General features: G+C 42.3%; 2 protein-coding genes across 4 annotated transcripts in view; both read right to left on the reverse strand.

The window, feature by feature from the left end:
• Positions 1-9190, reverse strand: part of gmeb2 (glucocorticoid modulatory element binding protein 2) — a 17053-nt gene extending 7863 nt beyond the window's left edge. The window contains exons 1-5 of one of the 2 annotated variants that reach the window (XM_088937536.1): positions 9077-9172; positions 8256-8402; positions 5573-5737; positions 2333-2421; positions 700-830 (exon numbers count right to left, since the gene is read on the reverse strand). In XM_088937536.1, coding sequence (XP_088793662.1) covers positions 700-830; positions 2333-2421; positions 5573-5737; positions 8256-8365 — 495 coding nt within the window. In that variant the 5' untranslated portion in view covers positions 8366-8402; positions 9077-9172. Of the gene's footprint in view, positions 1-699; positions 831-2332; positions 2422-5572; positions 5738-8255; positions 8403-9076 lie in introns of both variants that reach the window. The other variant, XM_088937535.1, reaches the window with a different exon arrangement.
• Positions 9191-11976: 2786 nt separating this feature from the next.
• Positions 11977-52922, reverse strand: stmn3 (stathmin-like 3). 2 transcript variants are annotated; one of them, XM_088937310.1, is made up of 6 exons: positions 52419-52922; positions 30291-30347; positions 26412-26507; positions 24434-24612; positions 17203-17394; positions 11977-14309 (listed from the first exon to the last, which is right to left on the reverse strand). In XM_088937310.1, exons 1-6 carry the CDS (start codon positions 52435-52437, stop codon positions 14250-14252), a joined length of 603 nt encoding a protein of 200 aa, XP_088793436.1. In that variant the 5' UTR covers positions 52438-52922; the 3' UTR covers positions 11977-14249. The 2 variants fall into 2 exon arrangements, with proteins under 2 accessions (XP_088793436.1, XP_088793435.1); XM_088937309.1 differs by having other exon boundaries at positions 24434-24615.
• Between the last annotated feature and the right edge of the window lie 8026 nt (positions 52923-60948).

Here is a 60948-nt window from a genome sequence, read left to right on the forward strand (position 1 = left end):
ATTCTTCAGGGTACATGATACAGCAAAGCTCAAACTCATGTATTCGAATGAAGCATGGATTTTCACTTTTTTGGAAATGTAAGTTTGAGACCTGTGTATTTTTTTATCATCTTTATTTATCATTTTTATCAAGCTTTACTTCCATATAGCACACAGCAGCACAAGACACATGAGCACTCAGCCATCTGCTCAGATTAGGCTAGGAAATTAAGCCAGCTAATACAAAGTGAACAGAAACACTGCTGTTGATAATGCATTCTTACTTCTTGTAAATTAACTTCACGTTAATACTGCTGCAATCTGTTAATCAGAGAAACTCATTAAAGACAATTTAGCGTTTCACTACCTTCCCCTTTTTTCATTTGAAACGGTTTTGCCCTTTTCCATTTTTCTTAACAATTGATCTACTTCAATGAGGCTGCTTCTGAACTGTTTTAAATACGCACAGAATTAGTTTTGAAGAAACAAGCAAATCCTATCCCCCCTGAAGACACATAATAAGAAAAAATATAGTCGATGACATACATCATTCTTTCAAGAAAAAGCTTAATGACCAACTTTGCATTCAGGAGAATGGGCAACATATTTTCGGTGACATTTAGTTTTGCATTTAATTACCACAGAAATCAATGAGTCTTCTGCAGCAGACCTCTCACATTCTTAGCCTGACTGGCTGGAAGCTGGACAGAACAGACTCACCTGCACACACTTGATATTAATTCCAGGACAAACAAATTTCTTCCAGATGAGGTTGGCCTTGCTCTCTCCACACGTTATGGGGTAGATAATTTCCGGCTCCACATTTTCCACTTCTTCTGATAACTTCACAGCTAATAAGAGTTCAAAAGCAGAAAACACCATATACTAATACCTTTAGAACACATACATGACTTTCAGCAATCAAATGTTCAGTGAGAGTCATTATGATCCATAAAAAAACTCTTTAAGTGACGATTAATAAAACCAGGAATATTAAAAGAGCTGGGATTACTGATGTGCTAATTGATGTGTAATTCGCATGTTCTTACTGAAGAACATTAATAAAATGGCTTCAGTCACACTGAAATAAATAAAGCAGTTAATAATATATTTACTTTTAATTTTGAGGAAGTGTTTAATAATATTTTAAATAAGAATAGCAAGTAGCATATCGTGTAGGGTCTTCAAACCAGACACAGAGGACATACAGTCCTTTATAAAACTTCTTGCAAACATATAATTTAGTTATTGTCTCTTAGAGCTGGGCGATAATTCGATAACGATAATTATCGCGATATAATTTTCCTCGATATAATTTTAACAAAAGTTCGATAAATGTTCGATATATATGTTTATGCTTTGCGCATGATATGCGCATGAGCACAAAATACTGCGCGACCGGGCAGCTAACAGATTTGTTTAATGTTTCTGCTGTTTGGCAAGTGTTTCTTGTGTTCTTAAAATAAAAAGTTGTTTAATTTACCAATTAACTGTCTGGTTTCTTCAACTTTTACTCAGGAGAAAAAATCTGCCTTTAAACTTGAAAGAAATAATGATTTGACATTTATCGTGATAATAACCGATATCGACTGATATGGAAATTTTTATCGTGATAACGTTTTTGGCCATATCGCCCAGCCCTATTGTCTCTAATTAAATGAAATGTGACAAATCAGTTTTCGGATTTGATATGAAACAATTTTCACTTAATAAAACTGTTGGGCCAAAGAAACAGCATTAATCAATTGTCAGACTTTATTTAATTTGCGTTTCCTTCCTCATTCAAAAAAGGTTTGTATTGTATTCCCCTGTCGTACTGAAAACTGTTTATTCTTTTCCTTTTAGTCATCAAAATTGGCTACATACAGTAATGAGCTATTTCTCACTAGGCCTATGCCTTTACAACGCTCATGGAAAAAATAGATTTATGCCTACAGAACGTATGTTTCTTAAGAAACACCTCCCTCACAATTTTAGACATTGCAATTATCATTTTTCTTTTCATTCAATTGATAGAATGTGTAAGACAGTTGATGGGGGTTTAAAGTTTGTTTTTCCGAAAAATGAAAAGAGCAAAATCTCTTGCACTGAATTAAGGAAAATTAATTCACATGGGGTGATCTGGTCTCCTGCTACTAAAAAAGCCCCGCTCGCTAGCTGTGAGCCTAAACACACAATCACGCAATGATGCGTCTGAGCACTCCCACACACTTGACTCCTGTGAGTCTCAAACACACAGTCAAATGCGGCATCAGTGCTTGTTGTGTGGGTTATGCAAATCTGCAACAGTGCTATGAAAAAAAAAACAAAGCAATGTAACTCTCTGTGCGGCTGCCTGTGTTTCAGAACATACCTATCATGGCCTCTTTCTCCAGCAGAGGGGTGGCGGTGAAGGTGCCCGTCTCGGCCTGAGCTTCCAGGCTCTGTTCGGTGATATCTTCGCTGCCAGGCAAAGACAAATCAGACCGGTCAAAATCACAAACCACTTGGCTGTAAGCATTGCACAGCTTTAGGGAAACCCCTGCCTATGAGTCTTATGAAGCCACAGGAGGACTAATGCCCCACGTCCAGGGCAGCTGTCTGAAACACACAGCTCACACCAAAATGTTCACGACATCTTGTCAAGAGGCTTAATTCCAGTACAGAGATGTGGGAGAGCCAGAGCCTATCCCAGGAAGCAACGGGCACAAGGTGGGATACGCCCTGGACCAATTCATCGCAGGGCCCACACAGACACAAACTCACACCAGGGCCAGTTTTCTCAGATGCCAATTAACCCACCAGCATGTCTTCAGACTGTAGGAAGTAAATGAAGCACCTGGAGGAAACCCACATAAACAAACTCCTTAAAGATGGCACCCCAAGAATTGAACCCAGGACCCTGGCACTGCAAGGCAACAATGCTAAGCAATGGTTTACTTCTTGTATTGAGATAAATTCTCACAGGAAAGATCTTAGTAGAACCACACTGAGGTCCTATGACAATGGAATACTACCTGTCTTCTAAGAAGCCATGTACCTTTACTGAAACACATGTTTTTGGGTTTGACAGTACACTTTCAATGCAGTGTGACCTTTTGAAATATAAAGCACAGCCATTGCACTAAACACTGCAAGGCTCTGAGTACAATGTTGTTTCTTCTTGATTTTCTGAACATTTTAGGATCTGTACATTTGGCTTGTTTCACATTTTGCCCAGCCCACTGGTAGTTCCCTGCTGTTTTCTGTCCTCTGATCCCCAGCAAGCTCATAACCAAAAACAACCACCAAAGCTTTCTGGAGAAGCACTTCAGCATCATCGCAATGTCAAGACACCTGCTCTCCCGCAAGTCTAAAGAAATGCATGTTGCCATTTGGTAGAAAAAACATGATATTACCTTCTAACAGCTCCTCATTTAATTTATTTGAAACCAGAAATTCCTATGAACAATGCAGGTTGAAAAACAAGACTCTACATTGATTGTAACAGTCTGCACAAAAATCAACAACACCACACTGAGTCACTCTGAGACCCGTAGGCATTTGTAAAGATTGGCTGATGAGCTAGAAAAAGACTGATTCACTTATATAACCGAATGTACTGCTGATGAAAACGCCAGACCTCCCCTTATAGAAGACATCAAAAGGTTCTAATGCTGACCATGGCACTGTTTCAGTGCTTTGCATCAGCTCTTCCGAATTCACACATGGCCTGTAGCCCTGATGACCAGATGTAGGAGAAATTAAAGAGGAATCTACTAGGAAAAAAGGTGCAAGCTGAGAACAAGGTACCCAGAGAAGTCACGCTTCCTGCAGTGAAATATATTTAACAGCTAATCTAGTTGTAAGATCGCCATTTCTCTTGTAAATAAAGTGGGCAGTTTTCACCTGCAAACATTAAGCCCATGTAAACATGGTGATTAATCTCAGATTCGATTAAGAACACAAATAAAAGGCTGGTGCTGGCACACACCAGCAGTGACTGGTGTGAAAGGGGTGTGTGCTCTGAGGAACACAAGTTAACCTCGAACAAGCCCAGTCCATTCATACAGGTGAATATGGAAAAAAAGTAGGTCTCCTACAGTACAAGTCTACATGTCTGGTACAGTATAGGTAGCAGGTGCAAGACGACGGACCCCCGTAACCTTGAGTAAGCAGATGTGACTGAGATATTCAAAGCCGTGGAAAACAGACTGACCCCAGATGACTGTTCCATCTAAAAGCAGACTCCTGCCAAGGCATATAACAATGCACATGACCACCAACAGCATGACACAAACTGATAAATTCAATCAGCCTGTGGATGCTTCTCTACAGCCCTTTAAGACAAAGCCCTGCTACTAGTATTCTTCAATTAATACACTTCAAATGAATGAGCAAAATGGTCGGATTGACTTTGTCTTGTTTTTAACCATTTACTCGAATTGTATTTTCTGGGGAAACACAATTCACGGGGTTATGTCTGGCATCTCCAGCACAATGCATTTAAGATTTATTTTTGTGTTTGTTATTGTTGTTGAAAATTAATATTAAGAATGACAAAACTGTTGAAAGGTGATATAGGGAAAAGAGAATTCAATCAATATTTCTTAGTAGTAAAAAAGTAGAGTTTTGAAAAATGTGGAAGGTTTTACCTGAGATAATATCACACTTTTTCTAGCTAAAAGAGATCTATTGAATTTGTAGCTCTTGCCGACCTCTGTAACTCTTTAAAGTAAACTATCCTTGCCCGGAAATACCATATTAAAATTCAAAATATATGCTAAATCATAATCATTTTTGAGGTACGTATTCTATTAGAAAAAAAAAGGACAGATTTGAAGATATACTGTATAAACTAAATAAGATATAATCATCATGCTGCTGTTTTTATTGCACTTGTAGTCACATATCTTGTCACCAGTGCTCTTTCGGTTTGAAATATTGCCATTCTGCCATAGAATTTGGAAGGAAAAAACAGATTAATTTAAATTCTTCTCAGAGTTGAATGAGAGAAATGGCATTTCAAGTCCACCTGTGCTGCTCCACCATGAGAGTCTACAACTTCATCAATGGGTTTCAGGTCCCTATGCAATGCCAATATATTTCCCTTGCACCTTGTTCGTGTCCCTCTGCCCCGAGAAGCTTTTTAAGAAACTTTTTTGAAAAATGCAGTAAGCACGCTAAATAGCAACTGATGTACAATCAACAACAGTGAATCCTACAGAGGTACAGATTGTACAGAAATGTACGTAATGAAAGCCATTAAAAAACAATCGGAAACAACAGCATTTCTTGCATTTTTAATGCCTTTCCATATATAGCACAATACAGAAAAAAAATCAAGTAGCAAGATTGATAGAAATCAGCTTTTACTGTTCTCCACAGGAACAGACATTTGTAAGGCAAAACAATCTGTAACCAACACTGAAAATCATTCAGATTCCATATTATTTCAGACAATAAAAAAAGCTCCCTCTGATTAATCAAATACTCATTCTGAGCCGTACTGCTTGAGCAATGCTGTATTAAGCAATGAATGACGTGAACTGGGGAATATTAGTTCAGTAAAAAAACAAGCTTAAATAGACGACTCTGTTCCGCGACACGCTGTGTGCGTGCGTCAGATACTTGCCTCTGCTGGGACAGCTCCGTCGTCACCAGCATGGTCTTCACCTCCTCCACAGCGGTGCCGTCGGCCGCGGTGTCCGGCGTCGTCACGACGACCACCTCCTCCACGTGCACGCTGACCTCGGAGGACGCCATGGCCAGAGATCCGCTGTCAGCCGCGCCGCCAACTCTGGAGGAGGACATCAGAGGTCAAGGGTCAACCCTATTCGGACAGAGCAGTGTCCAATGAGATCTGCCTTGTGAGAAATGGGCTGTGGGGTACCAAAGAAAAAAGCCCCATATGCTTTATTAACTGCAGCATATGTTCCTAATTATAACAGAAGGTATAACAGGAATTCAGGAATAAGGTTAGATCCTAATCTCGCATACTTCCACTCACCTTGTATAGAAGCCTCGCACCCGGGATTTCCCATAGTGCATCTCTCTTGTACCCGTCTCGCGATCCCAGCCACACTCTTTCTGCTACTCCCTGGCTCATTCCTCACAATACAAACTGGGGGGTTTGGGCAGCTACGAACTATGCCAAATAAACACCCCATATCTTGTCTCTCTTGGATTTAGTAGGATCTAACCGAACTACTCAAAAAAAATATCATGGAGATACCAGTTCAGCTACATAGCAGTGTTTCTAATAAAGGTATGGAGAACAGAAATAAAATGAAGTTTTTTTGTCAACATGTATAGTATAGCAAAAGCGGCTTATGACAATTAATGCATAACCTTGTTTCAGGCACAGGGTGACCATAAGTGTGAAACTCTGAATACGTTTTAACAAGAGGCCATCATTTACTATCTGTAGTGAATATTTTCTGTTGTCGCATGACCCCAAGAACAATAGCTTCAGTAATTTAATACTGCAAGATTTTTTGGGGTCATTTGCCAAATATATGTAGATATCTCTCCCTGGTTGTCTATCAATGCCCTTTCTTTTTATTATGCAAACCACTGCTATCTGCTGATCAAGGTGCAGGCTGTTGATCTTTGTTCTCTCACATCCCAGTGTCACTGGAGTGTAATAATAGACTGGTTTCTTAAAAGCCCAAACTCAGGTTTTATTACACTGACCTAAGTACGTCTGTCCACGTATCCTGGTGATGATATCAAACAGCAAGATTAGGAAGCCTTTGCTCACACAGCATTACTGCCTCCCTAGTAATCAGGTTTGTCACTATGAGACCTATTTTCCAGAGAATGGATAAACTGTTTAACGAAAAAACGGACTCGCCCAACATACGGCCTACTGACTTAATCGACATTGCCTTTGAAGATGGCAACGTTTTGAAAGGCTTGGGCTGTGAAGGCCGAAACTCTCGGCCTTGAATTCGCTGGAGCTCTGCACAATCCCAGGCAAGGACACCCTGATAAATGCAGGGAAGGGAAAAACCTGAGGCACGATAAGTAATAAAGACATCCGTTAGAACGCATGCATGTAAACTGAACGAGCTATTGTGACTCAAATAAGGTGTGCTTGCAGTGCCTGCTTCAGATTTTTGAGAATTGTTGGTATGATGGTGGACTCCGTCACTGTACAATCTCCCTGTCTCCCGACTGAATAAAGCTTGTTCTGTTCAACGCCCTCACTGAAGCTCTCTGATTCCTGGATTGGATTCTAACAGTCTGCATGCATAAAAGGTCATCTCAAAAATTAGCCGTTATAAATCCTTTTTTTTCTGTATTGATTTTTTACAGGAAGACGACGTCAGACCCTACAAGACCAGCTCCGCAGGCGGAAAGAATAATGAAGCTCGGAGCACTTCTGCCAAGCTCTGAGCCAAGATCGGCGCCGCTTCAGCACACAATTAGCCTGCTGGCTGATCCCGGGGGTAATTTATCCACCCCGAGGTCAACAAAGAGGACTAGAAGAGTGCCAGGTCCCAGGGGTGTCTGGAGATGAGAGGCCTGTCGCCAGCAGCAGAAGCCTACTGAGACTCTGCCTGAAATGTGCCACCAGGGCTCCACGCCAGGCGTGTGCACAAAAGAGGTGGGCAGCTCACAGCTGGTGCCGCTGAGGGCTGTCTTGTAACTGCGCGCTCAATCCCTTTCAACACACAAGAACGGGGTGGCCTCTCTTTTGAGAGACAACACGTGTGCCTTTGGTCGTGGTACCACAAAGCTGTCATCTGCCCCAGAACTGTCAATGCCAATAAAAGACACTTAATAACTGTAAAGACAAAGATAATAAGACTGTACAGGCATGAAAGAGAGATATTCCTGTTATACACAGGCAGTTTGTGCAAAAATGGACAGCTGTCAGTATTTGGATCTATAAGAGTTTGTGTAAAACAGTCCAATAAACTATACAGTGCCTAATGTGTGTTTTTTTTTTCTGCGGCTCTAAAAAAACAAGCATTTTCTTTTCTTTATTGTTTCTACATTTACACACTAGCCCATATAGTGTATATGAACTCTGTGTGGGGCTGCCATTACATTACAGAGAGACTGTGGTCCACATCCCAAAACAAATTCCCACTTTAAACGTCTCTGAACGAAGGCAAAACATATTCAGGCAGGCGTATTCAGGTGGTAGCTCTGTACCGCACATTATTTGTCACATGTTGTGTGCGTGGCCCGCCTGTAGTCCTGAATAACTACTAAAAGCACACCCAGACATGAAGATAACGCTGATCTCCTACTGCCTCCTCCTCCACCCCACAAGTCCCGGAGCCCACGCTGGGTACAAAGCTCACCCGCCCCCCGTGTGCCAGGGCAGCGTCAAGGGAAGTGACGTCAGACCAAGCAGCTGCAGCCGCGCAGCAGAGCCGACGACACCAACAGCGTCCTCCGCCCCCGACTCCATTTCCCAGCAGCCCTCGCCGTTACTCGGTCACTTGAAACTGTGTATTTGAAAACAGGGGATGCGGCGGCAACGAACTCATTGACCGTCGCTCGATTCCGTTAACGTTAAGCCCGTGGCTGGAGTCAGTTTTAGCAAATGTTAAAACTATCAGAGATCATGCCTTTGTGAGTGGGGGGAGGGATGCTTTTCAACGTGGGACTGGTGCCGAGCTGAAAAACAATGTTCAAACGTGATTCACAGGCTGCGTTTCATCTTTTTTTTTTTACTTTTCAGTGTGTTATGTGCTACAGGGGATGTGAAGGGGATAGCCAGCTCGTCGGAACAAAAGAGCGCATTCCTCAATTCATCGGGTTAAATTAAACGCTCGGGGAGACTGAAGGACTGAGCCCGGCCGCCCGTGTTTTTGCGCACTCCCGTGAAGTTGCTAGGGTAAATGCTATCGGGGTTGCGCAGCGGCACTCTTTTATGCCGCGGCGCGCACCCGCCGCGTTGCTAGGGCGAATGCCGCCGGGATCGCGCAGCGGTGGTTACGCCAGGCCGTACCGAAGGGCGCCGCGTTGACGCTCCGGAGTCGGCGGCGCGGTGGGCCGTATCGTCCGTACGGCAATCTCCGGGTGTGCGTCCTGACGCTCTGCCATCGAAACCACCCCCTCCCCCCCGACAAGCCCCTTACCAAGTGTCAAAAGCTTTCGGACGAAGCGCTTCTCTTACCTTCTGGGTTGGGAGACGGAGGCAACACCCGTTTTGGAGTTTCAATGGCAGGCAAGCGTGAGAAAAGGCTGCGTCTGTGCGGCAGCCTGTAAGCAGAAAGTGGTGACGCAGAGTGGAAAAGCAGGCAGGCGCGGGGGGCGGAGACTGCGCCTCCCGCGTCACCCGCTCTGCGGCCGCAGGGGGCCGCTGCTCCAGCCGGGCTGCGGCGAGACAGCAGCGCGCCGACCGGGGCCCGTCACACAGGGAGCGCCCTAACCGCAGCGCCTCCGAGCGTGGGCTTCCTCGCAGCAGCGTAGCGTCGAGCTCCAGCACTCACTGCCCTCCATTACCGGAGGAAAACTGCCCATTCAGAGGTGTTTCTTTGTTGCACAACATGCCACAGACCTTCAAATAAACAGTGATTATTGTTAAAAGTAATTGCTCAATCTTCTTGATTTTTTTAATGTGAAAGCTTGGATGTGTAGGGGGTCCTGTTTTATAAAACACTGGTTCTTCCTGTTTCCCCGTTAAGATTGATTTACATATTTTTGTTCACCATAACTCACATAAAAATGTGTCTGATAACCAAGGGGTCTTTAGTAATGTAGACAGCCTTTTAAAGGGCCTATATCTTTAACACTACATTAATAAGAGTCTAAACTATACTGGCTGTAACATATTGCTAATACGTTTTTCATGAGCCATAACAGTGATGCATTTCCTTTGCAAATAAGTACTAATTGTTACCATTTTATTATAGGAACAGTCAAATAAGATAAGTCATAAAACAAAGCTTTTCTCATTAGCCTGGTGAAAAGTATATTTTATAGATAGCAACTAGTTACCATACCTGTATAATTGTTTGATTATTGCATCATGTGAACATCATGTGATTGCATTTAGATTGCATCAAATTGAATTTTAGGTGTCCTGTAAAGCTGAAAACATAACGCGATTGAATGAGTTAGGGATGCCAATGTAACTGGTGTTCATCTCCACACACGATTCCCTCTGCCTCTGGAGCAGTCATGACGATCTGATCAAGGGCACACAAATAACACGTCTCTCCAGGACTGAACAAAGCTGTGCTGGTAATGACAATTTGAAGGAAACGTGTCTTTTAAAAAGATGTGAAGATCATACGGCCCCTGAGGGAGACAGGGTTAGATGACGGTTATCTGAGCGCTATGTGGCCTCAGTTTGTCTGACTGCAACAGAACAGATGGCCTCCAAGGCTGATGATGTTCCAGTGATCGCGAGGTCCAGCAGATGGCGTAACTGTGGAGTAACACAACAATCAGAAAAGCTTCTAGCATGCAAAAAAACCCTGAGATATTGAAATGCATGTTTTGGGAAAGGCAGGGGTGGGGCATTATGCAGGTAAGTGAAACAGTTTACTACATAAAATCTGGACAATATCTTGATTTAACTGCTTGTATGTCTTGCAGCCACCTCATCTACAGTATGTAGCCTGTTAGTGCATTAATTAATCAATTAAGATAGAACTTAAGCCTAACTCAACATTATCTTTATTATAGTTGCATTGTCACAGTGCAGGAACAAATCTCTACTTTGTCAGCCTGGCCCACTGTTTTTCGCATCAGTTCCCCAAATGGAAAAGCTGTTTTCCCAGGGTGCAGCAGTGAACACGTGACCTCCTGTCACGCACAGCTCCTGCCAGCTGTCTCAGCAGCGCCGTTTCTTCTTGGCTGTTTTCCTGACACTCTCAGTCCTCTGAGGCTGTTGGTGTCTGGCGGCCTGGAATGCGTGGAAGTGCTTTTCACTCAGAGATGGCGAGCTTGACGGTGTAAAACACAAGTTTAACAACTGCGTCCGACTTCCCACTGTTTGACTGAAGCAACAACCTTCAGGCGTGGTTCGAGTGATACGTAAGAACGTGAAAAAGCACAAAAGCACCAAACTCTCTTAATGGGAATACTGCATGCTCATATACTTGTTTTCCAAAAGTAAGAAGGAGTGTTTTGGCTATGTTCCAGAATTGTTCAATAAGCCCTTTTCTGACTGCTGTTCCTACATTGCATGTCTATCACACCAATGCTATGAGAGCAAAGGTACATATAAACAAAGATATGGAAGCTTTGAATTTATCTTTTGTGCACTACAGATCGGACATGCTGTAATATGAGAGTAAGTTATTTGACTTATGATATACCCCTTTAGTATTAGCAATTACAAGTAAGTCACTTCCCAGAACTGTGTTGGGACTCTGGGTAGCTACTACTGCATATGTTGTCAAGACTGCAGAGTGTGCAATTTCCCTCCACCTGGAACAGACACTGAGCCCCCAGCTGCAGCAAAGCTGTATATGACCTACTTTCACAACCCATTTGCCAATTATACAATCAGAGAAGCGTTCCTTTGTCATCATTTGTATGAGTTAGGGGACCCTTTCCATATTGATATCACAAATGGCTCATTTAAATGAATTCAGAGTATATAATATTCCACATACTGTATGAAAAAAAAATACAATTTCATAAAAGCCATACCGTGATGTGTAAGCTTATCATCAGGGCAACAGTATAACCTACAAAACAGACTTTTAAAAAAATAATGGATATCATGTGGGTTTCGACACAATTCAGTCTTAAACCCACAATTCAGACAATTAACTTGCTGGGCTTCAATGCTTCAAAACCTTGTTAGGAGACGGGGGGAGAATGGAATTTAAAATGCTCATCAATGATTTAATTGTGGCTTATACTAAAGGAATTCCCTTCGTTTGCTCTTTAGACTTTTTCATTGCTTCTTTGACAAAGGAGTTTGTTTGTAACACATGCAAGCAAAGTGATTGGGTATTAAGAGGCAAAGGAAAAAATAACTGATAATTAACTGCTTTTGCAGTATATAGCTGATGGCTATCTCCACTTTGATACAATAAAATCAACGAAAACAGAACGGTGTATTACCAACTTTATTATTATTCATTATCACTTCTGTTCACAATAACAATCCCAATTTGACACTGAACTGCAGGTGAGATATTCTAAAATATGATTATACAAGTAGCTGTAAAGGTGTCCTCGTTTCTGACTCTTATACCCATTGGATTATGGAAGATGGCACATATTTTAGTAATCTACAAACTGCAATGTGGCAACAGTAGTATCAGTATTTATATGGAGTTGAGATTATATCTGCATGGAATTATTCAGAGCTGTCTAATTGGGCCCCCAGTAGGTGATGCAGAAACGTTGTACAGTAGATGGTAATGATGTACAGTACAAGAGGAGTCTTAAGGCAAGGTTATAACCTATTCAAGTACCAGCATGACATGTCTGCACATAAAAGTAGGGCACACAGCGGAAAAGCTAAGCAGGATTGCCGTTGTTAGTACTTGAATGGAAGACTATAAAGATTATAACCTATCTGGCCAAGATAGAAAACACATGAGTACAGTATGTACTGTATATATTCTTTTTATGTGTGAAGTCATAACCATTTTGCATTACCTCTTGCACGGGATACTGTGGCTTTGATTCACCAAATGTCTGTTGCAATATTTCACCCTCGTTCACTCTAAAGACAAGCTCCAAGTCAGATTTGCGCTCAGATGTCAATCTTTTTTAGGAAAAGACAAATCTCTGGCTGGGCTGAAACAAGGAGCAGCTTTTGTGTAGTTATAAACATCCGCCACACACGAAAGCTGTTTTGAACTGATCATATGAGGTTCCTGTTCCTGGTTCCTCTGCTCAAAACCCAAACCCTTACAGCACGTTACCATCTGTAATGATGTCGCATGCTGACACCAGTAATAGTAGCAGAGTCACATGATAAAAACAGGACACCAGCATCTCAGATGGAAACATCTTTGTGCTCCTTTCTTGTGACTACATGCTATTTCTTAAGCCCAAAACCCAGTATAATGACCTTGGTCCTGTCAAATTACCATAGAAACGCAATGATATGGGATATGGGTTTTAATTTTAGCCTATACTACTGGGACAGACACAAAGCCAGGTTGTTGCTTGTGCCAAGGAGCTTTTTGACAGAGTGAATAATTTCCTGGTGAATGACCTGCAGCCTGACGTTGTTAACACATGCCATCCTCTGGTTGACAGAGCGAGGAACTACAGAACTCCATAGCACCAAAATCAGCCTCATCGTGGTAGTGTTTCCGACCGGTGAGTTATATACAAACAGCAGGACTAAAAAGATGGCGAGTGGTGCAGTAGCAATGATGCATTAGGAGGAATGACTGGGGTTAAGAACTAGCTTTCAAAATGCAATCCTGAATATTAGTAAAAGATATTTACAGGGAGACAAAAAGAAGCTTCAAGTCAGAGCTCCACGCCAAGCAAACACCCTTGTACAGCGTAATATCTTGCAGGTTTTTTTTTTCGTTTCCTACGTCGTACTACCATTACTGCAGTAATAAGACAAAAAAAAATTTGGCTCAAGCAATTCTTGCACACGTACATACGATCAGTAAATATTTGGAACAGACAGTTATAATACACAATGACGTAAATGGCAGTTTTAAATAATGTCAAAATTCAGCCTTCAGGTTTTTAATTTAGTGGGTGATTTCTTGGTTGTGCTTCAGTCTTGTTAAATTGGAGAAAAAGAGCAAATTGTCCTATATGCAAGGACAGAAATTCAATTGATCTGGCTGTAAGAAACCCTTTTTTGCTCTCTCTATTTAACCAATAAAGACTATTGAATTCTGAAGTGCTATGATGTCAGAATAATTTATCAAACACATTTCTTTATTTGATGGGAATATGCAGAGCCAGCTGAAATGTAATTTAAACTCATCGTCCCCAGCTTGTTTACAGAGAGACATTTGTCTGCATACGTCTGGTGTGTTAGAATATTAGATTGCAAACAGGCATTCCCAAAAGCTATGAATAATTGATCCCATCAGAAGCAATTTTAGTTGTGTGCATTTTAAAATTTGCCATTTGAAGAAAAGAGAGGAAACCTAAAGGCTGATTTGCTAAATCAATATTAGAAGAGGAAAAGGCTCCATAGGCAGATTACAGAGTAACGCAGTGAGTGGACTAGTCGCAGTATTCTAATTGTTAGTCGTTTTCCTATTGCACAAAGAATGAAATTTTGTAGATGCAGAACAATGCATGACAGTCGATACAGAAATATTAAAAAAAGTTGCATTTTCCTAGCCAAAACTCTTCAGATGTGGAATTTCTTGATAAAGTCGTAGAAAATGTCTTCAACCAGAGAGCTCCGCTTGCAGCTCCTTGTTTCGGCGCACTTCGGCAGCATGTCTTTCCTGAGGGGAGACGGGCAAAGACAGTCTGTTAGCACAGCCTTCGAGTCCGACTGGCGCCATAATCGCCATCGTCAGGCTGTCACGAACCGCCCACGAGCACTTAGACGTCACCGCATCCCTACGAGCAGCTCTCACCGCAGACATTCACGCACGAATTCATCAATTATCATTCCACTCGAGCTTCCCTGTTTATTCCCTCTCCCTCCACTCACTCCCTGCTCCCTCTTGAGCTTCCCTCTCCTGAGCTCAACCTTCGTCCAACCTGTTGGGAAAGACTTTTTGGCTCTCAAAACTCGAGCACTATCCCTTGACATCGGTTTCGGACTTGGATACTTTTGGTACTCAACGGAACCGTTCTGGAAAAGACCTACTGTACAACCACCTCGCTTCGGGGTCCAAACCAGCCACTTCGCTGCAACTCCTGACACAGGCATGGCATCATGGGTGCCACGCAGTGACCTCACTAATGAGAGACATCGGTTTCTTGGCCACCGCGGAAAATTATTGTAGCTTGACCTTGAGATACCACAATGCAGCACCATAATCACCATCATCAGGCATGGCATTGTGGGTATCAGGCAGTGGCCTCCCTGGCGAGAATTATTGTAGTTTGGCCTTGAGCTATCTGAATGGGGAAGGGTGTTGCCTTCTAACTAAACCCACAAGCAATGTCCAAGCGACCAGTTGCTTAAAAACATCAATTTTCCTCTGGGTTCTCCACTTCAGGCTGCCTCAAGGTTAAAGGCTGCCGAACACATTCTGTTCTATATTCTAGCATCTCCAAATGTAACACTTGAATGTGTCTCATTTTTTTGCTTCCTCCTTTCGTCTGCATTTTCACCAATTTGTTCCCCACAAAAGCATTTAGACCTTGATTCAAGTAGTGAATAAGCACTCCAGTCAGCTCCTGATTCAAGCAGTCTATTCAAATGCGACCTGAAAAGAGGACGTTTCTTTTCAATTAAAATAGGAGGTGTGATGTTGTCGATGTGCATTCTGAATGATTTTTTCTTAAGATCTAGGGTGTGAAGGAAACATTTCTGTGAAGGAGCCTCAGTTCACTTTGATTTGAAGTTTGATGCGAAAAGAGACACAATTTGTGAAATCCTTTTTGTTAATAACAGGGCTTTTGCAATCGTGTCAGTGCCAGGGGGATTGGTGTATTCTCTGCATGTTTCTTTTTTTCCTCTTGCTTGCTGTCTAATGGTCATAGCTTGTTGTTTCAGAAAAGTGTGGTTGTTAGCTTGTCAGCTTCTTTTTCTTTGTTATCAGTGTCTTCTGGGACCAAATGAATCTCATCAATAATGTAATAGTGAAGGCTGTATGGCAGGTGGTTAGCATCACTGCCTCACATGACTGAGCCTTGGGTCTTGGGTTCCTGCTTGGATAGGGCCCTTCTGTGTGGAGTGTGCATGTTCTCCGTGTGTTCGTGGGGGTTTTCTCTAGGATCTCCAGTTTTCTGCGCTTGTCCTTAACCATCATGCTCCACTTGATTCATGTTCAAACATCACTGGGTCCTTTAGAGCCAAATTGTGTCTTCCGATGCCTCATTGACACCAGTGTTAAGATTTTCTTTTATCTGTGTTCATAGAACATAAAGATATGAACAGTGCTTACAGTGAGTCGGATTTGTCCTGATTGGTTCATTAGTGCTACATCAGTTTATAAATTAAAACAAAAGTAATAAATACATTTCTTCATTTACACCATAAATAAAGTGGGCAAAACATTAATATGTCAATATTAATTAGCTCATTCTAAAATAGTTTATACAATTACACAGAACTACTTAAAGATATTGTTATGCCCCTGGGGTAATGGTCACTACTTGGGCATGCTCCAAACATGCCCTTTTTTGCCTGCTGGGGAGCCTTTTCTGCACCTGTACACGCACTCTCCTCCGAGAGTGGTGCTGACACTGGGCCGCTCGTCGGGTTAACTCACGTACACTGAGAACTCTGGGGCCTTTGCTCGCGGATTCCTATGCCCAAAGTCTCCACAACAACCCTGACACGGTCCTTCTTAGGGTCACTCACTGAACAGAGCCCTTCGCCTGCAGTTACCCAGGCTCAACGAGCTTCCCCCTGGTGACACACTAGCTAGGAGCTCCCAGCCACCCACACAGAGAGCCACTCCTGCTCTCAGGCCACGATGGCTGCTGACTCTCCTGGCTCTCTCATTGGTCAGCCCTCAGACTTCCAGGTCTGCACACATCCTGTGTGTCCTCACATATATAAATATCGTCATGTATATATGTCATGGCATTTGCCAAACCGCTTTATACCATACGGTGTCGCGGGAAGCTGGAGCCTACCTGGCAAGCAACGAGCCAGGCCATCGCAGGGCCAGTGCAAGCCAATCATACATGGGGACAATTTGGAGGCCACGGTAAAGGCCGAAGGGGGAAATTTGGGATAGCTCCCCACTCTTATCGAGAAATGCCCGGGGATCTTTAATGACCACTGAGAGTCAGGACCTCGGTTTAACATCTCATCCAAAAGACAGTGCCCACTAGAGTATAGTGTCCCTGCCACTATACCGGGATATAAGGACCCACACAGACCGCATGGTGAGCGCCCCCCGCTGGTCCCATTAACACCACTTCCAGCAGCAACCTTAGCTTTCCCAGGAGGTCTCCCATCCAGGTACTGACCAGGCTCAACCCTGCTGAGCTTCAGTGGGCTGCCAGTTGAGAGCTGCAGGGTGATATGGCTGCTGGCACAAATATGTACAACTATGTCCTTATATATTTATACTTCCAAACGAGACACTGCTGTGGAAATTAACAGTGACAGCTGAGCTGTGTTCCCATTCTGTTTCATGTGTAGTGTTTTCTTCAGGAGGGCAGCCTCGCCACGATCCCCCCGCGAGAACCCGCGCGGCGAGCCCTTGCCTTCTCGCGGAGCCGTTCCTTCAGGGCGTTGAGGTAGGCCTCTCGGTTCTCCTTGTTGACCTCCATCTTGTAGTTGAGCTTCTCCTCCGCCATCCTGCTGAAGTTGTTGTTTTCCTCCAGGGCCTTGTGCAGCACCTCTCGCTCGTGCTCGCGTTTCTCCGCCAGTTGCTTCAGCACCTGGGCCTCCTGGGACTGCAGAGAGACACACACACGCGCAGTCGGTTTCCTGCCAGGCCTGCCTCGACCCCCCCCCCCCAGAATGCACTGCTGCAGCCCTCGACAGGACGCCAATGAATTGTGTGTCAGGCCTGGCACCGGCGCCCAGCTTTCTCATGCATTACTGGGTCCTGAAAGGTTTGAAAGCTTCACACTGCAGAGATCCCTGCTGCAATGTATTAATACTTAACGAGCAATCAAGGATTGACAGCATTCCAAGTTTGCCCTGGAACTAAATAAAGCTTCTTTTATTCTCAGTAAAGAACGTCCCCAAGAAATCATGCTTCTGCTGTGGTACACATCACATTGCCGTTACCTTACAACTCTCAGGTGAAGCTATCTGAGAGTTTTAGCAAAACCCCTGAAGAGCTTTGCCCTTCTGGTACATACAGTCTTTTTGAAAGAAGAAATCAGAAAAGACCAAATGACTAGATGGAGATCTGAACAGTGGGCAGCTTTGGAGTGCAGAGCTGCAGTATGTATGCCTGAGTTTTTTAGGGGAGTAAAGATCGATTTCTCTTTCAGAGAGTACACACGTAGCAACAAGATCTGAAATGACTGCAAAAATAACTTGCACACCATGAGCTCAGCCGCACGTGCTCTGTGGGGGCCCAATCCCAGAGCCAGGAGCTTCTTATGCAGCCAGTGAGTCAATTTAACTCAGACAGATGGCGTGTGGCCTGGCGTTGTGCAGTTTCTGGCGGATTGTACCAGGCTGTGCTGAATATCAGGTCTGTACAGCGAGATTCGCCTTTTCATTTTTTTTTCACATGGAAAGGCTTATGGAAAAGGGATTAAACAGATTTCCCCCCAAAACACCTTTAACAACAGTAATGTGGTTTACAAATGTTTGCTTTAGCTGCAGAGCTGAAGGAAAATGCCTGCCAATATTCTGGTTTGTTTTGCAGATTTCGGTATAGTGTACCTGGACAGAAAATCAAACTGTGTCTGAGAATTTTCTTACAGGTGAGAAAGTCCTACACGTTATTTTTAACAGCTAGGATTATAATTGTTGACAATTACATTCCCGTCTTTCTTACTTAATATCTCTTATTTTTTTTAACACTTTATATAATAATGCCTCTATTTGTTCCCACTATTCAATTCAATTCAATTCAATTCAATTCAAGCTTTATTGTCCCCTAGTGGAAATTTGTTTTATGGCACAGTCAAACACAACACAGTGACACATATACAGTACATCATCAAAAGGGAAGAGAATACAGTAGTGTTACAGGAGAAAAGAAACAAGAGACACGGTAGTGACTTTGCATTGCTTAAGAGTGTAATTGCAGTGGGAATGAAAGATTTCCTGAGTCTGTTGGTTTTACACCTGGGGGCACAGAGGCGTCTCCCAGATGGGAGAAGTGTGAATTCACAGTGGAGGGGGTGAGACACACACTCCCTGATGCTTTTGGCTTTCTTAGTCACCCTCTGTTTGTAAAAGATGCTTAAGTTGATTTGATAATTCATGATTATTTTGCCACTTATATTCACTAATTTACCCAGCCTATTGCAATAATGTTCTGGTTCAAACACCCAAAAGCATTGGTGACTGAGCTGAGTGGGGTATATTTTCCAATGTAGTCAAGTTAGAGAGTTTCAACTCACTACATAGATGTGTTGGGGTTTTTTTAAATACTGCCTTTACACTTTGAAAAAAAACAGGAGAAAACTCTGCTCATAAAAGGCAACTTTGCCCCTCATAGCTTACAATTTTCTCCTAAGATTAAGTGGTAGCTACCGTAAAAGGTCCTGAGGCAATTTGAACAGCATCTTTGCTTTTTAGAAGAAGGAATAAGAAAATAAAGAGAAGAAGATAATGAAGAAGACAAACAGCCATAGGCCGATTCAGTAAAGACATATCCATATTGTGGGGAAAGTGAGTGAGGTCAGCCTATCTATGAAGATGAAGATCTCAGAATGTCTGCAAATGAGAGGAGTTTATTCAGGCCAGCTGGTTCAGTAGGTTGCTAGTAGCTAATTGATCCTAGGATCTCATCCAGGCATTTCTTTCGAAAGAAGCAACAGAATCGTATTCAACCACATGGCTTGGCAGCTTGTTGCATACTTTGGGTGAAGAAACACCTTCTGTTCTCAGTTTTAAACGCATTTCCACTGTTTCTACTCATTCCCTCTGGTACAGGTTTCCCCTTTGACTCCATAGTGCTGCCTGTGCCTTTGACGACTTCTGGACTTCCGAATGCGGTGCACTGAAATGATTTTCTCTGCAGAGCCTCAATTATTCTTGGACCATAAAACTCCCACAGAGTTAATCGCCTGTGCAGGCTGAGAAGCCAGCGGAGAAGATCAACCACCAAACGCATCAAGAGTTAAAATGAATGGCGGCAGCCATCACACTACAGAGGTTTGCCATGAATTACAACCCCCAGAGTGAAGGGTGCTCTGAGCCATGGGAAGAAAAGGCAGCAATTATGCCATTAAGATTCAAAATCTCCATTCTTATTCATTACAGAAGAGAAAGCACTGTGCTCAGGAATTAAATGAATTTTTAATGGGCCTTGCTCTTTAAATATTAATCTACAGTGAGCAGAAATATTTTAATAGGATTTTTGTTTACTCCTGTTTTGGCTGTTCTTGTCCCTTTCTTTGAATTTTTAAAATACGATTATATGCCTAAAATAAAAAATTCAGAGCTTTCATTAAGCGGCACAATCTGGGCTCTTGGTTTTGTTTTTTTTCACGTTATGAAGATAAAACCCCCAAGCGTTCTCATGTGCCGAAGAAAAGCAGCTACAGACAAAAGACCTTGTGTGGCAGCGTGTCTACAAAGAATTAATTAGTGCATTGATATTATTTAGGTAGTTTAAAACATGCTGCTGGAATGAATTCCATTTTTAAAATTTAATAGTTGATAATGTTTTCAGGATCGATTCTGCTAGTGAAAAACAACTCATTAATGGTAGGTTGTTGGACCATCATGTCAACTATATGCCATATAGTTTGTATTTATAAAGGCCTTTACCGTGGACAAAAGATAAACTTTAGGCTATTATGTACAGTATATGCTATGTCATTTAGACGAATGGCCAAAAAGAAAATGTTTTTCTAACATTCAATTCAATCTTTAAGAAGTTATTTGTGAAGATATTATTGGCTGTATAAAGCTGTCCTCAAATAAAACATTAAGGCAAAAATAAAGATTCATGCCACGAGCTTAAAAGTACCAGCTGTGACCTATAAACCAGTGGTATTTCACCAGGGCAGTTTTGTGATTGAGGTCTGTCTCAGCTTGGATGGAGTCAAAACTGAAACCCAACCACCTGCAGCAAATTCCAAAGTGCCATATTGGAATGAGCCCCCTACCGAGTGTGTCCAAATGTCGGTCTGACCAAGCTCGTGTGCGCCTCCTGCCATCCACACAAAATAAAACCCTTGCCGAAGAAACATGCTGAGATGTCTGTATTTTATCTTGTGACCAATGTTCCCTCTAATTTTTAATGACCTGTGTGCGCAAGGATTTCAAGTTGTGCAAATTTTTGTCCCCAGTGACAAAAACTTGTGCGCACTAAATTGAGTGTATGGGAAACCTGAAATTAGTTTTTGTTAATATAGTCATTCTCATAGAAGCATGGAGATCCAAAAGACCGGGACAGTGATTCAACGTGCCCAGTCATCGAGCATAGATATTGATTATCGAGTAGCAATAATAATGCACACAGCCAGGTCGGGCCTCTCGCAGCCAGTCTCATGTGGTCAACTTAGCATTTTTCAATTGACAACCGTGTTTGTTTTATTATTATCATATTTTGGGGGGAGTTTAATTTTTTGTGCGCAGTTCTATTTCCTATGTGCGCTGATGCGCTGATTTCATAACCTGTGTGCGCGCACAACCGAGCACAGCTTAGAGGGAACGCTGCTTGTGACTTTCCATCTTCGCGTTTTGTTGCCAAGGTTACCTCTGCTTTCACCTCTTTACTAGCTGTGCACATTTGCCAGGATGAAACAAAAAGATTGAAAATCACCCCCAGAGAGCCTTATATGGGAAGAACAAGCTGCACAGTATTTTCCTCTTCTGCCTTCAACCCATTTCCAATAAAGAGATGAGTGATGCTGTCTGTCAAATCACACCTCATAGACTCTGGTATATATTTTAACAAATCCGAAAACACATGATAGATCATACTGTAACTGATATAAATATCCTACACACAGTGGTTTTACACTACTTTTATATATATGCTTTTAGTAAGTCAAGCATAAATATTGGCATCCTGTGTCTGGAATAAGGTTATTCACTAATTTATGTAGTGTAATCAATATTTATGGTTAATCTCTTCTTTTCTTGCCAATGAAATGACCTTGTCTAACTCTAACTGAACATTTACTGATCTTATTGTTAATTACTTAAGATTTCCTAGTGTGGGGGGATTCTCTATCCCATTCCTGGGAACACCCAATCTTGTGGTTCTCTGTGCCAGTGAGCTCTCTCTTATATAAATCAACCCTTAATTGATCTAACGAGCTAACAATCAATTAAGTCAGGGGTGTCAGACTCTGATAGATTGTTCTGTTTAGGATCTCAGTTACATAGTTGGTCTAATTGTTTAATTAACTGTATAACTATAATGGGTCTAACCTTGTTCAGAGGTGTTTAATAAGTAGCTGTACCTTTAATGAAGTAAATGCTTTGAGCACTCAGCCACAGACGACCTTAAGAAATATCCCATATACAGCATGTCTAATTTAAGAAAACAATTCTTGGTTAATTGGCTACACAGGTTGAAACTCAAACCGGAAGATACTAGGCCCTCCAGGACACTCTGGCTCAGAGGAACCAACAACACGTTAGTCCATCTGCTCGTACATCATTTCTTTTTGGTACAAAAGCACAAGACACAAAGTCCAGTAACCTATAAGGAGGTCACTTTTCCCCAGGTTCATCATTAGTTTGTTATGTGTTTCTGCTGTAGATACTACAGTACCATTGGGCCTCCCAGTCTGGTAGCAGAAAGCAGGCCATCGGAGTACTTGGAAGCTGTGCAGCCAACTCTACACTTCTGCCAACATGCAGAGTCAGTTGATTCCATTTTAATTAAAACAAATAGGTCCTGTGCTGGAGATGCTCTCTTAATTCAACAGCCCATCCATCATCTCGCTAACTTTGAATGCAGCAAACAACTACAGCAAAATGAGGGCAAAGCCAATTATACTGGTAGTTTGCTTATATAAATGGAGAAGAGTTTTTTTTTTTCTTTTACACACAGAGTGCTTGGATATTGCAAAGAGACGGCAGCTATTGTTTGAACTACATTCACCGGACAAAGGGTCACATTTAATTAAAAACAGGAAGCAGAAGCTTTCAGAGACGCTCAACCTCTGCCACCATACCAGAGAGCAGAGCCTCGGAGATGTGCCGCCACTGACATGCTGGGGATGCATTTTTGTTTTGGAGCCAGTAAGCAGCTTAGCAGCTCGTCCATCTAGAGAGGACATATTGTAAGACAAATGTAGAGCTCAAAAAAGAGCAAGTGTTTTGTTTTATATTTCCCACAGCACATAAATAAAAGCCCTTTTTACCTCACAGCTGCTTTTGTGTGTCTGTTTTATGGTGTCCCACATATTTAAGAAAACCCACTACAGAGTCCCACCTCCAGACATGTGTATCGCAGTATATAATAATGCTAACCTGCTAGAACTCTGTACCCCTTCAGTAGCCCCTAAACTGAAAGTAGGACTAAACACTCTGGATGGGATTTTCCTTGTAGATTAACTTGTGTCCATTACACTTTTTTTTCAAGGAGTGGGCTGTCTGCCTACAGATCCACCCATAGGGAAAATAAGGACTTTTGTTCATTTAAAATAATGTGGAATCCAACAGGACACAAACAAGAGGAATTCTGCCAGCCTGGAAATTGTAGCCACTACTTCTCTGTAGTCTATTCACAGCTCTTTTTCCGTTATGTTTCTTTTTAAATGGGTTCCAATCCTCTATTTCTTTTCTCCATCCTGCAGTCAGTCACTTAAAATGGAGACCGCACACCTGCAGTGATGTCTCCATTTTAAGTGACTGCAGTGATATTCTGGTCCTGGAGTACCTTTATAATTCTCATTGTTGCCTGTGGTAATCTGTGCTGTCTAATGCAGCAATAAGAAAAGTGCTGCAGTGGGGGGTAAGTTTCGAGAGCAGAATTTGTAAGGTAGTCTCTTTCAGACATCTGCACGGTAATATATCTACTGTCACTGCTGTGTCTTTATTTAAGTTCTCTTTAAGTTGCCACTCTGCATGTGACTATGGGACAGTAGCTGTTCCCCTGGGGTGACTGTGCCTCGACACTTTTAATATTCAGCACGGCAGAGATTGTTGTGTCACACAAGTACGATAATTGGTCTTCAGTGTGCTCATTAATGCAGAAAGCTGTTAACCCAAAGAAAATGAAACAGGGCTTCCAACTCAACTCCCAGAACATCAAAAGAAGAAATGCTTCTGCAAGTTCTGAACTTCAAAGAAAGATTTTCTTTTTTTTCCCCCCAGATCTCATTCATGTACAGTGTAAGCTCAATCGTGTAGAAAGCAGCCCAAACAAAAAGACTCGCGTTTGGAATTAAACTCGGGGATGTTGCTCTGTTGGTACAATTATTTCTACAGAGCTACATTCAAGCAAAGAAGGATGAGAATGTTTAATCTGAAGCACTTCTTAGGAGAAAACCTAGTAATTTTGCTGGAGGGGTGTCTCTGTCTTTGTTGAGGTTCTGCCGACATTTGTGGGCAGCCTCATGAGGAATGAAATCACTTTGGGCGTTGGTGAGCTGAGTATGCTACTGCTATAGCAAACCTACAGTTGACCTGAAATGCAAATATCTGGGATGTGCAGTCTTACTGCTTATGTGCTCTTCCAGTGGCTCAGTCGTGCTCCTTGTGTATTACACTGAGTTCAGGTTCACAGTAGCTGCTGTCTTGGCTTTACTCTACGCTTAAGAAACTTAGCTGGGATGAAAAACACGCCTCCGTGCGGAACAGAGGCCTGGTGACAACTGTGCTGTGCTCTCCTACCTTCCTCCTTTCCTCAGCTGCCTCCAGCCTCCTCTGCAGCTCGTCCAGAGACATGTCCTTCTTCTTGGGAGGGGAGGACAGGGACTGGGGGCGGTCTGGAGACAGGTCAGACGGGGCTTTCAGTATGACCTCGAAGGACTGTCCAGAGGCCCTCTTATTGATTGGCTTCACTTCCATGTCTGCTGGAGAGGTGATAAAAAAACAAACGACACCGTTAAACAGCTCTATGAAAGTCCTTCATGGTTACAGCGCATGGTTTCTAGCAAAGAGTATGGAAGTCTGGTAAAAAAAAATATATAAACCAGGGCTATCCATGGCACCTGCAAAATAAATGGTAAAGCCAGCAAAAATGGCAAAGTTACCATGGCAACCCTTCATGAAGTCAGCCCTGCTGAGTTAAAGTAGGAATCTGGATACAGATTCTTTTGATTATGTTTGATTTGGGTTCCTTGGTCATTCAGAAATGGCACGGTGGGCAGTGGTTAGTATTGCTGTTTTGTAGTGCTGGAGCCCTGGGTTCAGCTCTGTACCTGGACTGCTATTGTGTGGGGCTTGTATGTTATCCCAAAGGCCACATGGGTTTCCTCTGGTTTTCTCCCACAGTCCCAATCCCTACTGGTAAAAGTGAATGTGTGTGTGTCTGCCCTGTAATAGACTGGTTTTCTTATGTCTTGTGCCCGCTGTCTGCTGGGATATGTTCAGTCTTCCCCGTGACCTTGAATTGGAAGAAGCAGTTAGGAAATGGATCATCGCCTGAGCATAGAAGCCATAAAAATGTACACTTGTACAGTATGTACGTTTTTCAATTGTTTCATATTATAACTTAATAGTATAGTAATAGGTGGTATATTACAGTAGAAGGCAGTAACATTTTTACATCTAGTTTAAAGCGTTTCTACATTTTAAAGGAAATGCACCACAATTTTTCTGTCTACATCTTTTAAAAGGTCCACCATGTTAGTGCCGTCAGAGCAAATGAGTTTTCAGCCTTGAACTTTAATAGTCCGTTAATGAGTCTTTTCGGTGTTGACAGTGATGAGTTTTACGGTAATTCAATTTTATGCTGTTGTCTTTTAATAAAAGTAGACTGCCATGGCTTGTAAAATGTCTTCCTCTGTCTGTGCTCCAGCCCTCCCTCTGTATACAGTATGTGGAAATACTAACTGTAGTCATTATAATAACCCAGAGGCAGCGCTATCAGAGAGAGACAGAGAATTCTGGGAAGGGCCCGTTAAATAAAAGCAGCCTGCTTAGACGTATTAAGTATATGGCAAGTATTAAATTTAATGTTACTAATTTGCAGTTATTTCTCAAGACCTGCTATTAATATGTGCATACATTTAAATAATTTGCATACACACCTCCAGTGGGTGGAATGGTAATCATTTACATTTTTACTACTGGGTGAATAAATGCAAGGAAAGGGGAAATCTGTTTTTTCACTTACAGTTCAGCATTAACATATACAGAATGGCAGTTACACAATACAGGTACTTACTGCTGGTTAACTGGCATCCATTTCAGCCGGCCGGATAATTGCATTTTTAATGGAAACATGATACAATTCACCATAATCCATTGTTAGCTTTAATTTACACCTTGTGCGTGCTTGGTGCAACTCATCTTACATTTTGCGTGTAGAAACATTTAGTGAGGACAATTACTCATAGTCTAGATTGGAGATTGTGAATATATAATGTAGCCTTTTTTGGCAGAATATGCCTCTTCTGTATTTTTCAATATAATAGGTCTTCTGTAGACCTATTAACCGATTTTGCATTGACACGGTTTTCTGAAATTTGAAGCTGGCCAATTTTAAAATGCTATTTATTTACCACGATGAACTAACGCACAGTAGCAAAGTACAGTACAGTCTACACTGTATTATCCTGTCTCATCCTGTTAAGGCCTTTTGCCAGTTCTGTGCTGCTCTTCCCAGACAGAGTGCAGTTCCTAATCACACGGAGCTCATACTAACCTCCATACTGGTAAATGCTGTTAGGATGTGGCTGTGAGTAGAAACAGGAGCAGATCAGGGACAGCATGGACATCTCCTTCATCTTCTCCTTGTAGGCTGAAAGAGTGCACCAGACAGTCTCAGGAACACCAGGTGTTTTCAAGCACAACAGGCACATCAGATATGGAACAAAAGGTGTGACAATCATCTTACACTGTGTGTGTATGAACATTTTACTCAATTACTCAGGACAATTACTCATAGTCAAGATTGGAGGTTGTGAATACAAAATGTAGTCTTTTTTCCCAGAATATGCCTCTTACTCTGTATATGATACAGTATGTACGCTGAATCGTTACAGAGCAGGACATGGGCCTAGAGAACTCTCACAAAGAGGTTTGAACTGGATGCGTAGTTAATTTCTCAGCGATCCCTGAGCCCCGTCGCACCCTCCCTTGAAATAAATCAATAGACTGCTTTGGTATGAAACCTCCGCCGAGGGAGAAAAGGGCCATTTTGATGTTTCTTAATGCTGCCAGCCATTTTACATCCAGCCGAATCAGGTCGGGAGTAATTTGACGCTTTGTTCTTTCTCATCGGTCAGCTTCCAATGGGACGGCGTGCCAAGCACTCTGACTGCTGAGTGTTTCCACACAAACTGTTTCCAGGAGCATCAGAGAGCCCGGCTCATGCTCTGTGGTCGGGACGCACTTTGGCTCAAGTGCCTTTTGCGAAGAATAGCATCAGTAGCCAAGGGGATTCAAATTATCCTGAAATAACATAAATGACCATTCTTTTCCAATCTGTACTGCTGTGGCCACTGGGATGATATACTAGACTAATGGAAAGCTGTTTGCTGGTCTTTTATGTGCATGCGTATTGGTAAACACAACCTTGCCAATAACAACAAGTCTAAGCATTAGAGAAAAAGGATTTCCAGTAAACATACAGTACTGGTATTCAAAACAGCCCCAAGCAAAATCCTTTTGTATAAAGGCAAAAACTTTATATACTTATCTGTGCTAACACAGAGCACACTTGTTTGAGCCATAACCTATGTATCAATAACCTATACATGATATTAATTGACTAAAGTTCATAGGGCAGATAAAGACTGTCACGAAATCCTGTAACATCAGCGACGTGGTTGTCAGCGTTGTTCAATGTGACGGTAAGAGAAATATTTTTTTTTATTACTAGAAGGTAGGATTTAAATTTAAGTGTCCTATAGCCAGATGTCACAACACAATACTTCTAAAGAGGTGACGCTGTTTGATGAGGGACATGACTTTACAATAAAATGTTGGCATCCCAAGCACTAATTTCCAAGACCACCTACTGTATCTTGTAATACCACCATGTGTGGTGATATTGCAAAAAGGGCTTCATTTGCTGTTATTTCTGTAATCAAATATTCATTACTATGACCTTCCTGCTGTCAAATTTCAACAAAAGAGAAATGGCTGTTACAAGCAGAAGTCACATCCCCAGGCTGATCTCGATGCAGCACCGTCAAAGGATTTTTTTGTGCAGTTCTCATTTAGGTTAAGGGCTGATCACATGGTATATAAGAAAAAAAAACAGCAGCTTCCTTCGCTGTTCGGAATTCATGTCAGTTATAATAAATCACCACTGCAGCCTGCAGTAGAAATGAATTCGGAGTGGTATTGCGATAATAAGAAGCACAGACTTCATGGACACCCTTCTTGAGCCCCTATCGGAGCTTTCAGTAGCTTTGCTTGTCATTTACTTTCTTAAAAGACTTCATGGTAATGCAAGCGTGCCGCGAAATGATCGGCCCGGGAGATCATTTGTTTCGCTTACATTTTTCCTATTATGTGATAAAATGAAGGCAGGAAAGAAGAAAAGCCATCCACAGCTCTGTTTGTCTCCCGCACGGTAATAGGAAGACGATCAGCGAGCGCCGTTAATGCATGCACGCTCACGGCTCCCGCCTTTGAAACATTTCATGTCTTAACGAATTCTGAAATTTGGAGGGAGTGCTGTTCGAGATGCAAGCCTTCCTGTGACACTGTCAGAATGTATCGGCCTCCAGAGGGAACAAGCTTCGCAACTGAGATTAAAAGAGGCCTCATCTGCGAGGACGGCGGTCTCAGACGCGTGTCGTGGGGAGACTGTGTTTCGAAAGAATTGTTTTTATTCTCAGTGGCAAAAGTTCATTTAGAGCAACAAAAATTCAACCTTGCTGTGCATACAAAAACAGTAATAATTAAGCAGCATTAAAATGTTAATTAAGAAGGTGTATTCCTTTAGTATCCCTGTTATTTTCAAAGTCGATTTACCACATTAAATGATAATTTAATAATAGCCTGCCGAGAAGATGGCATTAGCTGAAATATGGAGCTATCTTTTTTTAATTGAAATGTGTCATTTTCACTCACTCTTCGTCGACTCACTTCCTCACTGTTCACTTACTGTGGAAAATGCTAGAATATGAATGAGCAAAGAACAGGGTTTATGCTGTACATCACGTTTCCCTAATTCAAAATCTGTTTTGGCACATGATTGGAAAAACCAGAGTAAAGCAGAACTCTTGTTCAAAAATGGCCTGTGCAATGAAGATGGATAAAGTTCTGTGTCATCAAACAGAATGATGGACTGGTGATTTGGTATGTTAAGCTTTTTATCAGACAGCATTTTATCAGAGGGCATTTTGATTCAACAAGCAGCCTGTCCTGCTAGTCGCTTAAAATACAGATTTTGAAATCCTTCAAACAAAGCCAGAAGAAGAGTCCAGAACGCTGGGCAGCACTTGCTTCAGGCTGACCAGTCGCTGTGCTGTATGTGCAGAAGCAGCCCGGACACGAAGCCTGATCTGACAACACTGCCGTCCCTGTGTCAAAACTGATGTGATCTGTGCGCCCCGGTCACACTACTCCCACTTAAAGAAACCAGCTGCAGGGAGTGAAGGGACTGCCAGTCACTGTCACATCAGCTGAGCTTGCACATGCGAGTGGCTGTGGCCCACATGCTTGGCACACAAAGGTCAGCTTTGATTTGAAAAAGCAGCGTGGAGAAAGAAAACTCCAAGAAACAAACGAGATGTGAAGGCTGGTATTAGAGATGACCCCTTGAGCTGATTTATCTGTGTTTGACCAGCGTTGTGCTCTCGGGGGGGAAAAAAAAAAAGCTATATAAATCACTCCATTTTTAAACAATTGGAATAAAGTTTCGGTCAACATTTCTATCTGTGACGTTGAGAGCTTAGTATCGTAAGAAATTGTGGTTGAAGTACGTTGCTACCAGTGCCTGTGATAGCTGTGTTCTGCAGCAGTATATTCAACAACTAAGGTAAAGGTTTATTACATGCTGACAGGTGAAGAGAAAAAACACAATGTTTCGGCTGTGGAGCCTCCTTCAGGTGTGTCCTGAAGGCCCCACAGTCGAAACGTCGCATCTCTTTTCTTTTCCTTTCAGCATGGAATAAACCTTTATCTTTTCCTTTCCAGCCGGCGCACACTGGCGCAGTTCCCTACTTGACTGTAACAGAACGTTCGTACTGTCTATGCTAGGGTTATGTGTAGCTTAGTCTGTATGGAACTTTCTTTTATTTTCCAAGACAAAATAGGGCAGGGATGCTGTCTAGGAAGCAGGGTGGAGTGATGGTTAGGGCGGTAGGTTCATTTTTGGAAGGTTGCAGGTTCAAATCCCAGCTACGGCAGTGTTGCAGTTCCTTTAAGCAAAGTGCTTCACATACTGTAGATTGCTGCATTAAAATGCCACACTGTACAAATTTTAAAATAAGTAGCTTTGGAAACAAAATGTTAGCCAAGTAAAAAAAAGTGACATGAGTCACCTGTACTTGGACAAGCTATTTTAAATGTAAAGCCTAAAGCATTTCTGCACACAATTCTAATAGGTAACAGAACGATACTTCACCTTGGACAATTCCGTTGGAGTTCTTATCCTTTCCAGACATCTGAGGCTGAGAGTAAACTGAAAATAAATACCAAGCAACATCTTTTTAGAAGCCTGTAACAAAGTCTTTTTAAAGGGCCAGAGAATCTTAGCTGTCTGTTCCTCCTGCGACACTGGGAAATAAGGTGTTGTAAACATTTCTGTACACAATTCTAATCTTTGCGCAGAACAATTTGTAAAGTAATAATTATAATGTATGCACACCTGTCTTCAGTTTTTAAACAAATCAAAGGCTTGTTTATCAAACAGAAAATAAACCAAAGTACATCTAAAGCAAATGATCAAGCATTGAAAGAAGAATACATGTAGATTTGGGATGAACAGAAGGCAGACCAGGGAAACTGTTATAGTGAAACACCAAAATGAAAAAACATCCTGTCCATACAAGCTAAAACAAGTTGTGTTTACAAGGCCTAAACAAGCAAGATGGTTCACATCTGCTAATTGTCTTTAAAAAACCCTGCACAGAAATTCACTGCTCCTGTCAAAAAGATCAACAGGACCCCAAAGAGTAAAGAGAAGTGTATTAGAATGGATTTAAAGTATTACAACCTAAACTGAAAGGATCTGTATTTAAGACAGAACATGAGTCACTGCCTTACGCGAGTCTCTGGAACATGCTGTCTAGTAGGGCTGTTGTTGATATCTTGGGCTTCTTCCAAAAACAGCTGCATGAGACCACAAGATAACATTCTGGAAGCTATTTCACAATCCAAACGGGCCTATTCGCCCTATTCTCAATTGCTGCTGTTCCTTAAAACCCGTCTCTGATTGATTAGTGCAAACCTGCCAGAAAAGGAATCCTTTAAAAATATGAAACAAGCCTCTTTTAAATTTCACCAAGTTCCACACTATGTGCTCTGAGTTGCGTCAGTGACAGTAAGTATATGATGTACAGAATGTACATGCTGATGACTGAAAATGTGGGGTGAGCCTTCAGTAAAGCTAGTCAAATCTTCTTTCAGAGCTTCTACGACAAAGAAAAAAAATGGATTCGGCCAAACCAAGTAAAGCAAGCTTCGGAAGCTGAAAGAAAACTTAAAACTTGGCAGGTTACCACCACTTAAAATAAAGGACTCATCAAAAATCTCCAAAGATTTTTCAGGATAGGGCTTTAAGGAAATGTGGTTTATTATTAATAACAAGGGAATAAGCCTATGCCTTTTCTATTGTAATGATCTTTTGATTCAAAGTTACGTCTAAATCAAAGCGTAGTGCACGAAGACATATTTTAATCACGTGTTAAGAAAAGGGACTTGTCATGAAGCTGCAGTCTCGGGGAACGTGTTTGATAAGAGAGGATGTGGTGGAAGTAACATTACTTCAAACAGCGGGCCATGGTAGTTTGTAGTGTTTTGTTAAACAAGACTTTTTTCATGTCTTTCCTAAATACATCAAGCCAAACAGTCATCTTTAATGATGAAAAACATTGAGTAGGACTTTCTGCATTAAGATATGCAGGGCTGGGAAAAAAGGCATTTTAGAGAACTTGTCCTATACTATAGTACAGAACATATGATAATTAAAGATACCCAATTAGTCACATTCAGTTCTCAGTTTGACATGTTCTGTACAGAGGATGTCCTTGTAATTGCTTCTTAATAGCTAATTAGTAAGTGTGAGGAAATTACTAATTAAAGCTGACTAGGCTGTCCTTAATTGTAGGAAAATTGGTTTATTATATAAAAACATAACTCTAGCCTCATTAACATGTTGCAACTTCTGGATGTCTTTTTATGTGTGTGCTAGTCATACATTAAGGAATCATTAATGGTCTGTAAGAAAATGTGGCAGCAATTAAGTAAGTGGACAAGGCTCTGTAAATTGCCTGGGACTAGTAGCTGTCTAATGGGCAGGTTAGCAATGGATGTTAGAATGTGCAAATAATGGAGACTTCTTTTTCACCACCAGACACAAACAGTTTAAAGTGGTAGGAGGTTCCTTCCTTTGGAAGAGATGTAAACCTGAGATCCTGGCTTCCTTGGTCATTAAAGGTCCCATGACACTGTTCATAAAAGTAGAGGTATTAACCTTGGTGTGCTGTGTGAGGTTAGCCTCCTATACGATTTGAGTATAAATGAGACACACCTGGCTTAACTGGATAATTGACATTCAGTGGGTGGGACTCCACATGTGGAATAGAGTTCTGTAGGTAACTGACCACTTTGCTTGATAAGTGAGATGTTGTATATTACCCAGCCAGGAGGAAAAGGACAACTAGTCTGTGTCTAGTTTCTGGTAGGAAAGGAAGATGGTGCTTGTATGGGACTCCAGAAACCGCTGAAAGCACAGGTAAAGTCCTACGGGCTCTTGTGCTTGAACACTAGCAGAGGGGCATGTGTTGAGTGTGAAGGACTTGTGAAGTGATTAGGGAAAAACAATTAGTGGAAGAACAGCGATTCAGAATGGCGGTCGGGGGGGATATTTTTGTTTAGTTCATAAGGTTCCAGTGTCTCACTTCTGGAAGGTGAAGTTGAGAAAACTGGGTGTGAAAGGTTAAGCTGAGTTAAGATCATCGATGTCTTTGTAGTAAAGGGACAATCCAGGGTTGTAGTTCAGAGGAATTCTCCTGTTCTGAATTGCTAAGACTCCTAAGGTTGACTGAGGAGGGAGAGTTAATCTGAAAGGGGATAGTACAGACTTTGCTACTGAAAATCTGTGGCAAGAATAACTGGACAGAGTACTGGAATTCTCCACAGCCAGAATGTTTCTTTTCTTCTCTCTTCATCATGGAATAAAGCTTTACTTGTTCCTTTGCAGCCTACGTATGATGAGGCAGCTACAGTACATACTTGAACTACTTCAGACCACTGGAATGTCTTGAAGGTCAGATGGGTTCTGCCCACAAGACTCCATGATGGGCCACTCCAATGCACACTCCTTAAGGTGATATGCTAACTGACTGCTTTGTGGTTGCTGGGGCACCTTCACTACAGTACATCCTGGCTAAATCCTACTCTGGGTTTTACGATCTGGCCTCCCTTAAGATTTCCCCCTTGTTTAAATTAGAGAAGCAGCTTCTCTCGTTCGCCTGATCTGCTGTGCGATAGGTAGCTGGTGCTTAATGGCTGCTCTGTCACCCAGGTGGGGCTGCACTGTGGGGGTGGATGAGGGGGTCCCCTCATCATGTAAAGGAGGGGGGTCTTTCAGGATGAAAAATGCTGTGCCGATGCAGGGAATTGGACAGTGTTACAATCTCATTCTTTTTTAAAAAATTATTTTGAAATCTGCCACCACCTCATAAACTAAGAGGCCTGAAGAAGGCTCCACAGCTGAAATGTTGTTTCTTTTCCTCCTTTTTCAGCATGGAATAAACCTTTACATGTCCCTTTGCAGCCTACGCATGCTGACGCAGCTCCCTACTTGAACTACCTCATAAACTGCCCTCTTTGAGGTAAGTTCTAACACTTACACTTTCTGCAAATCTTTCCCTTTGCAAATATGCTGGGTATAGGAGACCATGTGTGCAATAGAAATGAGAGAAAAAAGCAGTTCTTTTCTGGTTTCTCATTTTTTTCTTTACGGGAGTGATGGCACTTGTCAAGTTCGACAGAGCTCAACATTAAGACAAAAAGCTGTGAAATTACCCAGAAAGGTGTTGCTTTTGGCTGGGCTGCCTGTAATTAAATTCCCAAGAACCCCGTAACTGTCAGAAACATCACTGACACAGGAAATGGGAATCTCCTTGTTTCGTGTACTGTACTGTATGCAAATTGTCTGCAATAGCAAAACGCAAGTTAATTAAGTACGCATGGTCCACCCTATGAGTGTCAGTGCTGCTGCTTACACTGAAGGGTTAATTCTGCCATTGCAGATGACTAGCTAACCCTGGCTATCAGGCTTGTCCGAGAGGCACACGTCTCCGTGAGAAACAGGTGGAGATTTATTGGAAAAACAGTTTCCCTTTCCCAGTGACAAGCATTTCATATTTCTGTGCCCCATGACCTTGTCAAGTGGAGCATGTTGTGCTGCCTTTTAAGCTGTCAGACAAACATCAAATGTTAATACGAAACAACAGTAAATGAGATTTATGAAGATGGGGAAGGCGGTACTGTGGAGGAATGACAATGAGGGGGCTCCCCCTCCCCTGGAGACGGCCTGCTGTGATCTGGAGCCGGGGGGACAGGAGGCAGAGACAGAATAACACGAAGCCGGGCAGCGAACAGGAGGCACAAGGGGGTTTGAGGAGTTTATTGATAAAATCCCCGAGGATATCTTCACCCACCCCAGTGCCCCCATTTGTAAACTCTTGGTATTGGTCTGTTTTTTTTTCCGAGACATCATTGTAGCCAGTCCCAGTCTCCGCGTCGCAGGGCGGAGTTGAAAAAAAATTGATGGCTGGAGCCCATTTCAAAATGGAGACGGCGGAGGCTAGCCGAAACGCAAGAAATCAATAGAATAATCAAACCTTTCAAGGAGCACTTCAATTAACTCGCAGTGGCCCCTCTTCTGACAAATGGCAAGTGACGTGCGAGGCATTAATCACCCCGCCTGTGCCCCTGGCTGGCCTGGTAATGCAGTAGGTTTGCATGGGGTGGACAGTGATGGGAGGCACTTATTTGTCATTGTCACAGCTGGAGATGAAATAGTGCATTTTTCTCCTCAGTGGCTTCCAAAGGGCTGATTGACACTGAAGAGAACCAAAAATAAAGACTAAAACACTAAGACTTCAAAGGTCAAAGGTACGGTGTTAGTTGTACTGACAATGTTTTGGGGGGGATAGTTTACAGCTGGGTTGAAGAATAAGCATTTTCCGAAATGCTTTTCTACTAGAAAAAAAGGAGTAAATGTATCATAACTGCTCTGAGCTGTTGTCAAACCCGTAATTGACTTTAATACTTAGATTTAAAGTCAAGATTTACATTGACTTTAAAATAAAATCAAGGCTGATCTGAATTAAAACATGAAGAAACATGTATGATGGGGGATCTTATTCAGGATCTCAAACTTGTAAGTTATAAATCTGTAGGATCATGTTCCTCATGAAGGGACACCCATTTCTCTTTGAGAGCGAAATAGGCATACTGCATATAAGTGTCAAACTTATCTTATCGAACTGGGTAATTAACATGTTATGAAATATAAATAATTTACTCTGTGTTTAGCAATCGGTCATAAATACAAGAATGGTTACAGACTAGAGGAGGCCATTTTGCCCATCAAAACTGTTTGGTAGAAACTAGAAAAATACTGTACTTCCACATTCAAGTGGAAGAGACTTTTTTTTTTCCAAACTGACTTAGAAAAAAAACAGGGCAGCTGTTTCTAACAGCCTTCTGCTGACCTCCAGCAGGACCTCAGTTATCTGAGCCTCCCCCAGAAGGAGTGAGAGGGGCTCTGTTAACTGCACAGGGGTCAGACTGAGGGAGCCGGTCCAATGCCAGAGTTTAGGCTGGTGAACGGGCCTTTAGTTTCACCACTGAACCGCCTATCCTCAGAGGAAATAGGCCGGGCTACAACACAGGCCATGAGGGTAATATTTTATCTGCTGTGGAGTGGGTGTCCCCAGCACACGTCTTTGGGTCAGAAGAGTCTAGAAGATTTCTCTAAGCCTCAATTCTCATGGCCTCCTGAAAGGAGTTAATTTAGCTTGATTGGCAATTAAGTGGATACACGTCCCCTACACAAGTCCAAAACTAATGGTGACTGGGAGGATCAGGAGAAGGAGTGACACTGGAGAGGAACTAGTGATGTTTCCTCAGTCACTACTGTCCTGTATTAACTCAGCCAGATGAAAGCAGCTCTCTCAGTACAATAGCCATTGATTTACTCTCGTTAGACTTTGGAAACACAAGCTTTGCTTGTTCAAACGTGTAGCAACAGGATCCACAGATTGTCTTCTGCCAGTACAGTCAAGAGTTACATTTAGCCTTGTATGGTATAAATTCACATTTCCTGTCATGGGCACTAGTCCATATTCAAAGTAATAAAGCTTGCGGGAGGGGGAAAGGACATATACAGCAAGTATGAAGAGAAAACATTACTCATTTTCTGTTACAGGCCTGTGAACATAATTTCAACAGACATCCTCATTAAACTCCAGTGAGCGAAGCTACCCGAGTGCCAGACTTAACGTTTTCCTACATGAGGCGAAACACCAAATTACTTCTGGATGTATGTTTGCAGACGCAGTGGATCAGAGAGATTCCCTTTTAATTATCTGGAGGCGCTACTCTTCTCTGTCAGATCGTCGTATTTAATCTAAAACACGCCGAGCTGTAGCCAGAGGAAAATCAGCAAGAGACGACTGTTGCTGTGTTTTTGCATGTAAGGAAGTAGAATTAAGTTTAAGTTATGGGGTGTGCTTTACAGCTACAGTACCTTTACATTTATATCTATACTTCCAATAATACAGGATGATAAAGGCAGAACATAGAGCTCATCCTTTCAGATTAATATAGTTATTTCAGAAGCACCCTAAACAAGATGTTCTGTGCAGCAATAAGAGTTCAGACATTTACTGCTGACAATTCCATGACTTCAAGACAGATGTGACTGTCCTCTTTACAATGTCAATGTGAGAGAACAGCTGAGGTGATGACAGCTTAAGCCTTCATGCGATTTATCGGCGTTAAACAGACATGGTCCTTTGAAGTGTCAATGTTTCCGGGAAATCAAGTCAAAGAGTGAGGCTGGAGATGAACAGGAGGAGATTCTCTTCTTTGGTCAGTACTGTCAGACTTCATCCATGCTTTCACACAACTGGAGTGGGCCTTGTGTGTCTTTCTCCTTGGTGTTCAACCTTGGATACAAAATGTTTGACTACTCAAGCAACAGCCTTTCCCAGTCGAATCCTAATCCACACCAGTGCATACGTTGCATACATCTTTTCAGTTGTTTGACATCATATATATTTTTGGTTCTACAATGAAAGAGGTGGTAGTACCAAAGAATTGCATTGAAATAGATTTGTATTTAGTATCTAGTATTTGATTAGCTGGGCCTTATGTATTCAGTGCACAATGCTTTGTTAAGGGAATATGTGCATATGAAATGCATTCAATGATATATTAACTCAGGAGATCTGTTCATAAACGATTTAAATATTAGCTATTTACTTAAGCATCCCCAAAGCAATTAATAACCACTCTAAAAAAGTAACAGAAAGGAAATGATAATTATTTAAGATATTCTCTGTATTAATGCCATTGTAGAAATAGGAAATAATACACATACTGCAATACATTCTTATTGAAAACATAAGAAATATATGTCATTTCTGTAAGACACAGAATATGCCTGTTCAGATTGAGATCCTGTCTTTCAGCAAAATATACGTATAGAGCAGCTTTTAAACTTCGCACTAAATTTAAGTAATTGCTTTGATTTACAAAATACGGAACAGACTAAACTAAAAAGAACTGGACAAACCCCAAAAAGGACTAAAGAGTCACACTAAAGATACTTAAAGCAGTAAATCCGAACCCGTTTTGTCCATTGCCTCTTTGTCCGGCCTGCTGTGCCTCAAGCTGACGGCACATTTGAATGAAGAAAACATTAGTATTGAGTTGCGCTGGTGGTTTCAGATACTTTTCACATTAGGATTTTTTTCTGTACTGCTGCAAAGTACATTAACCCTCTAGTCCTGCCTTCTTGCTGTAGGTCCCTGCAGTGCTAAGGCTCGTGCATTTTTAATTCAGCTCTCTCTGCTTCAATTGATTCTCTCAGACAGACTGATTCCTTTGCCTGCACATTTGGGGCACCCAGGTTTTTTTTGGAGGGGGGCGGGAGGGAACCTCTACAAGGTCAGTGGCCACCCACTCCCGGTGCATGAAGAACAGCAGGCAGGGCAGAGCTCACACGTCAGGAAGGATTAGCAGGAGGAGGGATCCCAGGCAGCAGAGCAGCACGACCCCCTGGAGCCCTCCTCCTCTGGGAGCCGTGCTTGCAATTAAAATGAATACGGACCCAGGCTGAATGGCTGGAAACCGCATTACCCCTTGTGTTAATGAGAAGTGGCACCAGTGAGCAAATGAACCCAAAGCAACATTCTCCCTGCATAGAAACAAGAATCTCTTAAAGGGCGCTTGCTAGACAAGCAGGTTCTTTTGGTCTTAAAAAAGTTTCAGAAAAGGCTCTGAAAGTGTAGTCGCTTACCTACTGTATACCTATTCTTCAAAACAGGTTTAGCACCAGTGGTGCATCCTATGAAAAGTGCTTGATAATCAGCCCCCTGCAGAGCCTGGTTTGAGCCAGGCCACACACAGCTGCGGTCCGGAGAAAAGTGCGCTGAATTCAGCAGATTGAAGAGTTTGACGACAAACATTAAATACGTGATACTTCAAATCTGGGCATTTCAAGAAAGAAGATCAATTAAGTCAACCCCCCCCCCCCCCAAGTTATTTAAACTCTCGCAAATTTACATTGACCGGTTTGAAGCTGAGGCAAAAGTGTTGAACCTTTAATGTGAAAAACGATTAAACCTTTCCGGAGAACAGATCAATCAAGGTGGCTTTTGCAGGCTTCACTCCTGGCTCTTAACTTAAAAAAATATACTGAATCCTCTTCCCTCCTGATCCATCACACCTACAGAAATGAGTAAGTTCCAGTGATGGCTGAAGACACCCTCCAAAATCCAGAGAAGCAATAATAAAGAACGAAACTGACACAGTGCAACAGTAAATCTCTCTCCTCAGAAGCACAACACCCTGATGGTGCATTGTTATTCTAAGAGGCTGGTGGAGGATGGATCCACGCCATTTTAAGGTTAAACCATTCAGTTTTCTGACTGCGCAGGCTGCCAGGACTGTGTTTTATGTGACCTTTTGATAAAGTGTCTGGGCTATAATTTTGAATTTAGAGCGAGTGGCAAAGAGAGGTATTTCAAACCTGCCAACTCCAAAAAGTCAAAAAAAAAAAACGTTTCTGCTAAATTGCACTCCAATGACAGCCTGTATGGCCTTGAGATTTGTTTTCGGCAGTGTTTCCTAATTCCACAAATCAACACATCTGTGCTTTTAACCTACTCTTCATCAATGTCATATTTGAAAATACGAAGATGGTGTAGTGGAGCAGCAGTTTCTCTGAGCCGCTGGTGAAGGTGTGAGCTGTGGGTGTGCAACTCTGAGACCAGAACAAGAGAAAATAAGTGCCAGCATCCACATGAGGCAGTGAGAGTGTGATATGTTGTGGCTGTGGGCGATCTTTTCTGTCTATTCATACAGACGAGCACTACTCTAATGACTGAGTCACTCTAAGCCCAGTGAGAGCAGTCTGAGGGTTATGATTAGACCAGGAAAGACTGCTGTTTGCTTTCCCATACAGCTTTTCCCATACAAGTTAGCACAGAAAAGCATGGTACACTCTCCCTTAAGGTTATGGGTATAGAGATGGAGAAGTCAGTTATCCGGTCATTTAAGGTTACATCTACAGGGAAATCCATTGACGGACCAAGTCGGGGTCGGAAAATTATTTTCTCCAGGACTGATCCAGCCTCAGCCCTGGTTTCACAGTTCCCCACTCATTCTACTCCTAGTGTATTGTTCAGGCACAAGGATCCAGCTAGCAGGGGGTTCACATGTCTAGGATATTGAGAAGGACCAGCCGCAGATGGGTTAGATCAATTATGTTACTTCTAGGTTACATTGCACTAAACAATGTGTAGGCAGGGGTGTTAGTATTAACACCTTGCACCCAGAACTGTTAAAAAACCATACAAGTTAATCATTAAAGTATTATGTTTTGTAAACACTGTTTGTCAAATTGATTAAATATCTTACAATGGCACCATCACTAATTTTTACCAACCAGTTGTTCATTGTAGGAAGTTTGCAGTAATGTAGGTTCCAGGACTCCACCAATGAGCCTGGAAACGTACTGTATGAAGCACAAGGATTGTGTGGGGACAGACTGTTAAATTGCAGGGAACTGGACTATGACAATGGTTCTTCTCTAAGCTCAGAAACAGCCTAATAATAAGAACAACACCAAGTATACACACACAGAGCACATAACAGGATTAAAATAAGTCTTATAATTTATCAGCTCCATAAAGCCAAGAGTAAAGCAGAATTCTACGTTAAGAGCTGAAGTGAAAATATAGGTCTTTCAGCAAGTTCTAAAAATGGATGGGCAATGAGTTTTGCTGAAGAGAAATTGCTTAAGTCTCTATTATCAATTGTGTGGAGCGTGGTTTCGGGGAGAATCAGACCTGAATCAGCAGATCTTTGATTAGGTGTTAGACTATACTCATACAATATGTCCTTAAGGTAATGTGGAGTTGGGCCATGCATTGCCTTAGCAGCAGAAGGTTATAAATTACACTCTAAAATCCACACTACATTTCACAGGAAGGTTATACAATTTACACAGTAATATGCTGAGGCAGAGTAATTGTAATCAGCACATGAGCTGCAAATTTCCGTACACAGTGAAGTTTAATGAGTACTTTAGCTCCCCAGTCGTCAATAGAGTAAGCCATTTTTCAGCTTCAGATAGGCAAACCAAGCACCTTTAGTGGGAAATGTTACACAGGTGGACAAAAGGTGGCCTTGTGACATGTCTAACACAAGCTTTCGATGACAAAACAAGGTCAAAACGAAAAATAAGAAGGTTATGAGCAGCCAAAACCTGTTAATGAAGAAGTAAAGGTTTATTCCATGTAAGAAAGAGAAGAAGCTCAATGTTTTGTCTGTGGAGCCTTCTTCGGGTGTCTGTTATTGATTAACTAGTTTTAAGAGTTTCCCATTTTGAACCATTAGGTAAGATGCTGCATAGTTGACCTTTAATTAAATGTTCTCCATTCCTGTAGGTGTAAATGACTAATACATTCGCCTTGGAGACAGAGCTCAATTCAGCACCTGTCTGGCACTTAGAACTTGATGACTCTTGCTTAACCAGATTTTAGCGACATGCGCCTCCAATATTCTGCTCAATTCCTCAGTTCCAATGTCCAGAGTTTTGCAGCCTTGTTGTACCCATCTGTTCACATATCAGGTTTGCTGCACATCTGTGGACTACTAGTAAAAACGATCTGGTGTCAAGGTCTACTGAAATCGTGCCAGAAGGAACAATTAGAGACAGTATGTGTGTGCTCAGTGATGTCTGGTGAAGTTGCTGTTCATTAAACCTTGAAACAGAACCCACACCAGCAATAATCATATGCAGCCCTTCGAGAATGTTCTCCAGAAATTAGCCCGTCCAATCCATGCCAAAGGCAGCTTGAGGTTTTTGAAGGACATCTCCACTCAGTAAATTAAGAGGCATGTAATGTCTGAGTCATGCAGTCTCTGCTACTGATCTCTCCCTTTGAGAGCACTGAAGGTCATTAGCATCCAAACCTAATTTCCAGCTCTGTGACATTATTTACACTGGCATCTCTGAGTTGAGGTCTAAAGGCCTAGACACTGCGAGGCTGCTCTCAATTGAGTACCGTCAACTTCAATTATACATAGAGCTGAGATAATTTTCTTTGTCTTCCCCATGGGGAAAAAAAATATTTCTTATTGGCTTTAAGAGTAGCCACGATAGCTGATAGTGTGGATTTTCTGAATGACCTGCAGGTATGTAGTTTTGCCAGCTGTGCTTCATACAATGAATGCCCGGGGAATGGCTTACTCTTTTTTATCACTTAGCCTCTGACTAACATACCTAATGAGCTGTAACTGATAGCCAATATCATTGGGTTAATGTATGATTAGATAGAGGGCACATTACTGTGCCATCAGCCAATAACAATGAGTTCAAAATCAATAATATATTGAGTGTATATGAATGTTATTTCTATGACTACAGTTCCACAATATTTCTTTTTAACACGCCGGGCTTTCTGTCATTTTGCTAGCATCCTTAGTTTCCTTTTTTCTTGAATGGATATGCTTGTTTTTTAAGTCCCAAACTCATCGGCTCAGTATTTGATTGCCATTTGCGGTTGCTCTTTTCGAGATTTTTCAAGCTCTTCCTTGTTCAGTCAAATACGAAGAGGCACTGCCCTGCTAAAGAGTCAAGAAATATCACATGAGAGCCCCAGGCACTGCTCTGAACTGATGAGGCTGGAGCAAACGTTAACACACAGGATTTACAAATGAGAGAAGACCTTCCAGTCCATTCAGCTCATTAATTTAGAAGCTAATTCGTCCAAGAACCCAGTCCAGCCATTTGCTGGAAGAAGCCAGAGTATCAGCTTCAACAACATGGCTGGGCTTGTTCACCCTCTTCCAGCACAACGCTTTACATGAACAAGAGCTTCATGCATGAAGATTCTAAATGCCCATCCTGGTAGTTTTCAGTGGGGGCCTCTAGGTTGCATTTCTTTGTTGATTCTGGCGAAATTCCTCTTCGTTGACTTGTAACCTCCTCTGACTAAAAAGGGCCAGTCCCCTCAGTAAATTCCAAGAAGACAAAAAATATGTCAACCCACGAAGGTCCACTGGGACGCCGTGCTGTGACAATACAGCAGCATGTGGGCGGGGGCATCCGACAGTACGTTTTGTGCAAGATCCCACTCTCGGCGGCTAGGAAGCATTTTGTGGTCAAAGTCGGCTTTTGTCGGTCTGTCCTGTTAGAAGTGCTGCCTCAGCTGGTCTCTCCCTTCCTCCCACTCTCCTCCTCAGCTGCGCTGTACACTGTAGTGCCTGCACAGTGCACACGCACTCAGCACAGAAAACAAATGCGATCAGCTTCTGCCTGCAAGGTGACATTCCACAGTGCGTCTCCAAAAGCAACTGATCCCGTTCCAGCTGGTGTTTGGAAGCAGGAATCTCTGTTCCGGAATGTCCCCCCACCCTGGAGGTTTCCTCCTGATAATAAAGCATGCCTGCAGTGCAGACATGCACGCCCAGAGCCGAGCCAGGTACTGACATTGACGAAGGGCTTAAAAAACAGAGCCACACTGATTCTGAAATGGCTGCAACCGATCCTGACCTGCGGAGTATTGCTTCTTTTTTCGTTCTTAGCCACCTCGGTTCCTGCTTTTTTTAGATCAGATTTCGGCAGGCACAGGGTCTTCCATATCGAGGTGCAAAGAAACATTATTCTAATTGTGATGCACAAATGTGAACAAAACTGCCTGCTTAAAATAACCCCATAGTAAATAACAATGAAAACGACAATTATGATGTTCCAAGTACAAGGTCCTATTTCTGTTCCAAGCTATCTCTCATGCATCCATTTCCTTACCACTTTATACAATTCATGGTCATGGGGGAGCTGGAGCCTGTCTCGGTAATTAACGGGGTACATCTTGGGATGCCAGTCCATCGCAGGGCGCAAACGGACACGCACACACTCACTCAAGAGAACCCAATTAACCTACCAATATGTTTTGGGACAGTGATTTGAAACTGGTGCACCTGGAGAGAACCCATGCGAACATAGGGGTAACATGCAAACTCCACACGGACAGCAGCCCAGGTCTGGAATCGAACTCAGGGCCCCAGTACTGCAAGGCTGCCATACTAGCCTCTACACCACTGTGCTGCCCTAGTCATTTCCCAAGAAAATGTGTCTTACAATTTTAAATTTATTTTTCTAATCAGTTGCACTTTTAACTGTATTTTAACATTTTAAAGAAAGCAAGTATTTTTTTTTCTTTTCTCAATCAACACTTTGAGAGGACTGAAAATTCCTCTCGAGAGAGAAGTGTTAGACATCTACCAGATAATCCCTTTGCTTTTCACTTTGGGAACTGAGACCGAACGTCATTGAGACATACTGTAGAGTCACGTTTGGTATCACTTAAGGACTCTTAACAGATGCAACTTAACAGATGTCACAGGAATAGTGGAAATCTGTGGGTTCAGATTCAGGGTGTTTCTCATTCCTGGTTGCTTGCTGTATTTAAAATGCGGCGCTCATGAAAAGTGACAGAAGATGACATTGACTGCCTGTCACTAGGGCATCAGAAAAGGAACATCAGACTCTTTCAGGTCGGGTTACAGTGTCCTGCGGTTCTGTTTTGGGGCTTGTCTCCAGAATGGTAAGGTAATGCCTCTTTACTCATCGATCTCATGGTTCCTAAAAGTTAGATATAAGTTCCTTTAATTTCTTTAACTATTCAATAGTTTGCTTAGTTTATAATGGCAATATATTTTATTTCTTTGTTATATCATACTGTAGGTTCCTGCTTCACTATTTGAAGAAGCACAACCATTCGCAGTACGTCAGTACTGTGCTTTACTGACCTTGGACAGTGCTGGATGTATTGACTCCTTCAAAATATTCAACAAGTAACCAAATTTCTAGGAAATTCTTAGAAAAGGATAACCTTTCCCCAAAACCTATTGTACAGCTCCTAATAATCCTAAAGCTATTTGTACAAGATGTCCATGTATGGTATTTGAAGCACAGTTGAGCAGTAATGATGTAAATAATGTATTTATGAAGGCATTTTGTAAGAAGATAGCAGAATTTATTTATTAATAGCAAAAAATATGTTTCAGTCAGCTGGGTTTCAAAAGACAAAGAACATTGCATGAAAAAAAGATTGAAAATAATTTCAAGTAACCTGCTAAAAAATGCAATAATTTAGAAATAAGGTTCATTATCTCTGGGTCTGCAGTAAATATCCTAGTGACAGACTATGTTTTGTCTAAATAACAATCATAATAATTAGGAGAATAATTCCGGTTAAAGTCAGCAGATGCTTTGTTGCTATGGTTAATCCTCGATGGACAGATTTCTGTATGCCAGAGGAAGGAACAACAAATTCAATTCTAATTAGCACCATTTCTCCACTGTGATCCTTTCCCCCTGTTTTAGAAAAATACACAGTCAAATGTGAAGATGTCCCTCTCTCTTGACTTCCATCTCTTTCTAGGAGTGGAGTAAGAGGATGTTATATATTAAAAAAAAGAATATAACAATATGGGAAATTTACTTTGGAAACGACTGCTTTTAACAATGGTGTTTTATAGGGATTAATCCAACACCAGCGCAAAACAGTACCGCTTCCTCACAGCAAAGCACGATCGATGTTCAAGAAGGCTTTCATCCAATCCCACTGGCTAACAAGTGAGATTATTCTGTGAGAAATTTAATAAAGGCAGAGCCAGACACTTTCTTTAGATGTCTGGTTTATCTCCATTATATTTCTTCCACAAAATGCTTGTAAATCCTCTAAAAGGCCTCAGTTTACTATGCAGCGACCTTTTTTGACGTGAATACTGTCTGGAAATCCTATCAGCTTGTAACGGAAAACATTAGCTCCATAAAACTGCCATGGATTTGGAAAAGGCTGCATTGCAGTCTGCCTTGGGCCTCCCAAGTAGCTTTTACCAGCCAAAACCTGTTTTGCTTGAAACCATGGAGAATGGATGTGCCTGGAAGAAACAGAGCAGACCCCTGCAGTCTGAGCTGCCTTCAGCCAAGATCTGAGCAGCCCTGCTGAGAGAAACACCCCCTGACGCAGCCCACTGCGTCCCATCTCCGTTAAAACCGCCAGAGCCGGGTTCCCTCTGCCGACCCTGGCTCGATCCCACACGCGCTGGTGCAGCATTCAGGGCTCTCGCCTTGCCGGACGCCGGGCCCGACACGCCGCGGCTCGGTCGCCACGGAGCTTGCAGAAGGGGGCCATTTTTCGTCTCAGACTTTGCCCCGTCATGTCCTGAATTATTTACACGAAAAGCATCTCGCCCCTGTCGGAGGCCGGGGTTGTTAATTATTGAAACGCTCTTGTCAGAATTGCAGCGTAACCGCCCGGAGCAGAACAGGCAGTGCCGAATCTCTGTAACTCTGGGGGAAGCCACACCTTTCGTTCTGCAGTCCATAATCTAAAGTGAAATGTGCCTTCGCCACTGTGGATCCGTTTGATTTTGAGACAGTTTAAAAAGATATTATGCCTTGTAACTTGTGCCCCAGATCTCAGACGAGGACCATTCAGACACGCAAGTCTCTCCTAAGGACCTTATTTATAGGCCTTATTTATCTTGCTAAACCAAGAGCATCTTCAAACGCTCTCCAGACACCATTCATCACAGCTCTCCCACTGTGCATCATCTGGCCTTCCCATCTGATGGTAGAGCTCCAAAAAACAGCCACAAGCAACAGCAGCTCTGCCTCGCTGTTCCCAGGAGGCTAAAACGTTGCTAATGACAAGAAGCGAATGGCCTCCTCTCGTCTGAATTGCGCCTTATGTTCTGGTGGGGGTCTTAAGAAGTCTTCAAAGGGCCAGGTATGTCACATCAGAAGGGTGTGAGCTCTAGGGTGAATGTAGCGATCACAAAAGGAACTCACTCACTCCATAGCCGTACCATAAGCGCTGTTTCCAGGAGATCCGTCAGCCTGGAAGCACAGCTTCTTGCACTATAAACTGCTCCACCCTGGCTCTGATTCATTACATTTATTGATTCGAAAAACAACGGAGACGGCACTGACCATGTGTCCAAAAAACCCTCTATAACACGAAGGGAAATTCAAAGGCTCAGAAGGATATCTGTTTCATTACAGGGGAGTGGATGTGCTACTGCATTGCAGTTGTTAGTTTTTCTGGAAAAGCTGTGCTGCAGAGATTTTGCAGTTGCTGTCCAAGGTGCTGAAACGGCCCCTGCTGTGTTGGGCTATCTACAGTAGGTGTGGGTAAATCACATTAAAAGCGCACAGCATTTCCTTTGATATCCTATTGAAAAAGAGCTTATTACAGGCTTTTTTTTTACAGGTATGTTCAGGGCTGTATATGTTTCTGTGCTGCAAGCGAGTGTTTGTGTGGTTTTACCAGATATAAATGAATGAAGCAGCAATGAAAGCCAAATGAAGCAAATGTACATTTGGTTTAAAAGGTTTTACTTTTCTCCATGAAACCTGCTCCTCACATACTGCCCTGTACTCTGCTGCAAAGCCGAATTTCCTTACTGAAAAAGAATGAAAAAAGTGCAGAGACTAGTCCTCCTTCTCATCTCATTTAATGATAAATTAAATATTTTCTTTTATTAGATTTAGTTATGCAATGCCAAGGGGCACTGATTAAATCCTGGTGATGTTATAATAAACCCCTTGTTCGTGGGCAGTAGGCTCATCCTGTGGCAGTGATTTAAATTCACTGTGACGGTGCTGGGGCATGTTTCCAGCATTTGGCTAGAAAAACTGATAAAAAGAAATTATGTTGTACGTGGAAGATAAAGGTTTATTTAATTATAGCAAAATAGGGAGTATGTAGAAATTAAACTGCATTCTTGCTTATTTTGGAAATCAGAATTTGGAAATAGACTATGCGGTTATTAATAAGCCACTTTTAATGACAGATTTAAACCAAATAATGTCTTTCTTTATGCATTTCCAGCTAAAAAAGAAAAACTCAATTAGATGTACTTGGAATGATGTTAAAAATGCTTCAGAGAAGAAAATGTATGCAACGGATATGCAGAGATTCGACTTTTGTTTCGTGCACAGCACCATCTGGTGGACTTAACTTGTAACTGCATTCCTATTACACAAATGGGGCGTTGTTTCTTTTACAACAAAAGGCTTTTCTTATTCCTTTCCATCTTTCATTTTGTTTTTAAAGAGCACTAAAATAATAATGTATAAAATGATTAAATATGTTAAAATATTGAAAATCAAAATTAAATCAATCTAGGAAAATGTAGAGCTTGACACAGTGAAATATTAAAAGTTGCTTGGGATGTAGTTTCTTGGGAAGGGGTCAGTTTGTTCAAAAACGTTTGTTATATTATGTCAAGAAGAAGCTATATTAAACCTCTGACCTCTGACACATGCTTTTGACATGAAAAAATCTCTCCAAGCGCTCAGGGAAGCAGATGACTCTATTTTCATAAACACGAGAATGAGACCCTTTTAGAACACTCAATGACTACATACCCCATGCTGAAGTCTTTATCACGACAACATGCTGCTATGCCAAGCAATAGCTGCACAAAAGAATACTGAATTGTTCCAATGCATTTGGAATAAAAAGCACATCACTATTGTAAATAAGTAATCTGTTCACCTACAGAAATATCTGACATGTTCACACCATTAAAACTGCAGCCAAGACAGGGAGTGCTTTTAGAGGAATAAGTCCTGTTTTTTGCCTCTTTCTCACAGGGTCACACCCTAGCTGTAACACAATGGTGGCGGACACCTCTATCCTGCTGCTGATGAGACTATGTGCTTTGATACCACCCATGGTTCAGCCCTGCAGGTAATTTTTCAAAGGGCTCTAATGAATAAGCCCATCATATTTTCAAATGAGGGAAGCAGATACTGTCTACTGCAGGCTTAGCCATGCTCCCACAGCACCTTGCACTTGAATGTGTTGAAGGTAATCAATATAGCAAACGTACAACATCGGAAGAGTTAACTGCTACACCAGAAAGTATAACCCAAATGTCAAACTTCAAAAATCCCAATTCTGTTCATCATGTGTTCCATTATTGTTTAGCTTAGCCAAAGCAAAGAGGGTTGAATCTGGTCAAGTTCCTGCCTAGAGGTTATGATATGGATCGGGGTAGGAGATTTCTTTTGAGAAATGTGACTCTCCTTTTTCAGTGAACAAATTCCCCATCTCCCATTATCATAAACTGGCAAACTAAGGCACCTCAGGCACCACAGACACTCAGACTTGGCTTTTCTGGAGAGCTGTAGACTCTAAATCGGAAAGCTGACACCGGTGCTGCTAGACGTGAGGGAGCTGGGTGCAGGCCATCTAGGAAACCTGCTGAATTGTGCTGCAGCATGTCGAGAGGCTCATTAATGTGCGTGCCTCTCCCCAGCACGCAGAGAGCTGATCGGCACTCCCGCACGCCACCCTGTTAATCCATCTTGGAAAACAGTCTTCCATTTTACAAAACCCTTCTTAAAGCTGCTCTTCTACCTCTGAGGCAAGTTTTCCCTTTCAGAAAATGAAGAGAAATCCAATAACCAAAGCCTAAAGCAGTAATCTAATTTTCTGCAGATCTTTTCTGCTCACCCTCCCTTCTCTCCTCTCCGTCTCCATCCCTTGCTCTCCAGCTAATTGTGCTTCCCCCGTGGAACTGGGCTGCTTTATTTTATTTTCCTCATTTCTCCTTCCCTTCCTCCCTTCGTCTTTCCACGTCGTTTTCTTTCTCTCAGTCCCATCCTGTGGCCTCAGAGGAATTGGTCTGCTGTCCTTCTCAAATTCCCTCTCCTTTTCTCTGTGTGCCTCGATCGTTCCAGCTCTCTTCTTCTTGAGCATTAACGATTTTTTTTCCTGCCCCTCTGGTGTGGTTCCAGGCAGACAACACGACTCCGATTTTGTCAGAAAATGAAAAGGCCAAGGAGCTCCAGTGGGGTATCCGTAAACCTTAAAGACTGCCAGTGCTGCTCATGGCTGTTATAATGCACATTAAACATTTAAATATTTCACCCAAACAATGCAAATGGCAGCTGCTTTATTCCATACAGAGAAAATACCAACTAAACCCTGGCTTAAACATCAGAACACAAAGAAACCTCTCCATAACTAAAACATAAGGAGGCTTTTTAATCGACCTCTATAGTCGGTTGATGAAACACAAAATAAATTCACAATGATAAATTAGGGAAAGATTGATTTTTCTTTCAAAAATTAGGTCAATGTTTAACATGTTTGAGTACTTCAGGGTTCAAAGGCTAGCATGTGATCCCACTGAACATTGTACTTTGAACGCTGAACATGTGCATCTTTTGTCCACCTCTTTAAGATAGAGGACGCCTCTGGAAACACAAGAACATGATTTTCATTTTTGGGCGTTTGTAAATTAAAACTGAGCATTAACCTTGACTGAAAATGTAGCCTCACCAGCCAGGGCTGTGGAGAATGTAAAATCCCACTCAATAAAATATCAGGAACATTTAAAAAGAAAAATTAAATGCCACAGTTCTGCGACGGTAATTTGTGCGTGTGAGTCATAAGAGACACTAGAGAAAAAAAACGAATTAAGGTGAAAATTCCCTCATGTCTATTTTCAAACATGCTTTATTCTTTTGTGAAATAACATAAAAGCCACGTAATATCTCGTCTTGCATTTGTCAGTCCTGCTTTGCCAGACAAATGACACCGTTACTGAGAATCTGCAGTGTTGCTTTTTCTTGTTTTCTTTTCAAAATCATCTGCGTATCTATGCGTGCATGTAGCTATTGGCCTTTGCCAAATTCCCTTCACATCGTCAAGAAAAAATAGTCGAAGCATTGCTCATTTGCAAAACCTTAAATCGGTTCACTTCAGAAATATTCATCAAAGTCACTGGCTTTGCCAGCTCTTTCTAGTTAACCACTTAAAGCAGAAAAAAGAAAGAAAAAAGATGCAATTACAAAAGGATCCGAGAGAAGCCCCATTTGTTTTGCTGAAAAGGCGGCTCAACGTCAGTCCCCTTTGGATGTGTCCTAATATAATCTCCCTGGACTTGCAGACACGCAAAGCCTCTGATCCTAGCCTGTGCGTCGGGCGGGGCTCCCAGCATTTAGCAACGGAGCATCGCCCCCCTGAGTGAGCGAAACAGCGCTTTGAAGGTTTGCGAGTCCCCGACGCACCCGGTGTTATTTCAAACGGGGGGGTCCCAGCGCGCCCACGCCGGGTGGAGGGTGCCCTTCTCCCGAGCTCTCGGCCCCGGAAAAAAAAAACTCATTTTCCCACCCGCTTGTTGCGCAGGGCTGGCTACGTGCGGCGCTCAGGACTGCAGAGGAAACAGAGCGAGGAGACGATTTCCCGAAGAGGGGATTAATGGAGGCTGGGCGATTTTTCTTTCTCTCACTTTAAAAACGTGAGGCCTGCGAGACCTCCTCACGATGCAAGACCCCAGACGGGTTGATTTCATTTTTATTTGGGGGGCACTGCAGAGCTGAGACCTGGCCCAGTTCAGGACGAAAGAGTGGACACACCTCTGTTAATGGTGCGCAATTAGTTTTATAGCCTCTTGGCTGTTAACGATCTGCTCCCAGACTGCAGTCTCAGTTTGTTCATGTCAGTCAAGGAGAGGAGGTGGTGCGGGGAGGGGGGGGGGGGGTCACACCCAGCGCAGCCCCAGCCCCAGTGTGTCACGTGGATGAAGCCGAAGGTCCCTCTGTGGCAGTGCAGGAGGCTGGCACACCTGAAGAACTGCTCTTTCCCCTCTTTTCCATTATTTCTCGGCTCACAGGATGGCCAAGATGGTTGCTGGGCGGAACCTTCTACATTTAAACATGACCTCCCCCCCCGCCCAGACAGAAAAACGCGCACACTCACGCACACAGAGTCACAGAGATGTGCTGGCTCACCGTGCAGCAGGGAAAAAGAAAAGAAACATCCTGGCGCACTAATTTCACGCTCGCTATGTAAGGATAAATAAGCTCCCCCCCCCCCCCCCCAGGATGGCTATTGCACTCATTCTGAAGGTATCTAGAATCGCAGAACCATAACAGGCTGCGACTGAAGACTGCAATCCGTTGCCCTGAGTGATGAGAGGACATCATATACCGAATCACTGCCGCATTGTAAGTGCAAATCTTGACAAGGTGCTTTCAGGAATCTGCATTGCTCAGCAGAGAGAGAGAGCACCGTGTTGCATGAGCAGTCGGAAGCACATCCACTTTTAGCTCCAAGTGCAGCAAAACCCTAGCTGTATTATATCCCTGGCATGGGTTCGTATTTGCCATTCAAGGGATCCAGCCAGGCAAATTCTATAATCAGACCCCTCTTAGCGTAAGGGCGATTCATAATTTATCATTCTCAGCAAATTATCACCCAGCCATAAATAAATCATTCTGATTTCAGTGCGCTGGATTGAAATTGTCCTAACGAAGAAAGGACAGAGCGAGTGGAGACAGGGCTGCAGGGAGTCGACAGCTGTCATAGAAAAGCTGCCTCCCAGAGAAGAGTCGATCTCACCGAGCTGGAGAAGCGATTACAGAAGACAAGCATCTTAGCCCCCCTGAGGAACGTGCACTAGAAATTAAAGAGGAGCGGCAGCACTGGATTAATAGAGACTAGTCCTTTTAAGGTATTCCTGCAATATATATATATACAGCAATACATATATAACAATAGCATTGATTGAAAAGCTACCACAAAGCAGAACACACTAAATATCTCAATACAGATCTCTGCTGGGGGCAGACTGCAAGCAGCCCAGAATAAAATGCACATTTTTTGTTTAAAAAATAAAAGCAGACGGCTTCCTAAAGGCATCTAGACGTCTTTCCTCTTGCCCAGAAAAAAAAAGAGCTTTTTCCCCCTACCTGCGATAGTGCTTGCCATGGCTGGAGGAGCTGGAGAGCCGAAGGATGCTGCCGGACGGAGAAGCAGAGAGAGTGTGAGGCTGGGAGCAGAGCTGGGCTGGGTCTGTCTCGTAATTGATGCAGTGCTGAAGCTTCCAGCTGCCTAATGAACAATGAGGAACACACTGTCAGCTCAATAGGGCTGTAACCTGCCAGAGACGAGGAGGGTGGAGAGAACGGCAGAGAGGCACGCACACACACACACACGCGCGCTCACACAGACGCAGGAGCAGGCAAAGAGGAGCTCTCCTCCTCCGTCTCCGAATATTAATCAACAAATCACGGGCCTCTCCTGTCGCATTCTTAATGCCCTGGTCCCACTGCCTGCCTCCGGAGCTGATAAATATTTATACGCCCGCCGGCGGCTGAACCAAGGGAGGGAAGAGGAGGGTGAAGGGCCACGCCCTGCACTTTTCTGTGCCGGCCGGCCTGTCTGCCTGCCTTGTCTGTCTGTCTGAAAGGGCCGAGGCTCGGGCGAGGAAATTGGTTTGTCAGCACTCCTAAATGATGGCTTTCCCATTTCACACCCCGCAGACAGAAGGAAATATCTCAGCGTCACGAAGGAGGGGGCAAAAATTTCAAGGTTGTTGTGGGGTATTTTTTTTTTTTTGCGCTACTGCAATTATTATTTCTTCAATACGCTGCTGTGCGCACTCTGCAAGGTTTCTTGGCGTCACCTGTCTCCTGTTGCCAGGGAAGGACAGGGCAGTTTTTACCCGAAAACCTGCTGTGATAGGAAATGCTCCTGCCGGTGGGATGAAGAGGCTTTTACTGTAAAAACCCACGAGATTGGGGACTCAGTGTGCCTCGAAGCACTGCTTTTCAATTGTCTTGCTTTAATATGTTTTTTTATCAGTAAAAACTAAGATGGAGTATCAGGTTCCCAGCAATAGTAGTATTCCCAAGGGACACTGTTAAAAGAAGATGTTCTTTTATATAAAATGCAGGCAGTTCCACCGACTAGGCAATGGCAGAATTTAATTTAGTTTAATACGTGTAGATCTTGTACAGTGCTATAATATATCACACTCCACATGCTGCTTCTTTATAACCGTAAATTACAAAGGCCCATATACTGGGTGAAATTCATTAAGAAAAAGCAATATTTTAGATAACTGTGTTTGGGCAACGTGTCATTGCAAATTGCTGTAATGGATTTTTTAAACGAACAATTTTTAAAAAATTATCATCATCTATGTTTGCACGGCCTGCTGCATATAAATGATTGATTACAGCACAAAGAAGCCATACCTTATACAGACTGCTAGCACCAGGGCTTCAGCACGGGAAGCTGTTTTCATTTACTACTCACAGACATCGGCAGAAAATTCAGTCACAAGCAAAGTGACCAAGTGATATCCTTTGAATGCTGATTCTGCCTGGCCAAGACGTGATCTCACTAGGCCCTGATGAGCTCATTTCAGTCCATTCGGACACCCACAGTGACAAAATGAAGTCATCCCTGCTGCTGATGACCTCATTCATTTACCACACAGCATACAAAACAGAAGATATTGATTGTGAGTATAAACCATTAACTGCTTCTTCCCATAACTTACTGAAACTTAATGCACAGGGCAGGGAATGAAATGGGTTCATCCATCCTAAATGGTTATCAATATGACGTTTATTGCATTAATGTTATCCAGTCACCTCTGGGGTGCATTGTAGTTTCATGGAGTTCATAAGGAAAGTCTGGGAGGAGTTCAAGTTTTGAATCCTGCCAATCAAGGGCTCAATTAAGGTACAAATACAGGCAAACCCGATCCCTTTCCCCAGCATCTCTTGAGACAACACCCCTCCCAACCAGATGCTCAGTCAACTGGAGGGTCACTTCCTCATCCTCTGGTCAGGTGGTCATCTGACTAAACCCAGGGGGTAAATGTCAAATATATCATTGAAGACTGTTCCCACAATTGCATTATTGGAGTTCATCTGTTTTTCTTTTTTTTTCCTAAAATGCAATAAGCAAGTGCATATACGCTCAGAACCCATTAATCTGGTGCCTTTCTGTTTCTTCAAGTAAAGAGATAAGTAAGAAGCACAATGCCATGAAAGGAAAAATCTACAGATTTTTCTAGCTTCTGGTAGAATAATTCTAGAGACAAGAACAGCGCCCATTTTCCTGTAAGTACCGCACTGTGTCTTAAACTATTCAGCCACAAGCAAAGTGACCAAGTGATATCCTCTGAATGCTGTATTTATCTTTTGATGGCATTGTGTTTCTTTCTTATGTACGTCTTAAACCATGAATCTCTCATTCGCATGCTGCTGGCAGTATTACTCCAGAGGACTGCAACTCAATTATGCAACACAGAAAAGCATCTACTCTAACCCTGCTGTGCAGAATGGTTGAGATATTAGGAGGGCCAAAGGCAGCAGGGAGACAGGATTTGTCTGGCACCTGGGATGTGAAGCACGCTATCCAGCTGGTTTCAAGCCCTGACAGCAAACAGGCCAGACGTGACGTTTCATCTTGAGAGGTCCTGGGCAACATCCTAACGAAGGGTGGTTTGCACATCCTCCAGTATATGCAGTGTAGCTTGGCTTGGCTTGGCTGTAACTTGGTGCAGCTACTGTATCTTCTCCAGCTGAACGATCCCGCCACCCATTTCAATTCAAAAGGGTGCTGGTTCCCGCAGGTCCTGGTATTGGAAATCCAGCACGCGCGCAGTAGTTCAAGAGATGTGAAATGGCTGCCGTGTACAGCTTTGAAGGAGAAGTGTCGCTTAGGAAAAGTGGCAATGAAGAATGCAACAGAACGCATATAATATGTTCCCTCCTGTATATGTACTGCATTATATATCCAAGTCAGAAATGATAAAGATACTAAGGAATCAGATATGGTGTTTCCCAAGATAAGACTGCCTCAGTACCTTTACTAGCATCTAAAGGTTTATGAAGGAGATAATGGATGCTGGTACAGTGATTCCAGTGGTGTGAATCCCATGTTGCTCTGCTCCATAAGAGAAACCCCAGCAACTGAGTCAAAGCAAGTCCATGACAGGCCTCCAATACTGATGATTGATGGATTCCTGAATTACTGGGGCTGTATTCCCGGCCTGGTTATTTTCATGCACTGTGAAGAATGGTAACGCTCAGCGTTCGTTTGAACAGAGAATTGATGTAACCTAATCAGATCTGTAGGCATCTTTGGCACTTCCTTTGACCCGAATGCAATTTCAGTTTCCAGCCGCCCTGCTTCCATCATTATACCCATTTGATTTTCAAAACCGTGCGATGATCATTTCATTATGTTCAGGGGAGGAAATATTTCTCCCAGTTGCAGCTGGCCTTCAGAATTTGCTTTGCATTTCCAAGGAAACACGACCCCTAATCCCTATTCCAAATGCAGTGCTCTATAACCAATCTAACAGAACACGAGCACTAGTCTGAAGTGAAAAAAAAATAAATACAAAAAATGTCTTTCTTAGAGTAAGGTGTCTGCGTATATCAAAGGGTGAGATTACACAGTAGTTTTCCTTGATTTATTTTTTCTGCTCTTTCCTGTAAGCATTTTCTATTTCTGTTATCATGTTATATCACAGATGATGTATTTGCCCCATTAACTCATGTGGAAAATTCCCTTTTGTCCTCTAAGTTTCTCACAAATTATCTCCCACAATCTTTCCAGTTCAAGGAAAAGAAACAGTCCTGTTATTGCCTTTGTTTTCCCAGATTGCATTCGGCCTAACGGAGAACCTTCTAAGACAAATGCTAACACAATTCCGTTAAGTCAGGTGTTGAGTTGAAGCTTGTCGCTTAAAAACGTGAAGGGATTGAGGACAAATTGGAAGGCCAGATTGAAAGAAGTATGGAAAAAATGAAATGCCACATCAAGCTGAAAATCTCACACTGCTGTTTATGAATGATGAATTACAGATGATGGATTGGGATTTTTTTAAGTGCACTCACGTTCTGCAGTACTCACAACTGTGTCCTAGTTAGCTAGTTAGCTAGTTAGTGCTAACATTTTCCATATAAGGCTTGCATTTGCAACTGAAACTTATTTCTCATTTTCAATCATCACAGCTGGGAGATGGCAGGGTTGTATTGAGGGAAAACTCTCATGTTGGAGAAAGTCAGTTTAAACTCGAATAATAAAAAGGATGTCTTGGCAATCCCATGCTTAAGGAAAAGCACTTATTTTGAGGTTTTTGATGTTCCTGAAGACATTCATGTGAGATGCATGTCACATTGTAAAAGACTCTGCAGCAACTGTTGTCAACTGGGGACTAGGAAGTGAACTACTATAATTTAATTGATTTTGACCAGGCAGTGAGGGCACTGAAGGAGATTGCACACAAGGATTTGTACACATAAGTTACATTAGCACATAAGTTACATTGTACATTAGGCCTTCCCCCAAAAATTTGGCTCTAAATATTTGAAGTTGTAATCTAGCCCGTTGAACTATTATCAAGGCGTGTGTGGGATCGAATCACAGGGCAGCAGCACACGAAATGGGACAAACACCCTACAGAAGTTACAGTATATCTTGATGTTTCTGCAAACACTTTCTCCATGTGCAGAGCAAAATGCCCAACTATGTGTGAATGGCTGAATTGGGTCAATACATCTAATCAATATGCAGAAGACAGCAACAAAATATTAACTAGAAAATAGTACAGTGACCAGAACACCATACACCACAAGAGTCTGATGAGCCAAGAGATGAGCCCAGACAAGAGCCCTTTCAGCCAGCTGGTCCCAAACCCCACTTACCCCAAGCAACACCTCCACCCGTTAGACTCTGGACACTGCTTAAACACTTCAAATCAGAATGTCCAGCAAGGAGACGCAGAGTCAGAGTTGGGCTTTCTGCTGTACTGCGAGATATACTGCAGGATTAGACAAATATTCTTGCCCAAAATAGCAAAGTTAAACCCAGAATTTCCAAACCTCCCAGAGTGAGAAAATGAGAAACGCTTCCAAATCAGATGGGGGGGAGAAACCCGGCAGAACCAGCAGCCCAGTAAGTGATCTCCTGTCACAGCCTGAGTAACAGAGAGTGAGCCTTTAAAGCAATACTAAGAAGATGTTTTTGTTGTATACATTTTGCTAATTGTTATTGCTTAGGCAACCAATGGCTTACTGTAATTAATCAGTAATGCCTATAAAGCTATTTGAATTTGATTCATCATTAAAGTTATTTCTAATCAGGTCCTGATGAAACTTTATTGTGTTGAGCAAAGTCATTTAAACCACTGTAAAATCATCCATAACGTTTCACTTGGGATGCATGATATACTGTATAATAGTTGTCTTTATGGCAGATTGTATGCATTTGTATTGAACATTTCTTTCTTGGTATCATCCCTCAGGCTCTGGAACAAGCAGCAGACCTGCCTGCCAAGGACTCTACAAAAGGCTCTCAATAACCCCGACAGATTCTGAGGCGGGATCTTATTCAATGATTAACCGTATAATATTCGTCTGGGTTTTTATCTGATCGAGATAATTGAAAACTAGCACTGGCAACACGCCGTTCGGTCTGCTGGTGAATTAATCACTTTTGTGTAACCAGATTATTTCAGTAGATATTCTACGCAAGTGGGTAACAAGAACGGCACAGACATCTGAACATTTGGGCACAGACTTTTACGTCAAACATGCCTACACAACCTGTCATCACATATTAGGTTTCACAATACTTTACAAGATGTCTCCATGACAGAATTTCCTTCCATCCATCTCTCTCCAGAATGTTAGTTCTAAGCACATCAAGTCTAGTTCTGGAATAGTTCATTAATAATAATAATCGCTTACACTTATATAGCGCTTTTCTGGATACTCCGCTCAAAGTGCTTTACAGGTAATGGGGATCCCCTCCACCACCACCAATGTGCAGCCCCACCTGAATAATACACCAGAACACTCCCCACCCACCAGTTCTCAGTGGGGAGGAGAACAGAGTGATGAAGCCAGTTCAGAGATGGGGATTATTAGGAGGCCATGATTGGTAAAGACTAGGGGGAAATTTGACCAGGACGCCAGGGTAACATCCCTACTCTTTTCGAGAAACGCCCTGGGATTTTTAATGACCACAGAGAGTCAGGACCTCGGTTTTACGCCTCATCCGAAGAACGGAACCTTTTTACAGTATAGTGTCCCCGTCACTATAGTGGGGCTCCACACAGGATCCACACAGACCGCAGAGTGAGCGCCCCCTGCTGGTCCCACTAACACCTCTTCCAGCAGCAACCTTAGTTTTTTCCCAGGAGGTCTCCCATCCAGGTACTGACCAGGCTCACACCTGCTGAGCTCCAGTGGGGCTGCCAGTTGTTACAAAGATTCCTAAAGATCTAAGGGTAGGGTAGGGAATATCATGTCAGGAAGACATTAGGGGTGGAACTCAACAAAATTAATGTCCAGGGGCTCCAGCAGGCCTAATTAAAGACACTTCACAGCTACTGTCAGACAACAAGCAACATGGGTTGCAAACATGAAGGAAAAATAACCGCTGCACGTCTGTCTGTTCTCAGTCTACCTGTCCTGGTAGCAGATCCAGTTTTGTGTGTCTTAAATTTACATGCAAATATGTTTCTTTTTTAATTTGAATTCGTTGTATTGTGGAAGTCGTAAGTCACACGATTTCCATGTTGGGCAATGCATGTACAGTAATTACAAAAAGACCTGCTTTTGCAACGCGCAGCTAGTCAGCACCTGTCAGCTCCATGACCATGATATTTTGCTGTTCAGTCAAGAAGTAACAGTATTAAAGCGATTATTTTTCCCTAAAGATGTAGGCTACTTTGAACCTGTTCCTTAGATCATGACTCTAGATTGAATCCAGCAGTAATCTGACCAAAATTCAGAACATTGTTCCAGATTATTAGGCATTATACAGTAGCAACACATCCTGGTATAGTTTATAAAGTGCCTTTCTATTGCAAAAGAGTCTTCACAGTCTTCACATTTTGTTGTTTGAATGCATGCAGTCATGACACTTTTAATATTTGTTATAAACACATTCTCCTCCACACATTCAAAGCGAAAAAACAAAAATAGATAAATATAAAAGTTAAAAGGAAAAGTGATAATTGCTTAAGTTTCCCTTTACTGTGCCAAACTTAAATGAATGACACACAAAATTACCTTGGTGCCTGTCTGAGTGCAATTATACTGGTTCTCATGAGTTGATAATAAACTGATTTTTCTCTGAAATTTCTCTCCGTCATCTAGTGAATTTTAGCAACGATTCACCCATGAATAAATCTCAAGGATAAAAGCACAAATGAGGGGAAGGGTACACAAACATTTCAACATTTCAAAGACCCTAAATAGCTCCTTGAGTATGGTGTGGTCAGTCATTTAGAAGTCTTCGGTTTGAGCATTCAGATTTTGACTAAGGCACTCTATAAGACAAGAGCGTCCAAATGTTCAAGTTTTGTAGCAAAGGGAATAATGACATTCCGTAGGGAAGTCAAGGTCCCATACAAAAATAAGGTATGGGACAGAACCTGTAAAAAATCTGTGAAATCATAGCGAGAAACAAATTTTAAACAATAAAGGGTGAAAACACTGAACATCTCAAAGGTATTAGGAGTACTGTTGTGATAGTGTGAAAAAAGGTACAATTCATTCTAGTGAATAAAGGGCATTCTTTTTAAGTGAAAAGAATAAGAACTCATCCACAGAAGCCTTCTTTTTCACTGTGGTAAGGAATACATTTGATTTTTAGGCTGAATCTGATAATCTACCTCTGCAAAGATTTTCCTGCTACAGCATAAAACAAGGTAATTGATATTTCTCTTGTACAAGGTAATTGATATTTCTCTTGTACTGTAGATATTCATCTTAAATCTCAGTGATCAAGACAGACAATGACATTTTTCCAGGAAACATTGACAGTTGAAACCTTTAAGTTCATCGTATAATTTGAGTAGTCAAAAAAGTAATTAATGTTCAGTTAGGTGACAGTCACATTATTTTTGCAATCACAAGACTCCAAGGCTGGATGTCTAGACATTGTAACCGTACAGCTCTCCAATATGTCATTTTTCTTTCCTGCATGCCTTTTCGGCGTGTCATTTTGAAAGTCCTATCAGATTTCCTAAAGTAGAACATGCTGAAACCATTACCTTAAGACATGAATTGTGCTGAAGCAAGGTTATGTCAGCAAGCATAGCTGGAATAAAAGATAGCTGCTGAAAGCTGAGCGTGTTTTAATCACTTCTACCCTTTAGAGAAACAGCCGCTGAACAAATCTGGTGAACCCTATCATTTTCTGTCTTGCACCCTCAGAACAGTATCTGTATCTGTAAAGAACGGTTTACAGATTGGTGTTTGTCATTATTCTTAGAAATGTTTATTGTACTCTAATAGTAAAAGCTGAAGAAAGTATAGTAAAACACGATGAAACACTAGTAAAAGCACACTATTAAGCAGACTGGGGACAAAAACTCATTGTCACACTCCTTCTGAATTTTTCTGGCACAGCCCAACTTCTCAATGTATAATGGTCCACAAAGGTATTATTACTTAGCCT

Source organism: Atractosteus spatula, chromosome 19 (genome assembly GCF_055471065.1).
Source record: "Atractosteus spatula isolate fAtrSpa1 chromosome 19, fAtrSpa1.hap1, whole genome shotgun sequence".
NCBI classification, from domain to species: Eukaryota; Metazoa; Chordata; class Actinopteri; order Semionotiformes; family Lepisosteidae; genus Atractosteus; species Atractosteus spatula.

What these genes read in the sequence shown, in the direction of transcription:
- stmn3 (XM_088937309.1), bottom strand. An exon ending in CAGCATTTACCAGTATGGAG is followed by an intron (nt 24,616 to 26,411) that starts GTTAGTATGAGC and finishes TCACCTCTCCAG; the next exon opens with CAGACATGGAAGTGAAGCCA. An exon ending in CAGCTGAGGAAAGGAGGAAG is followed by an intron (nt 17,395 to 24,433) that starts GTAGGAGAGCAC and finishes GTCTCTCTGCAG; the next exon opens with TCCCAGGAGGCCCAGGTGCT.